This window comes from Heloderma suspectum, chromosome 3, assembly GCF_057233095.1.
Source record: "Heloderma suspectum isolate Gila_16-S chromosome 3, 16-S_ref, whole genome shotgun sequence".
NCBI classification, from domain to species: Eukaryota; Metazoa; Chordata; class Lepidosauria; order Squamata; family Helodermatidae; genus Heloderma; species Heloderma suspectum.
Genome location: NC_139460.1, coordinates 74725959 through 74794927, shown reverse-complemented (window position 1 = coordinate 74794927; position 68969 = coordinate 74725959). Strand labels below are relative to the sequence as shown.

General features: G+C 43.9%; 2 protein-coding genes across 6 annotated transcripts; one reads left to right on the top strand and one right to left on the bottom strand.

The window, feature by feature from the left end:
• Window positions 1-4051: 4051 nt before the first annotated feature.
• On the top strand, window positions 4052-17333 carry HSPA13 (heat shock protein family A (Hsp70) member 13). Of its 2 annotated transcripts, XR_014789090.1 has the most exons (6): window positions 4118-4359; window positions 5995-6335; window positions 12103-12316; window positions 12828-12995; window positions 13317-14723; window positions 14844-17333. XR_014789090.1 is itself a non-coding variant. In XM_084843519.1 (5 exons), exons 1-5 carry the CDS (start codon window positions 4335-4337, stop codon window positions 13994-13996), a joined length of 1428 nt encoding a protein of 475 aa, XP_084699645.1. In that variant the 5' UTR covers window positions 4052-4334; the 3' UTR covers window positions 13997-14861. The 2 variants fall into 2 exon arrangements, 1 of the variants encoding a protein (XP_084699645.1); XM_084843519.1 differs by having other exon boundaries at window positions 4052-4359; window positions 13317-14861.
• Window positions 17334-19720: 2387 nt separating this feature from the next.
• Window positions 19721-65566, bottom strand: LOC146349801 (multidrug resistance-associated protein 1-like). Of its 4 annotated transcripts, none has more exons than XR_014789088.1 (28): window positions 65421-65566; window positions 62423-62484; window positions 59122-59263; window positions 56568-56722; window positions 53714-53891; window positions 53372-53626; window positions 52545-52610; window positions 50581-50718; window positions 49100-49246; window positions 47201-47285; window positions 47031-47097; window positions 44522-44648; window positions 42857-43033; window positions 41899-42066; window positions 41275-41461; window positions 39809-39881; window positions 38625-38667; window positions 37690-37909; window positions 35817-35971; window positions 34927-35082; window positions 32941-33140; window positions 32106-32232; window positions 30872-30973; window positions 30343-30486; window positions 28919-29077; window positions 27814-28005; window positions 23173-23367; window positions 19721-22189 (listed from the first exon to the last, which is right to left on the bottom strand). XR_014789088.1 is itself a non-coding variant. In XM_084843515.1 (28 exons), the coding sequence occupies exons 1-28, from the start codon at window positions 65487-65489 to the stop codon at window positions 22066-22068; spliced, it is 3888 nt and encodes a 1295-aa protein (XP_084699641.1). In that variant the 5' UTR covers window positions 65490-65566; the 3' UTR covers window positions 19721-22065. The 4 variants fall into 4 exon arrangements, 2 of the variants coding, with proteins under 2 accessions (XP_084699641.1, XP_084699642.1); XM_084843515.1 differs by having other exon boundaries at window positions 27814-27980; XR_014789089.1 differs by lacking the exon at window positions 27814-28005.
• Window positions 65567-68969: the final 3403 nt, after the last annotated feature.

Genomic DNA, 68969 nt, shown 5'->3' with positions numbered 1-68969 from the left:
GTGAGTATTATCACATGAACCTGCCCAAATACCGTGTTCCTCATCAGAAGCTCACCTCTGGATCCACCCCCATCTAAAATTAGGTGGTTGATAACTGGAGAAAGAGCCTACTTGCTCATGGCACCAAAAAGGCTTTCCTAGCACAAATTGTGATGTCTTTCCACTGCCAGGCAGACATTTTATTTGCCAAGGCATTCTACCCACATTGTGAGAGTAGATTTTAATGCCACTTATTCACTCTGATGTAGTGTTATATAGAATTGTTATGCTGCTGCTTTTGTTGTGTTTTAAGTTGTGCTTTTATACTAATATTTTAAAAGTCTGTAGATCATCCTGGTAGTTTTGAAGGGTGGCCTAAAAATCTTTTAAATAAATAGCAGCTTCAGCAATGGGAGAAAGGGTTAACTCTTGTTTCTGGTGCCGAATAAAATCACCGCTTAATCACTGCTGCTATCAACATTTAAAACAACAGCACTGAGGAAGATTCCACTCATGGGTTACCCATGTCACATCTTTGTTGGATGTCAGAAATTTTAAAAAGAAGGACTATACTTCCTGTTGAGGTTCTTCACTTTATTTTTAAAAAATGCCACACATTAAAAATACTTTGGGTTTAAACAAGTAAATAAAATCAATAAAGTATGTAAACTTTATTTTCATAAGAATGCTGCAGCCTGCTTTCTGATGGGAGGTGGACTAGCTGGAGCACATACCCCAGTGCTCCAGTATTTGCGCTGGCTTCCTACTGCAGGGGTCCCCAACGTGGGGCCCATAGGGCCCTTCAATGGCACCCATAAAAGAGTTCCCAATGTGGTGCTCAGGGGCACCTGCAACTTTTTTATTTTAAAAATTCCCCGTTTTTTAAATATACGTACATGGATTTGTATATATCCATAGCAATGAATACATACGAAATGCCCATATATTAAAATATAACTTTCTCGCAATTATACATATCCTTGCTATATTTCTCCACCCGATCCCTTTGCTTGCTATTTCTCTCCCTTCCCTGACCCTAGCCGCCTTCTTTCTTTTTCTCTCTTCCTAGCCCCCAGCCTTGCTTTTTCTCTCCCACTCAACCCCTTATCGTGCTGTTTCTCTTGACTCCCAGCCTCTAGCCTCGCTATTTCTCTCTCCCACCTCTTTACCTCACTATTTATTGCCCCTCCTAGCTTCTAGCCTCTCTTTCTCATTCCTCTATCCTTTTGCCGTGCTATTTCCCCCCCCCCACAGCCTCTAGCCTTGCTATTTCTCTCCCCCCACCTCTTTTGACTACCCACATCCCCCATGGGAGCCTTTTGTAGTGGTGCCCACAGCAGTTTCTCAAATTCCCAAATGTGACCTCAGATTCAAAAAGGTTGGGGACCCCTGCCCTGCCTTCCAGTGCAGCTGATGAAAAGTCCTGAATGGCTGGAGTCCAACATAGCTAAGAGACTACTTTGACACTGAAATTCCTTCAGACCTTTTAAGATCAACCAGAATCTCTGGTTGGAGCTCTGTCCATACAAAAGTCAAGACCAGAGGAGCCCTGTTCCTTCCACGCATATACCAAACATGTTAACTTCTATTTTAATGTTGTATTTTACTTCTTGTTTTTTCAACAGCACTGAGATGGGCAGCCATATAAATCTGGTAGGGTAGGCAGATGTCCTCCTTTACCAAGGACAGTCCTCTGTTTGAAGGGCTGTCCAGTCCACATCCAGTTTAAAGACCCAGAGAAAGGGAGAACAGGGTCCTTGAAGTTGCCCATCAATGGATAGCACTTGGACAGCGGACTGAGCAGATTCACAGGTCGGTCACAGTCTTCAACATGATGGTGAGAAGTACTGTATTTCTACTTATGTACTGTATTTCTACTTAAATGAGTGATTGCATCCAACACAAGTCTAACTTAAGTTCCATTCATATCAGTGGGTCTATTCTAAGTACAACTAACATTGGATATCATAGAATCATAGAAAAGTAGGGTTGGAAGGGGCCTATAAGACCATTCCTATAATCCAGTGTTGATTTCTAAATGTGCATCTGTGACGTCACACATATGTAAATAGTGAACCTGTGGTTATAGTTATGTATTCCTGTTATATCTCTGTATTTTATGGTGGGTATCTCTAGAGTGTGAATGGGATGAGTGACAGGAGGCATGGTGGATTTGCATGTGCGTGATGACTGGATGAGTGAGTGAGTGTGGGGGTGAAGTGTGTTTGCTATATAAACATTGTGCTGTGTGAGTCAGACAGGGATAGAGATAGTGTTTGAATCAGAGGGAGGCTGGATGAGTTAGAGATATAGTGAAGGTTTGTGGTGATTGTGTAGTGATTGATTGAGAGTGTGATCTGGAGTACTGTGTTTGAGAGAACATAATGGTTCTATTAGTGTAAGAGTTACTTGTTTACTATTCAACAACTTATTGCTGTAATTAATAAAGTTTACACAAATCCTACGCCTTCTGCTCTTGGCTATGTAAAGGGAAGGTAATAAAGGAAACGATACAGGTGATAAACACGTGTGGCCTCACAGCTTGAGGACAGAGTAAAGGGTTAGACCTGAGCCTTAAACGTCCTGGTGGCAGCATGATTGTGTGTAGGGAAGGTGTTTCCTGCTTGGGTGAGAAGGCATTAGAGAAGGGGAATTCCCACTGGGAATAGGCAGGAACTCCTCAGCATCTATTTATTTATTTATTAAATGTATTAATCACCCATCTGGCTGGCCACCCAGCCACTCTGGGCGATGTACAAAGCATACAACAAAATAGTCTAAAACAATAAAATTCAACAATAAAAACATTTTCTAAAATACCCTAACCCACCCCAAATGCCTGCCTGTACAACCACGTTTTTAATGCACGGTGGAAGCTCATTAAAGAGGGGGCATGGCGGAGTTCCCTAGGGAGGGAGTTCCACAGAGTGGGGCCCACCACAGAAAAGGCCCTCTCCCTCGTCCCCACCAGTCTAGCTGTCCTGGCTGATGGGACAGAGAGAAGGCCATTCGAGGCTGATCTTGTTAAGCGGCCTGTGTGGTGTTGCTGGAGGCGCTCCTTAAGGCGCTCCTATACCTATAAATTAACATATGCAAATTTTATCCACACCTACACACTCATTTTTGGTGATGCCTGTCCTCTTGCTTTTTGTGATGATGCTCACATCACCCCAACCTCTGTGCATTCAGTGGAAGGTCTGAAAGCGGCTTCACCATGCATACAGCTATATGTAGGTAGGCTCTTCAACGAGACTGGGAACCCTGAGTGATCAGGGTTCCCAGTCCTATGGAAGAGCCTACCTAGTTACAGATACAAGGCACAAATAACACTGCTTTCAGGCACAGGCTGGAGATGGAGCATGCAGCCACAATCCCGGTCTCCCTTTCCACATGTTCACTCTGCACACAGCGGGGAAGTCTGAACAGGGGGCTCAAGGTGCACAGAAAGGCATCCCATGGAACTGTCCTTCACCTTTGGAATTCGCTTACCTCGGAGACTCGTCAAAGTCCAAGCCTGATTGTGTTCTGGAAGTGATGTGAGATGCTTTCATTTGAGCTGTCGTTTGGTGGAAGGGAGGGGGGTACATAGCATTATCAGCCCCAAGCCCTTAAAGTGTGGTAGGTTATGAATCCAAAGAAGCAAATAAGGGCGGGAGGAAGGCTCAGTGGTGCCATCAGGCCGGGTCTTTGGGGCAAAAGTCCAGGGCTTCGGTCAGTACAATGAGCTGGAGCTGGCTTAGCCAAAGGCAGCAGGGGCTGGCTCACCACATTCTGAAGTAAAGTGAAGGACACAACTGTCCAAAAAGGGGCCCTTGAGACCATTAAGTCCAGAGTCTAAAACTGCCTAGCTGCACCGCTGGAGAGGCTAGAATAACTTACCCGAAGCAACTGAGACTAGAAAGATGTGCAGCACTGACAACCAGGAAAATCGCTAGGCCGCTTAGCAACAAAAAACTATCGTTCCCGACAGGCAAAGCGCGGGAAATACGCCATAACGCCTTTTCCCGCCCCCTTCATGACAACGTCACTGGAGAGCGCCTCCCCGTCCCATCAGCCCCTTCGCACGGATCGGGGGACGTGTCTTAGGTCAACCTCACACGCAAGAACGCGCCTTGCTGCGCCGCCTTGGGTCATGGGTATTGCAGTGTATTTCCCCACCGGACTCTAATGGCGTCTATGTCAAGCGGGACTACATTTCCCAGCCTGCTGCGAGCTGCGCGAGGGTTTTCCAGTTTGCTCATGAGGAACGAAGGCACAGTCAGCAAACCGGTAAACGACCCAGGAAGCCGGCTAGCGCCGCACGGAGGAGCAGCCGGGGCTTCGTGGGACCGGGCCAGGACGACGCCTTGCCGGAGATGGCCGGGGAAATGACGGTGCTGGGTAAGTGTGTGACGGCGATCCGCTGAGAACCGGGTGGACGAGCCTTTGCCCGGCGCCTCGTTAAGCTCCTTAAGGGCTCAGCCACGGCACCGGCGTTGGAACCTGGCGTTCGGCATCGCAGTAGGGGAAGCAGAAATAAAAACACCCTAGTCGGGAATGGAGCTTCCAGCTTCAGTAGCAGTGTACCTTTTGAACGGCAGTTGTTCTGGGCAGCAGTGATGGCAAGGGGGAAGCAGGGTGCTGGGCTAGGTGGGCGTTTGGACTGATCCAGCCCCTGCTCTTATAGGAACATAAGATGACCCATGCTGGATCAGACCAAGGGTCCATTTAGTCCAGCGTTCTGGACTAAATTGGCTGCTGTGGGAATCAGCTGCCTGTGGGAAACCCACAGATAAGACAGCAACTGGTGTACATAGGCATATTGCCTCCGATAATGGAGGCAGCATATAGCCCTCAGGGCTAATCGCTATTGATAGTCTTCTCCATGTATTTGTCTAACCCCGTTTTAAAGCCATCCACATTGGTGGCCTTCGTCTTGTGGTGAATTCCATAGCTTCACTATGTGCTGTGTGAAGTTCAACACTAAGCACAAGCAGCCTTTGGGGCAGGGGGTGGGGTGTCTGATGTTGGAGCACATCCTTTGCAGACCTTGGCAAATGCATTTCTCTGGCTGGAACATAAGACGAGACATGTTGGATCAGACCAAGGATCCATCTAGTCCAGCATTCTGTTCACACCATAGCCAACCAGCTACCTATGGAAAATGCACAAGCAGGACTTCAGTGCAACAGCACCCTCCTGCCCGGGTTCCCCAGCCACTGGTGTACAGAGGCATACTGCCTCTGATACTGGAGGTAGCATATAGCCTTCAAGATTAGTAGCCATCGATAGCCTGTGAGCAGTGGTTTGCAAGGCCACAGGAAAAGGAGTGGTTAGCACATGAGGCAGCTTTGCTCAACCGGATACCCTCCAGATGTGTTGGACTACAACTCTCAACATCCCCAGCCAGCTGTAGTCCAAAACATCTGGAGAGTGCCAGGTTGGGCAAGGCTGAAATAAGGAAAAGAAGAAGAGGAGAAACGTTTTTTGGTTTTCTGTAGGAAGGTGGCTTTCTCTCTCACTTCCTGGTGTGGGGTGTGTTGCGCAGATCATGTGTTTCCAATATGCTAACACTGGGAAAGGCCTGATCCACCTGTTTCAGAGAACTGGCAGTGACAAAAGAGAAATACATCCTTGGTTTGTGTAGGCAGCTCGGCAAAAGCATCAACAGTGTGCAGCAGCTGTGAAAAAAACCAAATGCCATGCTAGGGATTGTTAGGAAAGGGATTGGAAATGAAACTGCCAGTATCAAAATGCTTTTATTCAGATCTGTGGTGCAGCCCTGTTGACAGTACGGTGCATAGTTCTGTGTACAGTTCAAAAATAGAGCTGGAACAGAGGCAAAATGACTAGGGAGTTGCAGAACCTTCCCTCCAAGAAGAAACTAAAGTAGGGCTGTTTAGTTTAGAAAAAGAACGGTGGTGATATGATAGGAGTTTATTAAATTATGTGTGGTGTGCAAGAAGTGTATCTACCTTTGGGATGAATTTGCTGGTCTTCTTAATCTCTCTCTCTCTCTCTCTCTCTCTTGTTTAGGTTCTGCTGTTTTGACACTCTTGTTAGCTGGATATCTGGCGCAACAGTATTTACCTATGCCCACACCAAAAGTAATAGGAGTTGACCTTGGCACCACGTACTGCTCAGTTGGCGTGTTCCTTCCTGGCACAGGGCAGGTGAAAGTGATACCTGATGAAAATGGGCACAACAGCATCCCAAGCATAGTGTCATTTACTGAGAGTGATGTATATGTGGGATACGATGGGCTAGAGCTGGCAGATGCCAATCCACAGAACACTGTGTATGATGCCAAGCGATTTATAGGGAAGATCTTCACGCGAGAAGAACTGATAAGTGAAAGCAGCAGATATCCATTTAAGGTGAGCTTAAAGCTTTGTTTACCAGGCTAGCTACCAAGGTATTTATTTACAGTATTTATATACCGCCCCACATCAAAGCTTTCAGAGTGGTGAACAGCAAGATAATAGAATAAAACCCCATAATTAAAACAGTTAAAACACTTTAAAAGAACAGATTCTGAACATAATAAACTGTGGCGGGTCATTCAAGGGAAGCCTCTCGAAATAACGTCTTCAGGAGGCGCCCAAAGCAACACAACATTGGCGCCTGCCTGACCTCCAAAGGCAGGGAATTCCACAGGAAGGGGGCCACTACACTGAAGGCTCTCTTCCTGGTGGACTTCAACCAGGCCATAGGTCCATGTGGAACCACCAGGAGCAAGCTTTCCGATGATCTCAGTGACTGGGCAGGTTGGTAAAGAAGAAGGCACTCTCTCAGGTATCCTGATCCCAAGTTGTTTAGGGCTTTGTACACTGGTACAAAGTGTACAAAGTCCTAAACAACTTTTTAGGTTGTTTAATTGCTGCAATGCTGCATTTAAACAATGCTTAAATGCAATGCTGCATTTAAGCTGGTGGTCTTTTCCACCAGCATTGCATCTTCTCAGTGTCGTCCAGCGGAGCTTTTCCGAGTGGTTCGCGGCCTGTTACATTCTGGGCCAGGGAGAGAGACGGTGGAACCCTCGGTAGCACGCTGTGACAAGTTTGCGCGGCACTTTGAGGATAAAGTCGCTCAGATTCGTCATGAATTGGACACCACCATTAATGCAGTTCCATTGGTAGAGGCGTTCAGAGCACCGTCTGGTCCAGTTTTATTGGATGAGTTTCAGTTACTGAGGCATGAGGATGCGGACAAGGTGCTTGGCCAAGTCCGATCGACCACTTGTGTGCTTGACCCTTGCCCTTCATGGCTTATTAAATCAAACAAGGAGGGGTTGTCCGGCTGGGTCCAGGAGGTTGTAAATTCCTCCTTGAGAGAGGGAGTGGTGCCTGCCGCTTTAAAAGAGGCAGTAATTAGACCACTCCTGAAAAAGCCTAACCTGGACCCAGAGGATGTTAACAATTATAGGCCAGTGGCCAACATCCCCTTCCTGGGCAAGGTGCTTGAGCGGGTGGTTGTAGGACAGCTCCAGGCACTGTTGAATGAAACGGATTATCTAGATCCATTTCAATCGGGCTTCAGGCCTGGTTTTGGAAAGGAAACTGCCTTGGTCGCCCTGTGGGATGACCTCTGCCAGGAGAGGGACAGGGGGAGTGCGACCCTGTTGATTCTCCTGGACCTCTCAGCGGCTTTCGATACCATCGACCATGGTATCCTTCTGGATAGGTTGTCTGGGTTGGGAGTTGGAGGCACTGCACTACAGTGGTTCCGCTCCTACTTGGATGGCCGATTCCAGAAGGTGGTGCTGGGGGATTATTGCTCTGTGCCATGGCAATTGTGCCATGGGGTTCCACAGGGCTCTATTTTATCCCCCATGCTGTTTAACATCTACATGAAACAGCTGGGGGAGGTTATCCGGAGGTGTGGGCTGAGGTGCCATCAATATGCAGATGACACCCAGCTCTCTCTTTCTCATCAAAACCAGGTGAGGCAGTGGCTGTTCTGAACCAGTGCCTGGGCATGGTAATGGACTGGATAAGGGTCAATAAACTGAAACTCAATCCAGACAAGACAGAGGTACTGTTAGTGGGTGGTTCGTCTGCCCGGCTAGGTGATATTCAACCTGTTCTGGAGGGGGTTGCATTCCCCCTAAAGGATCAGGTTCGTAGTTTGGGGGTGCTCTTGGATCCAGAACTGTCACTTGAGGCACAGGTGAACTCAGTGGCACGGAGCACTTTTTATCAGCTTAGGCTGGTATACCAACTACGCCCTTATCTGGACAGAGATAGCCTAGCTACAGTTATCCATGCTCTGATAACTTCTCCTCTGGATTACTGCAATGCGTTATACATGGGGCTGCCTTTGAAACCGGTCCAGAAACTTCAGGTGGTCCAAAATAGGGCAGCAAGATTGTTAACAGGGACTGGCCTGCGAGCTCATATTACGCCAGTACTTTTCCAGCTGCACTGGCTGCCAGTCCATTTCCGGGCCCGATTCAAAGTGCTGGTGTTAACATTCAAAGCCCTTAACGGCTTGGGGCCAGGTTACCTGAAGGATCGCCTCCTCCCATATGTGCCTGCCCGGACCTTAAGATCATCGTCAGCGGCCCTTCTCCGTGAGCCCCTGCCAAAGGAAGTGAGGCGGGTGGCTACTAGGAGGAGGGCTTTTTCTGTTGTGGCACCCCAGCTCTGGAATGAACTCCCTAGTGAGGTTTGCCTGGAGCCTACATTGTACTCCTTGCGGCACCAGGTGAAGACCTTTTTATTTTCCCAGGCATTTTAGCATTTTAGGTTTCTAAATTTTTATCTTTGCTGTTTTAAATCTGTATTTTAAACTCCTGTACTGCTGCTAGGTTTTATTGTGGTTGTATTGTTATATTGTGGTTTTAATGTTCTATATATTTTAAATTGTTTTATTGTGTGTTGTTTGGTTTTAATTTTTGTGAACCGCCCAGAGAGCTTCGGCTATTGGGCGGTATAGAAATAAATAAATAAAACCTGCCAGGTAGTGAATAGGCAGCCAGTGCAGTTCCCTCAGGAAAGGAGTTACATGCTAAAAAGGGGCAGCTCCCAACAACAGCTAGCATTCTGCACTAGCTCCAGCTTCTGGACCAGCCCCAAGGGTGGCCCCACATAGAGCACATTGCAGTAATCCAGTCTTAAGGTTACTAATGTCTGTACCACTGAGGCCAAACTATCCCTGTCCAGGTAGTAACTGGTGAACCAGCCGAAGCTGGTAAAAGGCACTCTGAGCCATCATGGCCACTTGGGCCTCAAGCGACAATGATGGATCTAGGCGTACCCCCAGACTATGAACCTGATCTTTCAGAGGGAGTGCAACCCCATCCAGAACAGGCAATGCACCTATCTCCCAGACTCAGGAACCACTCACCCACAGGGCTTCCATTTGCCAAGATTCAGCTTCAGTTTATTGGTCCTCATCCAGCCCATTACTGAGTTTAGACACTGATCCAGGACTTGCACAGCCTCTCCTGATTCACCTGTTACAGGGAGCTACAGCTGTGTGGCATCAGCATACTGATGGCATTTAGCATCAGATCCCCTAATGACCACTCCCAGTGGCTTCATATAGATGTAGATTCATATAGATTGGGGACAAGATGGTGCCCACCCCATAGCTCAATTACCAAGGGGCTGAAGAATAGTCTACTCTCTGAAATGCTGCTACTCTCTGAAATCAGCCCATAGGTAGGACCAGAACCACTGTAACACAGTGCCTCCCACGGAGTTGATCCAGGAGGATACCATGGTCGATGGTATCAAAAGCTGATGAGAGGTCAAGCAGAATTAATGGGGTTGCACTCCCTCTGACCCTCTCTCAATAAAGATCATCCTCAGGGCAACCAAGGCTGATCCGGTCCCATCACCATTTTGAAACCCAACCTGGAATGGGTTTAGATAATCAGTATCCTTCAAGAGTGCCTGCAGTTGTTCCACCACTACCCTCTTCAGAACCTTCCCTAAAAAGGTTGTTCCACCACTACCCCCGGACCTCCAACCTATGTTGGTGCTGCACCGAGTACTCAGGTGGGCAGAGCTGAGTCAGGTCAACCCCACCCAACTCACTCACCCAAGTCTCAGTAATACATGCTAGGTTGGCCTTCTCATCTGTGATTAAATTGTGAATGAGTGTGGCCTTATTGTGGACTGACCTGGCATTAAATAGCAGCACCGCAAGACAGGAGGGCTCAGTGGATGAGTTACCAGGCACATGAGAGCTAGAGGAAGAGGGTAGAAGGGGACCAATGCGTACACATCTGTGGCCCATTCTACTTTGATGTCCCAACACCCTTGTCCTGCCCCATCTGGAATAGTGGTACCCGCTCCTTGGGTCCCTGTATCAAAGTTTCCCAAGCACATCCTTACCATATCAGAACTACCCACACACTCTCAGCACCTACTCACCGTTCAAACCTACCCTCAACCATTCAAAACCTACATTTCACTCATCCAGCAGTCACTTCCAACCAAACAACACAATCACAGTTTGTAGCTTGTGGTTATAACCAGCCACTGGTCACATCTAAGACATCAGGCTTGCCACCCAATCAAGCAATATAAAGAATAAGAAGGTGCATGTTTCCTAGCCATTCAACTGACTTCCATTAGTTCATGCTCATTCTGTCTGTCACCTAGAGTGTGGCAAACAGTTCTCCCCCCCTGGGCTCTCACCCAGGGGAGGCCCTGCTTCTAACTACCACAGGCTCTCACCTGGGGCAGAAGAAGCAACTCTGGTACTTGAAAGCCCGATCTCCTGTCTCTCACCCAGGCTGGGCAAACAATGAGATATAAGTACAGCTGTTGTCAGGGGATCCCTGCTCTCACTCAGGGACACCCCACTCACACAAAACAGGTAGTCAGTGGACAAGCAGAGAGTAAAAAGAAAACTAAGGAAGGAGGAGAAAGTAAGAGGCGCCCTCGTGGCATCCCGAAGGGGCAAACCAAAGGGGTGCACCCCTTTTGGTGTTGCCCCCTTCAGGGATGCCCCTACCGGGGCGGCCCGCCACCTCATGGCAGGGCGGCTTAAATCTCTGTGATGCCAAAGGTTTCAAAAGGGCTAAGACACAGCGCTGTGTTCTGATTGGCTGGAGATCTTCAACAGGTGGCTTCTCTCCACAATCTGTGTCAGGCTGACGCAAGGCAAAGGGGGGGGGGGCGTTGTAAGTAATTACAAGGAGCTGGAGCAGGTGGAACAAATCTCTCCCCTCAGTTCTCTTCTCTCACCAGTCTCTTGCCAGTCCGAAGTGCAGGGTGCTTGGTCCTGTGTCTTTCTGATAACCACATGTTCCTGTGCTCTGGAACAAATTAGAAGTTGCCTTGAGTGCCGTTTTAGGTAGGTAGATGGGGTTCAAGTCAAATAAATAAAGACCTGAGTCGATGTTTGTTTGTTTCTAGGAATAGGTGAAGGTGAGGGGAGAAAAGTGCTCAGCTCCAGCAAAAAGCGTGTTTTCATGCTTCTGTTTTATTGAAAGATATTAGTGATTCTGGGACTGCCTAATTTTTACTACACTGTTTTTCAGTATAGGTGATATTTTATACCTCATGTTAATCATGTTAATTCCATGTTCGCGGATAATGGAAGACTAGTCCAAGGAAGGTAATTTTAATTCTCAAATAAAGCTTCCAGGAAAAATTCCTGCCCCTGTCGATTCCTTCCAGTCCCACTGATTCCCTTCCACAATTGGTGGATCCTACCGATTCCACTGCATGAGCAGGACCCACTGCTTATGCAAGGGGGATTCAGTGCTTTGTAGGAGAAGCCCTGAGATGAGTGGAAACGCTTGTTTCTGGAAGGAGGCAGGTTGGCAGAGCTCCCTTATGTGAATTCCACCAACCTGCCTCCTTCCAGAAACCAGCGTTTCCACTCATTTCGGGTTGCCATGGAAGCGGTAAATCGTTGCTGCATAAGCAGTGGGGGCCACTTGTGCAATGGAACTGCCGGGGCGTAAGCGAATCAGCGGGGGCATGATCGCCCTGTTGGATTCTGCCCATAGTTCCTACACACAAGGAATTTTGCTTATTAAGAACCCGATCCAATGTATGATTACTTGGAAGTAAATCTTGCTGTGTATAGTCAGGCTCACTCCCTGGTAAGTATGGGATCCCAGCCTATGAAATGTGTTGTGCTTCACACTTAAAGGTTCTGCTGTCTCTCCCTCCCCCCCAGATCCTTAACAACAAAGGAGCTGCTGAATTTTCTGTCACAACCAACGAGACGTATAATGTGACACCAGAATATATTGGTTCTCAGCTGCTTTTGAAATTGAAGAGGATGTCAGAGGACTATCTTGGAATGCCAGTTTCCAAAGCAGTTATTTCAGTGCCAGCCGAGTTTGATGAAAGACAACGAAACTACACAATTAAGGCAGCTAGCCTTGCAGGTGCGGCCCATTTTCCCTGCCATTACTAAATTCATAATGTGATATTTGGAGCGTGTATAAAGCGTCAACACTGGAGCAATAGCTTCTACTTGCCAAACATTAGAAACAATGAACAACAAATTTCCAGAGTGATGAAAAGGTTAAAATAAAGATGTAAAGGGGAAAATATTTATTTACGCATAACAAGACTATTCTCACTTTAAATAAAGTGCAACTTGTTGCCCAAGAAAGAGCTCCAAAGTAGATGTGTCTAAAACAACCTTCTCCAACCTGGCATCTTCCAGATGTTTTGGACTAAAACTCCCATCATCCTTGACCATTGGCCATGCTTGTTGGGGCTGATGGGAGTTATACTCCAAAACATTTGGAGGATACCAGATTAGGGAAGGCTGGTCCAAAAGCTTCAACCTTTGTATCTGAACTATTAATGGATTGTTTGAATATATCTTCTGTTGAATATACATCAGCAGGTAAAAAATGAAAATATTGACAATTTATTTTACCTTTGAAGGTCTGGAGATCTTGCGGGTAATTAATGAACCCACTGCTGCAGCAATGGCATATGGTCTCCACAAGGCTGATGTGTCTAATGTTCTGGTGGTAGATCTGGGTGGAGGAACATTGGATGTTTCTCTTCTGAACAAGCAAGGAGGAATGTTTCTGACACGAGCCATGGCAGGTAAAGAAAAGCCTTTATTCCTTAATGTGCCATACTAGTTTATAAAACACTGGAACGCACTTAAGATTGCAATTCTAATATGGTGAGCTGGCAGTTGATTCCTGTAGGACTTTCATATCACTTGATTGATCCATACTTGATTACTGTATCATCTGCTCAGGGTGGGCATAGTATATGTTGTGCAGACTTGTAGAGTATTCAGTACTTAAAATGTGTATTTTCCTGAGATCTCTTCCTGAGGGTTATGTGGTGTTCAGGCTATATATTCCATTGTCCTCCAGTGCTCTGAGTTGTCTGATGTATGTTGGCTTTGTGTTTTAGGTAACAATAAGCTTGGAGGACAGGACTTCAATCAGCGGTTGTTGCAATACCTGTATAATCAGATCTATCACATGTATGGCTCTCTGCCCTCCAGAAAGGAAGAAATACATAGACTCAGGCAGGCTGTAGAAGCCATCAAACTAAACTTGACGATTCACAGCTCTTCCACAATCAGAGTTTCTCTTACTGTGCCAGAGAAGAATGACCAAATTGAAGATATGGAGGAAGAGCACCAGGTGGAGAACAAACTTGAAAATGTACCTTCAGAAATAGAACCTGGGATGAAAGAAAACAGGAGGGACAGCTTTTCAGAAACACAGAGCAGTACTTGGAAAAAAGTTCTCTTTGAAATGGAAATTTCCCGGAAACAATTTGAGGCATTAAATGAGGACCTTTTTGAGAAGATCCTTGTGCCCATTGAGCAGGTATTGAAAGAAGGACATCTACACAAGACAGAAGTAGATGAGATTGTATTAGTTGGAGGCTCCACCCGAATTCCAAGAATACGTAAAGTTATTACAGAATTCTTTGGGAAGAAACCCAACACATCTGTTGATCCAGACCTTGCAGTTGTAATAGGGGTGGCTATCCAAGCAGGAATTGTTGGGGGATCTTGGCCTCTTCAAGTTAGTGCTGTAGAAATCCCAAACAGGCATTTACGAAAGACAAATTTCAACTGAGCTTCAGTGTTCGTATCCGATTCCATTACTTTTAGTTCCGTAACTAAGCAGAGTTCTATTTATCCTAACTTAATTCCATTTGCATGTTGCTGGACTGTTCAGTGTACATTAGTTCTTTCCTCCTTAAGGGATTGGAAATCCGAAATTGAGGAAATTATCTGTTTCTACTTGAGCTGCAGAAAAACATGAGCTCATCTGTGAAAGAATGCCAATGATCAGAAGCATTGCTTCTGAAGCATGATTTTATTTTTTTCCCTAATTTAATAATCAACAGAACCTCAAGACTTCATTACTTGAAATTTGAATGAAATAATTTTGGAGTAATGATGGATATAGTGTTGAGATTGTATCCTGGCATTTCCCAGGAGTTTGTATTGACTGGGCCTGGCCTGACATGTAGCAGTATTAATGCAGATAGCACAGCTGAACTTCATCTTAAATGGTGTTTAAGAGCACTTTTCTCAATGTTGTGTTCAAGCTTCAATATGCTTTAGATACTACTATCAAAATTTCCTGCCTGATATGTTCCTTAACAGCCGTAGCTGTGAGGAGTCATCACTACTGGACACTTCTTAATATTTCTCAGTTTGAGGTAGTAAGAGGCAATGGTTATGTTATGTATGGTGACTCCCCATGTAGAGGTGGATGCTAATAGCTGTATGCCAGTTATCGATTGGAAATTCAGAGATGGTGTGACCTAACCTCATTTGAATGTAATGCTAAACCAGCCTTCCTCAACCTGGTGCCCTCCAGATGTTTTGGACTTGAACTTCCATAAGCCCCAACCAGCAAGGCCAGTGATCAGGGATGATAGCAGTTGTATCCCAAAACATCTGGAGGGCACCAGGTTGGAGAAGGCTTGCTAAACTATTAATTATTGTAACGTGAATGAGCTTTGGGCTCATATACTCCCCTCTCTTCTTTGGGGAAGGCCATGAGGAGCAGATTCAAAGCTTTTGCTTCCATCTTCAATTAAGCACAGTTTACTGTAATGTCTGAGTCTTAAACTGTGGTTAATCTTAACAATGGTTTACTGAAACAAGCCAACTTCATAAACCATTGTTTGAAGTCAGCTTGTTTCAGTGAACTAGAATTTGTCCATGTTTGGCCATGCTAGAGGGGAAGGGAGTTTGTTCATGTAACACTAAGCCATACTTTAGTGTTATGTCCAAATGAAGCCAAGGTATGAACTTGGTGTAATGGATTACTTCCGATTTTGATGGATTTATACTACTAAAGTTTTTCCCATAACACAGGTAACTGTTTCCATGCTTTAGTTGTTACTGTTCATGCACCTCAGAGAGCATTCTTTTTAACCATTCCATTAAAACATATTTGAAATAGTAAGGTTAGTCAGTGTTTTAGTAGAAAGTACTGAAGATAAATATTCTAAGATTTTTTAAAAGAGAACACTCCATACTTGCTAATAACAATACTGGTATTTTCAAGCTGCTGATGTTAGTCAGCAGTATTGAAATAATCATCTCATTGTTTACTGTTCATTTTAAATTTGCTTCCAAGTTTGCAGTTAAAGACATAGGGATTAACCTGTAATCCTAACATGTCAAAAAGTTCACACAAAGTGTTGCACTGTAAATGCAAGCAATGCAGAGTGTTCCTGGGTATTCATCCATATGGACACCTGTGTGCACCAGGCAGTCTGAGATAGGACCATTAGCAATTTTCCTGATTGTGCTTGCTGGAAAATGTGCCTACATAATTGAGGGAGTACTTATAAGCATTATATCCATGACTGCCCAGTCCACACATGGTGTTTATCCACATGGGCACTTTGTTAAAAGACTGTCAGGACCACTTCTGTGTAGAGCAAAACTTATTGTATGGAAAGGGCCCATTGCTCAAACCTAGGTACCTCCTTTAACTATCAGTTCCAATTCTATAAGGCAAATTGCTTTTAAAACTGAGACTTTCTAAATCAGTTTGTGATATGTTGTGGGTATTCTGAATTCAAGGGTGTCAGCTATTTGATGAAAAAATACCAAAGATTCCACTGGCCCTTGTGCAAGCCTAGGTAGCTCAATAGATTTGGGCCCTTCCTGTCTTATTTAGGATCTAAAGAAGTAGCCAAGTCCTTAATTTTAAAGGGACCTGATTTTTTTTAAGTGCACAGCATCAAGAGGGGAGCTAAATAAAAGGAGAATGTAGATCACAGATTATTTAAAGGAACTGAAGAAAATACAGATTTTATTCAGGTTGAGAGGCTGTCCTTACAGTATGCGTGGATAGATAGAAACATAAATTGCATTTTTCTCATGATGAGAGGAACATGCATCTGCTGTCTCTACCCTTTAATAATCTTGCCAATGCAAGGCCAATTCCTGTTGCCTCTGAAACTGGTAGCAGTGCTTCCATATATTAATGGGGTCAGGATTACACTTTTTGCTCAATTTAGCAAGAAGAAAAAAAGCTTTGCCTCACAGATTATTGTAAATGCTGTTTATCAATCTATTTTTATTTTAAATTACATTAGACCCTTAAGTTGTCAAGTGAGGATTTTAAGTAGCAAGACAAGATACAGGCTAAACTGTACAGAATTGGATCACACATAGGTAAAAGACTAAGCATACTCAGATCTGTAGCCTTGGAATAAAAATTTGTCTCTCAAATTCACATTGATCAGGAACCAAAATAGCTTCTAGAAGTTTCTGAAGAGCAAGAATGAATCCATCTCTGGTGGACCTGATTCTAAAGGGCTGCTTTAACTGCTATGGTGCAAATAGCAGCTTCCACAGGTGTAAAGCAGACCTGTGCGTGGTAAGCAGAGCAGACTTGATAGTCTCCCTTCCTCATTATTGTTAGATGGGGCTGAAGAAGGCTTCCCAGCAGCCCTGAGCATCTGAGGTGCTGTACCTTGTAGAATTTGACAAGTTTTAAGAGGCTGAGAGTCACATGAAGGTTTAGAAAGAGTTGTTTTGCAAAGAAGAAAATATATTTTGGGCATTACTTAGGATAGCACTTTCTGAAACAAACAAGTGACCATATTTTTGATTTGCAAAAAAATAGTAAAATGTCTTTCTCACTAAAACCACTGGCTTTTAAAGAACAACACACGTATTCAAATTGTTCATATCGGTTTCTATAAAATTAATATATGAAAACAAGATTTCTACCTGCTTATATGCCTTTATTTGAATCCTCGCTTTCTCTTGCTGCTGCTACTACTACTGTTCCTTCTGGATTGTGGCACATAAAATGGTTTGCAGACTGATGTGAAACACTTTTCTGGATGATAATGATTTTCTTAGAGACGGCATTTACAAAATGGTCTTTTTGTATTATCAAAATAAAAGACTCTTTATAGTGTCTGTGGCACTTATTAAGAGACTGATTATTGACTATAAATGAGGGCAGGGCAATAGAAAGTGTTTCTAGGGTGACATTCTGTAGCATAAGGCTGACAAGTAATGTCTTACCATGAATTCACCTTGTACATTCATTAAATTATGCTATGTCCATTTCATTAGGTCTGTGGTTTAGTTTTCATGCTGTTATGTGAAAAGGAGAATTGGAGAAACACAAATCCAACTCCATATGTGCCCTACTCATATTATGTTACCAAATCCATTTGCAGAGATCCAAATATACTGAATTGGCTATAATATGCATCAACTTCAGAGTCTCAATTCCATGCAAGGAACGTATAATTTTGAAAAAATACAAATAGACTGGTGATATCTTTTATGAAATCCTAAAATCAGACTGATGGCTGACCCCAAAGAGCTAAATAACTGTTTGAGAAAAAAATACGTATGTTCTTTGTAAACTAAACTGAATTTGAATTATTATGCTTTTGGAACTCAAGACCAAAACTGTAGCCCTCTAACAGTTTACAGAGCAAGGTAAGTGGAGTATGTGGAAACAAGAAGAATCAGAAACTAGATGCCATTATAAAAGGCGGTCTAGTACTGGCAAATTTCCTAAATTTCAGAATTCAATATCAACTGTTGCTCAGTCAATAGCTATAGAAAAAAGAATTACTTCAGCTATTACCGGTTCCATTAAAAACACACATGCTAAGGGTGCAATCCTTTGAGTTGTGCCCTGGGGCATTGTGCCCCCCCACTTTGCTCGTCTATTGGAGGCCTAACCAGTGCTGAGTAGAGGGGAACTAGTACTTCCTGGGATTTGGAAACTATGCTTCTATTAATGCAGCCCAAAATAGCATTTGCCTTTTTTGCTGCCACATCACATTGTTGGCTTATATTCAGCTTATGATCTACAACAATTCCGAGATCCTTCTCGCTTGTAGTGTTGTTGAGGTGGACTTGTAACTGCATTTGGTTTCTTTTTCCTAGGTGCAGATCTTGGCATTTAACCCTATTGAATTTCATAGAATAGTAGGGTTGGAAGGGGCCTATAAGATCAATCGAGTCCAAATTTAATTCTGTTGTTTTCTGCCCAGCGCTGCAATCTATCAAGATCACTTTGAATTTTGTTTGTCTTCCAAGGTATTAGCTATCCTGCCCAATTTTGTGTCATCTGCAAATTTGACAGATTTCCTGAGTGCAGAGAGACAGCGGTGTGGTTCTCTCCGCACCAGCTACAAGTGGGAGGGTGCAGGAAGCGTGGTTTCCAGAGTTGGGAAACTGAGAAATCCTAGACGCTGTCTAGGGGACATAAGATTACATCCTCTAGTTCACTAAAACTGAAATACTAGAGTGAGACTGAAAATGGCCTCCTATAAGTTGACATGATCAGTACTGTACTACCCCCAACAGCTGTGGATACATAAACGATGAAACAATTCCTAAACAAATCTATCAATGCGGTTAAAGTAAAAAATCAGTTAGACATAAACATTAAATAGTGTCATTGAAATGGTCAAATATTAACATAAGCCAGCCAAAATATTACAGTATCAATAAAATACAATATGAAAACAAAATTAGCAGCTTTCACTCCTCTCCGCTTAAGTTGTGGTAAGAACAGCAAGAACCACTTTCCTGACACAGATTATACACCAGTCATCAGATACGTGCTGAGGTGAGAAAGATGTGAGAAACATCCTTCATATGACGCTCGTGCTCTTGAGCCAGCTGTCCCACTTAACATGTCCTCCCAACTGGCAAGTATGACTTTGAGGAATATGTCTTGATCCTTTGACCTACTAAGTCTCACAGAAAAGCCTCTAGGAAGTAAAAAATAACATAGTCCACCTTGTAGCATCTGACAGTTGGTCTGATGATCATGCTGTGCATTATGAGTACTCCTTTATAAGCCATTAGATCTTTCAAAACACTGTCTACAATTCAGCTGACCCCCTCTACCTTATGAAAGGTATTTTGAGGATATGGATGATCACAAGGTATCCTATCCTTTTTAAATAACTTGCTCTAAAGCACAGCAGGGCAACTTATGGCTGTCTGGATCTTTTGGCCTACAACTCCCATCAGCCCCAGCCAGCACAGCCAATGGTGAGGGATGATGGGAGTTGTAGCTCAATGTTTTGGCCTACAAGTTGACCACCCCTGGCTATAAAGGAACTCCTAATCTACTAAGATGGACTGAAAGATTTCATGTGTCAGCTTTCAAATTTCAAGGTGGGTTTGCTTTCCTCATGAGCAATGTAATTTCTAACCCTTCCAACAGTGCATATGTACACGGGAGTCAAGAAATACGAGTCTCGCTAAGCAACTTGTCATGATGCAGACTTCCATCAGTGATCCAGCCATGGACAAGGAAAATGAGGGGCCGGGGCACAGACAGATTCAGATTTCTTTATTGTACATAGTTGTCAGACCATCACAAAACAAATATTTATCAAAAGACACTAGATACCAATACAAGATAACATATTTACATAAAACTAACGAACTTAGATCATATAGAATAAACTTAACATTCTGAATCTCTAACTAAAATAAGTACAATTTACACTAACCTATATAAAATCACTCAAAAACTTAAAGTTCTGAATCTCCCTGACAAGGCACAGCATTTTCCTTTTAAGAATTTTCCCCTAACACCAATTACTGTACATAGAAAATGTGAGGGCCTTACAGCTAGATATCTATCTTGCCCACAAAGCAAGTAGATTACAATCTCATGGACAAATGTCCCCAAATATCTCTCTAAAATCCAGTGCAAATACTATTCCCTCAGTACATTATATAAAGGACAATAGATGTACAGATCTTCCACCTATTTTAAGCCACAAGGCAGGTGTGCTCAGAAAATGGCCTATTTCTGTATTATCGTTTTAACAGCTAAAGGCATGAGATTTAACGGAGCTTTAGTAAAGGCCATCCTGTACTTAAGTCTCTGCAAACCCTTTATATAACAAGGTAGAACAAAAGGAGCATAAGGGAAATTCTTATACAATGACGCCATTTTAGAAACTGATACTAGTTGCCCTGTCCATCTATAACAATACCTAAGTCAGTCTCTGTCTCAGAAAGTTTTTGGCAAGCTCCATCCCCAAATTCTTAACACGTACTTCAGAAAAACCTAATTTCAACACTAAGGACTAAACAAGAATGATTGTTCATTTCCTCAAAGGCTATCCTAAGAGGACACAAAGGCTCACGAAAGGTAAGTTGTACCCAATAATTTAACATCATTTCATTTGCAATGGTTTGTATTGTTAACTGTAGCCAGTTCAGCACTACATAAACCAGAAGTGACTGGAGGGGGGGGGGTAAACACTGGACCCAATCCCTGAGCCCAAACCTGTGGGCCACATGCAGTTCCCACCCTCTCTCACTGTGGCCCTGGGATTTCCCATCAGCATAAGGAGAAAAAAAAGACTGGCAGGGATGTGCATCTACAAACTTGCCCTTTGAAAGTGCTCCCTATGTCACACATGAGCTCAGAGGCTAAACAGTATGGTGGCTAAAGGCTCTACACTTACAAGTGGCCTAAAGCCCCCTTTAATAAATAAAGAAAATACATTGCCCTTAGAAATGATGCTCTAAGCAAAGGGTGGGCAACCTCAAGCCTGGGAGCCAAATCCAGCCCTTAAGGTTTCCCCAGGTGGTGCTACCCCCTTTCCCTCAACTGCCAACCATTTGGTGATTTCCCAGCTTTTGTGCAGTCTCTTCCCCATTCTGAAAGGTTGAAATGCCTCTCAGAAGGCTTAGTTAGTTATGCTTTTTCTTTCTTTTCTTGTGTCCCCCGCTCCGTTGACTCTGCCCCTGCCCACCACTGGAATGCAGCCCCAAGCACTTCTTTGAAATTGGATTCAGCCCTTGTGCTGTGGTTGTGGTTCCCCAACCCCTGGACTAAGTGCCGCATGCTGTGGTTAGGCCTCTGACCTTGTGCCAGACCCAGAAAGTGCTTTCAAAAGGCATCCCTGCCTGGGTGGGGAGTGAGCGACCTCCTTCCCACCCAAGCAGGAAGAGAGGGATTCTTTGAAAGTGCTGATCCCACCAGATCCATGCTTTCAAAGGGTGTCCCCAGGCAGACAGGGAGCAGCCCCTGTCCCACCCCAACAGGGAGAGAAGAGCCCTTTGAAAGTGCAGATTCTGTTGGAATCACACTTTCAAAGGATGCCCAAGGCATCATGTGCATATATGGATGCACTGGGGGGGGGGTGCTCTGCCCACTGCTTGCTATGCTCCTGCCCCCACACCCTCTGGCATATCTCACGCCCAGAGTGCAGCCCTGACAGATTTCTGCTGAGACAATGTGGCCTTAGGTGGTGAAAAGAATGTTCACACCTGGCCTAGACTCTAACAAAACTCTACTGATCCTTCTAGTACCTTTTCTGTACACTGCCATATAGGAGATCGATCATGCCTTCAAGTACTTAGTATATCTATACAACTGTTAAAATATAGCAGATGGTCCAGAACTCTTTCCCAAGTCATGTAAAGATATACCATGAATGTCCCAGTGCTATACATCCGGTACAATCATTCTAGCAAAAATAACTTGAATGATTTATACAGGCACATATACCTTGTATCAAAAGCATTTATTGCTGGCAGTTCAGTCAATTACTCTCCCCCCTTAAAATCATGAACTTCATTATAAAATGAAACAAATATTGACAGTATTGTCATAGCAGAATTCAGGGGGGAAAATATGTACACAGTGTTCATAATACGTTAGCTGTCCATCTCTTGCTGTATTCCAGCTTCTGATACCATTTCATAAAACATGCCTTTCTGTTGTAACAACTTGTCTGGAGTGTCGAATTCAGCAATCCTTCCAAGGTCAAGAACAAGCACCCTGCAAAATAAAATATATACTTTAATGGGAAACCCTGTTCATCTGTTTTGAGTTAAACAAGGAAGACTTGGAACTGATCAACTTGCAAATATAGATAGATATAGATACACACACACACACACACACACACACTTACATTTACAGAGTGCAGGTCATATGCTTATTAAGTTAAGATTTCCTGTGCACAGGCTGTAGTCCAGGCTATGAAGGCTAGCTGCAGCTTCAAGGGAAGGGGACAACAGCTCAGTGTCAGAGCACATGCTCTGCATACAGAAGGGCCCGGGTTCAATCCTGAGCAGCTCCATTTAAAAGACAGGTATGATCCAAAGTAGTTTCTAAACATGTTAGAATACACCCAATTTACCTTTTTTATCAAGCAAATATGCTACTATCTACGCTGTGGTTCCAAACACAACTGAGCAACAAGTTTCATTAGGGCCAGCCCGACCATTAGGCAGAGCAAGGCAGCCACCTCTGGTGGCAGATGCTGTGGGACGTGGGGCAGTGGCAAGGTGTCAGAGGACAGGTGTGTGTGTGCCAGGCAGTCTGTCCTGTACTTCCTAGGTTAGCCTGCTGCCTTAAGGTGTGGTAGAAGATGCTGTCCCATCTCCAGCATGGAAGTATAATTCAACGACCAATCTGGTTGGTTCCTGAACATGGAATGGAGGGAGGCGCCATCTTGTCTTTCACCTCAGGCAGCAAAATGTCTTGGGCCACCCCTGAGCTCCACACGTTAGAGTGGGCAAGCTCCACTGAATTCAGTGGCGCTACCTAGAATTCAGCAGACAGTAGACAGCAATGTCTGTTTGCCGAAAATAGCGTTTATAAAACATTTTGAGCTTGTGTTTGTGTATACTTGTTTGCACTACTGTACTCGTAAAAACCACTGTTTTTGATAATTTATTTTCAGTTGCTACATGGTTAAAAAACAGTATGTGTGTGGGCAGGGCTGGGGGGTACATAAATCAGTTATAACAATTTACCTATCAGAATCCATTATGGAATGCAGCCTGTGGGCAATGGTTAGCACCGTGCAGTTGTGAAATTCTTTCCGGATGGTGGATTGTACTAGACTATCTGTTTCAACGTCAACAGATGCTGTTGCTTCATCCAAGATTAAGACTTTTGTCTTCCGTAACAAAGCACGAGCAAGGCAAACAAGCTGTCGTTGTCCCACACTGTTGAAACAGAAGATGGTTTTAGTCTTGGTTTCTCAAAAAGCCATAGGGCTTGATTTGGCAATGGGCAGTTGCTGGCTGCTGCCCCTTCTTGGGACTGGGAACGCAAGAGAGGGTGTGAAAATGAAAACAATTACCTTCTCTAGAGGAGCCTGACTACATGAGACGTTATGGTCCTAACCTGGGGATCTGCATGCTTAGGAGAGTCCAAGGTGAATAAGCATCTGAGTATAGAATGGTACAGGTTGCCTCTTCCTTGGCCCTTTACTTTGTCCTGCTGTGTAACGCTCTCTGGGCATAATCCAAACATCTGGGCAATGGTGTGATGGTAAATTTGAAGTGCAGGGGCTCATCATGGCAGTCCCCATAGCCATACCCCCAAGGACAGTAAAAATGCAGCAGCTGTGTTGATCCATATCAACAAAACAGTTGTAGCAGTTTTCATCTCCACCAGGAACAGGGGCTTTGTGAAGCTGATGGGTTTTGTAAAGCTAACTGCCCGTTCAAGACCAAGCCACCCCCAAATACTTTGTAGTACAGCATGGACAGTTCACAACAATATAATGTTCCTAGAAAATCCATTTCTCCCCTGTGCGGCTAAACTCAGAGGAACAGGGAAGCCGAAGCAGTGGGAGATGATGTCCTTGTCCCTGCTAGTCAAAAATCCCGGCACTTTGACCCTGTGCACTCTGGTTCCACTGCTACACTACATCTGGGAAGTATAGGTGTGTGTAGGTGATATGTCCCCTTCATGGATCACTGCCTTGTTGTGGCGAAGGGGCTTGCGTAACTCAGTGAAGCCATAAGCTATGCCGTGCAGGGCCACCCAAGATGGACAGGTCACGGCAGAGAGTTCTGACAAAATGTGGTCCACTGGAGAAGGAAATGGCAACCCACTCCAGTATTCTTGCCAAGAAAACCCCATGGAACATATCACAAGGCTAAAAGAGATGATGCCGGAAGATGAGCCCCTCAGGTCGGAAGGTGTTCAATATACTACTGGGGAAGAGCAGAGGGTATTTCCAAGTAGCGCCAGAAAAAGTGAAGCGGCTGGGCCAAAGCCGAAAGGACAATCAGCTGTGGATGTGTCTGGTGGCGAAAAGAAAATCCGATGCTGTAAAGAACAATATTGTTTAGGAACCTGGAATGTCAGATCAATGAATCAAGGTAAGCTGGAGGTGGTCAAACATGAGATGGCAAGATTGAACATCGACATCTTGGGAATCAGCGAACTAAAATGGACAGGCATGGGCGAATTTAATTCAGGTGACCATCATATCTACTACTGTGGGCAAGAATCCCTTAGAAGAAATGGAGTAGCACTCATAGTCAACAAAAGGGTGGGAAAAGCAGTACTGGGGTACAATCTTAAAAACGATAGAATGATCTCAGTAGGAATCCAAGGCAAACCATTCAACATCACAGTAATTCAAGTCTATGCCCCAACCACTGAGGCCGAAGAAGCTGAGGTTGATCGGTTCTATGAAGACCTACAACACCTTCTAGAACTAACACCAAAAAACGATGTCCTCTTCATCATAGGGGATTGGAATGCTAAAGCAGGAAGTCAAGAAATCACTGGGATAACAGGCAGGCATGGCCTTGGTGCACAAAATGAAGCAGGACAAAAGCTAATAGAGTTTTGCCAGGAGAACACGCTGATCATAGCAAACACTCTTTTCCAACAGCACAAGAGACGACTCTACACATGGAGTTCACCAGATAGTCAATATCGAAATCAGATTGATTATGTCCTTTGAAGCCAAAGATGGAGAAGCTCTATACAGTTAGTCAAAACAAGACCTGGAGCTGACTGTGGCTCAGATCATGAGCTTCTTATTGCAAAATTTCGGCTTAAATTGAAGAACGTAGGGAAAACCACTAAACCATTCAGGTATGACCTCAATCATATCCCTGATGAATATACAGTGGAGGTGAGGAATAGATTTCAGGGATTAGCCCTGATAGACAGAGTGCCTGAGGAACTATGGACGGAGGTCCGTAACATTGTTCAGGAGGCAGCAACGAAATCCATCCCAAAGAAAAAGAAGTGCAAGAAAGCCAAGTGGCTGTCTGATGAGGCTTGACAAGTAGCTGAGGAAAGAATGGAAGTGAAAAGCAAGGGAGAAAGGGGAAGATATATCCAACTGAATGCAGAGTTCCAGAGAATAGCATGGAGAGACAAGAAGGCCTTCTTAAATGAACAATGCAAAGAAATCGAGGAAACAACATAATGGGAAAGACTAGAGATCTCTTCAAGAAAATTGGAGATCTCAAGGGAACGTTTTGTGCAAAGACGGGCATGATAAAGGACAAAGAAGGCAGGGAGCTAACAGAAGCAGATGAGATTAAGAAGAGGTGGAAAGAATACACAGAAGAACTATACAGGACAGATCTGAATGTCCCTGATAGCCATGAGAGTGCGGTCACTGAACTTGAGCCGGACATCCTAGAGAGTGAAGTCAAGTGGGCCTTAGGAAGCATTAGTAACAACAAAGCTAGCGGAGATGACAGTATTCCAGCTGAGCTATTTAAAATCCTAAAAGATGATGCTGTTAAAGTGCTGCACTCAATATGCCAACAAATTTGGCACACTCAACAATGGCCGCAAGACTGGAAAAGGTCAGTTTACATTCCAATTGCAAAGAAGGGCAACGCCAAAGAGTGTTCAAACTACTGCACAATTGTGCCCATTTCACATGCCAGCAAGGTGATGCTCAAAATCCTACAAGCTAGGCTTCAGCAGTATGCGAACCGAGAACTACCGGAAGTACATGCTGGGTTTTGAAGAGGCAGAGGAACTAGAGATCAAATCGCCAACATTCGCTGCATCATGGAGAAAGCAAGAGAATTCCAGAAAAACGTCTACTTCTGCTTCATTGACTACGCTAAAGCCTTTGATTGTGTGGATCACAACAAACTGTGGCAAATTCTTAAAGTGATGGGAATGCCAGACCACCTTACCTGTCTCCCGAGAAACCTGTACGAGGGTCAAGAAGCAACAGTAAGAACCAGACGTGGAACAACTGAGTGGTTCAAAATTGGGAAAGGAGTACGACAAGGCTGCATATTGCCACCCTGCTTATTTAACTTATATGCAGAGTACATCATGAGAAACGCCGGGTTGGATGAATCACAGGTCGGAATTAAGATTGCTGGGAGAATTATCAACAACCTCAGATATGCAGATGATACCACCCTAATGGCAGAAAGCAAAGAGAATCTAAAGAGCCTCTTGTTGAGGGTGAAAGAGGAGAGTGCAAAAGCTGGTTTGAAACTCAACATTAAAAAAACGAAGATCATGGCATCTGGCCCCATCACTTCCTGGCATATAGAAGGGGAAGAAATGGAAGCAGTGACAGATTTTACTTTCTTGGGCTCCAAGATCACCGCAGACGGTGACTGTAGCCATGAAATTAAAAGACGCTTGCTCCTTGGGAAGAAAGCTATGGCAAACCTAGACAGCATAGTAAGAAGCAGAGACATCACCTTGCCGACAAAGGTCCGTCTAATCAAAGCTATGATTATTCCCATTAGTAATGTATGGTTTTCCCAGTAGTAATGTATGGCTGTGAGAGCTGGACTATAAGGAAGGCTGAGCGCCGAAGAATTGATGCTTTCGAACTGTGGTACTGGAGAAGACTCTTATGAGTCCCCTGGACTGCAAGGAGGTCCAATCAGTCAATCCTAAAGGAAATTAACCCTGAGTGCTCATTGGAAGGACAGATACTGAAGCTGAAGCTCAAATATTTTGGCCACCTAATGCGAAGAGAAAACTCTCTGGAAAAGACCCTGATGCTGGGAAAGACTGAAGGCAAAAGGAGAAGGGGACGGCAGAGGATGAGATGGCTAGATAGTATCACCAATGCAATGAATATGAACTTGAGCACACTCCGGGAGACAGCGCAGGACAGGAAGGCCTGGCGTGCTATGGTCCATGGGGTCACGAAGTGTCGGACACGACTGAACGACTGAACAACAACAACAGGTGATATGTCAATGTCTTACATGTTGGAAGGGAAAAGCAATGACCCAGCTAGATTGGCATGCTCTAGCATCCCACATCTGACCACCTCAGGCCATGGGGGATGGAGTACGTTTCTCAGCCAGATACAGACATGGAGCACACTGCAGTATTGGCTCTGGGACCACACCCAGGAATGACCCACATCCCCTCACCTTCCCCATCCCTGGCATAAAGGCGTGCAATGCTGTGCTGTGCCCAGTCTGTGAACAACCTTCACATATGGATTGACCAGAGTTTGCAGGACTGGATGCCTGCCAGGGAGACATAAAATACATTCTGCCCCTGGTTTCTGACATGGGCAGACTCACCACAACAGCATCTGAGAAAGCTAGGACTACATGGACCAGCTAATGAGAAAGACGGGGTTAGTATTCTTCAGGTAACTTAGCCCACCCCTTAATACGGTTTAAGTCACACACCTCAGGTTTTCGCCACCCTCCGAGATTTCATGCAGAAGTTTCTTTGGGAGTGACTGTACAAAATTCTTCAGGTCACACAATTCCAGTGCATCCCACAGTTCAAGATCAGAATATTTTCCAAGTGGATCCAAGTTGGACTTCAGCGTCCCTGAGAATAAGACTGGGTCCTATGGAAGCACAGCTGGGCAATATCTCCATGTAAGCAAGACGGGTTTTTTTTTTTTCAAAATGAATTTACGGAAGAGTTTGGGTTTCATGTTGATATTGTAGAAAAAAAAATGTTTTATGGGGGAATAATAAATGTGCCCAATATTTTGGAGAAATATATATATATATATACATACATACACACACTCACACACACACACTCACACACACTCAGTGGATGTGTTTGTGGAATGAGCCAGGTGACCATGAAGGATAGACTTCTCCTGAGAGCTCTTGCAACAGATTTTGGAAGACGGCTAGTAGCGGCAGTGGGGAGAGCCAGGAACTCTTCTCTGGCTCAGATTTTAATCTAAGCCAGAAAATAACTTTGGGGAATGTAAAGCTAGCCTTTCTTTTGGACGCAGGCTTTTAGGAGCCCCGTCGCAAAGTTTGTTTCCACACCCAAGCTCAGAGAAATCTGGAAGCAACCCTAGATCTATCCAATGAAACTCTGTCCCTTCTGTGCTTCAAAATGCAGGCTAGGCATTATTCAAGAATTCCTGGTTACAAATGGCTGATACCTCTTCCAGATATTATTTCCTGCTTTTCCTACTCCTAAAATTGTGTAATTAAAGCAAGGATGGGCAACGTGTACCCTCCAATTGTTTAGGCCTACAACTCCCATGATCCTTCACCACTGGCTATGTTGGCTTGGGACTGATGGGAGCAGTAGGCCAAAAGATCTGGAGGGCCCCAAATCACCCAACCCTGATCTGATTTCATTCAAGTTCTACCACTTGTCCTTTAAAAGTGAAAGTGAAATCTACATGGCGGACCTAACAATTTACCTATTGCAGTAAAATAATGATGGCACTCGAAAGTATTTTCTGTTAGAAAATTCAACTGCTTATAATCTGCATAAATATGTTGTATCTATATGCATAAAAGATGCATATACCTGTGGTATAATGTTAAGGTTGCCACGTAGATCATGCAAACCAACTGTTGATATGTCAATCCCATCTATGATTATTTTGCCTCCGTCTCTTTCTAGTATTCTAAATAAACAGTTCGTTAGAGTTGATTTGCCAGCTCCTGTTCTTCCTATGATCCCGATCTGTAACAAGATTCTTTTTCAAAAGACATGCACATTCTTTTTCACTTATGCAGATATCAAAGCGGTGATACAATTTTCACCACATTATTTCAACACATGTAAAAGAAAATGATAGTTTCAAGATAAACAGGAAAACATTATTTAGAAGTAGAAGCCTTTAAACAAGAGAGCACTACTAGCACAGAAGGAAGTTAGTAATCAACAGCAGCAGATAACAACTATTACAGTATACCAACCTCACAACCCACCCGCAGTGCCTGTGCATGGAGGGAGAACCATAGGTCTCAACAGGGTGCACACACCCATGTGAATGTGAATTGTGCCCCGTGACCTTGACCAAGAACTGACTGGGTTTTCAACTGGTCAAGGCAGTGGTGTCATGGTCATTTCTGAAGTGCAAGTCCTCATCGTGACAGTCCCCATAGCCACGCCCCCAAAGTAAGCCCAAAATTGCAGGCTGCTCTGTTGATCAGTATCCACGAAGCAGTCCTAGGGGAGTCTTCACCTCCACCAGGAGCAGGCCTTTTGTAAAGTGCATGGGTCTTAATTGTTCATTCAAAACCCAGCCGCCCCAAAAGGCTTTGCATTATAACAAGAAAAAATATATTGCTGCTGCGAAAATTCATTTCCCCTGAGCTACCGTGACAACTGCAGTTAAGCTCAGTTTGCAGCTAAGCTCAACTGCCGTTTCCCCGAGTGAGCTACTATGATAACTGCAGTTAAGCCCAGAGGGAACAGGGAATTCTGAGGGGGGTGGCGCGTGACGTCAGCATCCCAGCTAATTAAAGAAGTGCTGGTGCTGCATGCCTCCAAGCCCTGGCTCCACCACACCACCTAGTGAAAGACACTGGGCTGCCAATCCTGTTGAGATGCACATTTGCCCCAAACCAAAGCCCTATAGATATCATGACGTGCACATGAGCTGCAATACATGCAAACGGCTCCATTATGTTCAACGGAGAAGGAGTGTGCAATTTCATACATACAGGTTACAGCCCTCCATTAAAGTCAATCGGCCAACCTTTTAAAGGCAGTGAAGCCCAGTGTGCCTATCCATTTGTTCACAGGAAATCACTTAAATCGGGGACATCAGTGGATGCTTCTGCAAGCATCGCTGACCTGCCCCATTCCAGAAACTACCATTTTCACCTGTTTCTGGGTTTATTTTTTAGAAGTGCCAAAGCCCCGTTGCATTAGCGGTGGGTCCTGTGTACACAAAGGAACTATAGGATACTACCTATTGTGTTTTATGCAGTGCACATTACCTTCTCTTCCCTGCAGCTTTGAAACGATACATCCTGTAGAGCTAAGCCCAGATCCGACCTGTACCGAACTTGGTAACTGACAAACTGTATTATTCCTTCACTGGGCCATCCCACAGGTGGCCGGCTGGATAGTACCCAGGGGGCCTGAAACAGACAAATGACAAAGCGTGCAGCTCAGCCAGGTTCAACTCTTACAAGACTTTTCTTCGTTTCTTCAGTCTGGCTTACATAGGAAAGGCTCAGCTTAAAGTTAACAGCAGAACAGACACAGACATTAAAATCCTCTCTACATGGTTACTAAGAAGTAAGCCTCATTAAGTTCACTCGGCCTTACAGGTAAATACAGGACTGCAGTGTGAACCTGTGAACAGTTTTGAACTTTACAGTTTCTGAACCAAACTGAAAAAAAGGAAAGAAAAAAGGGATCCAGATTGCTCATTAAACATTGAACAGTAAGTTTTTTCACTTTTAAAAAATGGATGTTTAAAATCAGTCCATGTGCTATTTTCATTCCTTTAAAAATGCTTACCTCTTTGTCTATTTTTGCATATTCACAAACCCTCTCAATAGAGATCCCATTGGTTTCAATTTCACAGGCTTTGCGGACCCAAAAATTCAAACTTTGGGTTATCTGAAATAAATGATTACTTGTTTAAACAACATGTTTAACATGTCCATTTAGGCTCTGTTAACATACGCGTCATTTCAGAAAGCCACTGTGTAAAGTGAAGATTCAGGACAAAGTGCTTTCTGTTTATCCAGAAATGCCATATCCACAAGCTATTAGAAAAATACCTAAAAAAATATTTTAATTTCCTAGATATAGACCTGGTTCACACTTAACAACAGCAGAGTAATGGGTTGTTGCCCTATCCAGAATTTACCTATGATTTGTCTGCCAGATGACTGCACAAAGCACAGGCTGTTTTTTCAATTTCTGGGTTCTCTGATTCCCTCCTCCTTCGGCCACACCCACCCTGCCTCCCAAATGCCTTTGTGGTGCTGTAGTACTGGCATGTAGAGCAGCTGGGTTTTTTTTTTAACCACTCTTGCCCACCACCTCTGTAGCCTAGCAAAACAACCCATGGTTATGGGTTCACACAAAATGACAACCCATAGACCTGGTAATTAACCCATGATTTGTCATGCACAAGCAGGAGTGAGCGAGCACCCTGCTTCCAATGTGCTCCTCACTTCCACTTTTAATAACAACCTAGAACTGGCCAGGTTATAGGTTCAAGAGTGTGACATCCAAACCCAGAGTGTTGGGTTATTTAGGGGCTAAACAACCCAGAGATTAACCCAACAGAAACCATGGGTTAACCACTGGGTTCCTTAGCCCCTAAACAACCCAGCACGCTGGGTTTGCATGTCACACTCAATACCCTATGACCGATTGTATGTTGTTGAGTAAAAGCGGAAGTGGCTGACATGCCCACTCAGCATGCCAGCTCTCTCCCACTCATGCGAACTAGGTCAATATGTGGGAAGCACTGTGACACTTTTTACATTTGTTGGATTCCTGTAGAGTTTGTCTGGCATAATATAACATCACAAATAGGATTCCCAACAGTTTTCCTGCCAGGACTTTTTTCCCCTTAACAGCTGCATGACAAGTAGATATTTTACAGGTGACACTCTGTAAGTGACAGGAAAAGCTTCAGTGGCTGGATTTTTGCTGGGCCTGCAGATCTGAATGATGTAGGAGCCCTGCAACCCTGCTCCCAAATGCTACATCGAAAAAGAGGAGAAAGATGACTTACATTTAATGCATAGGATATTGATAATCCCACTGTAGCAGAATCCACCTTGCTGCCAGCAAACACTGCAAGCAATGCAGCAAAGAAGACCATCAAGTTACCCAGAAATTCGAGTCTGACAGCCAGCCATCTGTCATAAACGGATGCAGAAAGACAGCATTCAAATAGATGCTTGACATGCATTGAATAAATATATTTCAAATATATTTGATCATCATGACATAGTTAAAGTCTCCTATATTAAAATCTATGTGGTTAATATCTTCCACTTCTAATCCCATAGTAAGCATTTAAATCTTAAGAGTTCTTAACGAATTTAGAAAAATCAAGCCCTTACTCATTTGAGCGCTGTAGCATCACTTTGGTAGGTGCAATTGATCAACTTGGGAGCGGGGAGAAGAGGCATAAAATTACAACATTGCTCATTTTGGGAATGATCTAGCCAAAGCAAAAGTCTTTTATGTTCTACTGTTTTCACTGGAAGAGAATTAAGAAGGTACTCAACTTTTCCCATTGAAACCAATGAAACTTAAATGTGCTTAACTCTGGTTAGTTCACCCCCATGCAGTGCAAGCCTATGGGTGTTTACTCAAAGGTCAGTCGCATCAAGTCCAAAGGCCACTACTCCCCAGTACAAGTGCAGTCCTAAAAATGTAGGCTGCAAATCTATGAACGTTTACTTTCTAGTCAGTCCCACTGAATTCAGTGGGACTTCTGTAAAAATAGTCATAGGGTTGCACTGAGAACAGATGCTCAGCTCCAGCATACGTTTGCCAGTCAGAACAAATTAAAGTACCACTGAGCAAGTACAAAATGTTGCAGAGTGTTAAGACAGTACCTGTTTGAGATCACATTGTTGTAGAAGCAAACCAGGTTCTCATTGATCACATCTTTGTTTTGCTTAATAAATCTCTCTTGATGTCCAAATGCTCTGACTGTAGAAACACCTAAAAGTGTTTCACTGAAGTGTGAAATTATAGGTGTGTGTGAAGCCCCAGCCAGCCGTCGGATTTGTCGGGAACTAGCAATATAGTATCGCTGATAAAACACAAAATAAAGAGCAGGTAAGAATTTGCCATGCAGATTTGGAAATTTCCACATTTTAGCATGAAGAGTGGGGTATTAGGACATACGGTATACATTTTACACAGGAATAAAACACCCTTTTTGACTACCCCCTTTGCTTTGGCTTTTTGGCATTCCTCATGCGGTTCCCTTTTTGTTGACTTTGGGTTTCATTCACACACAGTCATGAGGCCAACTGGCCCCATGGGAACATTAGGTCTTCTTGTTCAAGAGGTAAAGATGGTTTAGTTTGGTCCTTACCCCTTTTTAAGCGGAGTGATTGATTCATCTGTACTTACACACAACCTAATCTGTAACATAATCACTGCCCAAAATGGAAGAATATTTGCAGAAGAAATAGCACTGCCAAAACTATCAAAATTTGATAGGATTACACGGCTCCAATTCCTTAACAAAGGTTAATGGTAAGGGTTTCCAAAAATCCCTGCATTTGTGACATTAGAAAAACCAAACATCTCTGCTTGTGCAATCCAGCAGAGTTTGGGGAGTATCAGATGTGGAAACACTAGGCAGTATCCAATGCTGCCCATGTGCCAGCAAGACCCACCGCCAGTGCAATAGGAAGCCAGTGCTTCCTAGACCAACCAGAAACAAGACAAAACACTCGCTTCTGGAACTGAACAGGTCAGCAGTGCTCGTAGAAGGGAGCTCCACTGACTTCTCCTGTTCAGGAAACAAGCTTTTCGGCTAGTTTCCGGGGTTGCTCTAGGAAGCGCTGGTGCAGTGGTGGCAGGTCCCACTGGTGTACCACAAACAGCTGAGAGGCAGAGGCAGCATGGGATGTTGCCCTATGAAATTTATCAGAATAGGAGTGGATTTGTTATACAGGAGTTTATTTCAATCAAAATAATCTTTGAATATAATATCAGAAAGTAGATCATTGAATTTTTTGTAAGTAAATAATGATTATCAAAACTAGATGAAGAAACCCAAAGAACAAAGCAGAGAATAGTACAACAGTAATGGAAGATATTCAAGCAATTTTTAGGATCTTGCCATGTGGAGTAGTGTCCACATCATCGCACGATATAAACAGTGCTGTAGTGGAGCCAGGATTTGCAGGGATGCAGGCTGGCACTTTTTTATTAACAGGAACTATGGCATCATCTGCCACCTTCTGAGCTTAACTGCAATCCTCATAACAGCTGGGGCAGGAATGAATTTATAGTTCCCTGTTGTAATGGCAAGTATTTGGGGGTGACTGGGTCTTGAATGGGCAATTAAGATCCAATAGCTTTACAAAGGACCTGCTTCTAGTGGAGGTGAAAAATGCTAGAACTGGTTTGTGGATATGGATCAACACAGCTGCCTGAATTTTTGAATTCTCCCTGGAGGCATTGCTACAGGGAATGTCCTGATGAGCACCTGCTCTCCAAAATTTACCCCTTTGCCACTGGATCTCAGGGATCTAAGTGACAAAGCACACTATACATGTTACCTGCAATGTGGAGAAGTTGCTACGTGGAAGCTCTTTAGCCAGCATCCATTTGGCTGGTCTGAAGGAATTTTTTTCTGGGATCAGAAGACACTTCTCAGGCTCTTACAACTTTAGGATGAAAATGACCCGAGCAGACTGAATAGCCACTTTTTCTCTGCGTTATTAAATGTAAGTCAATTGCCCAAGAGAAACTCATTTCCCTTCCCTTTCTGTTGCATCCTATCCTTCATGAAAAGAAATGAAAGATAAGAAAAGCTAATATGTTTTACTTTCCCCCTCCACGAAGTTTAGTGAACTTACTTGAATAGTGAAATATAGGTATCCAAGTGGAGCCACCACCAATATGAACAGGGGGGATGCAAACACAATTACGAGGATCGTTCCAACAACATCCAGTGTACAGTTCAGCCAGGTCCGTAGGTAATAATGGAAACGTATGTCAACGATGAACATGTCCTAGGATATTGCGCAACACAAAGAAAATGCTCAATTCTCATTCCATCACCAGGCTTGTAGAGCTCCAGTCCTAAAAGTCAACTGTCAGAAACCTTTCCAGTACAGAGGCGGTAATAGAGTCTAGTCAGCATCCAAGCATGACATCTCAGGTAAATGCTATTAAATAGGGTGGTCTACACATGGCAGACTGTTTGGAGTAATGCAAACCATTGTAAGTGCACTCATCCCTCACTTGCCTTCCAGGAATAGATTTTAGACAGTCACTCAACCTAGAGCAGGGAATTTATATCAAACGCCTGGGCTGCTGCCTCCTCCTCCTCCTCCAGTTTGGTCCTGACACCTTGTATGCCAAAAACTTTCAGCCTCAGCCTAGTGACAGCCCAGGAGAGTATTTGGTAAAGGCGAGAGCTTCTTATAGGGACGACAAAATAACTCAAGTGTTTCTGTCCACAAGCATAGAAAGGCAAGTTTAAAACTTGCTAGAATGCTGTCTTTTATTGACATGTCTGGTTTGAAAGATGGAGGGGGACAGTCAGGTTGCACTGCCCTGCCTATGTATCCTTCCCTAGTGGAAGGGAAAATGGAACAGTGGCTTCTTGCAGTGATGAGGATGTGAAAGCCATTCACTCTGCAAAGGAAGGCAGTGAAGAGTGAGTCATTTTCCCAAGACCCAGCAGCTCCTAACCCACATCCCGAATTTGGCCCTAAAAATATGATTACTATTTGCTCTTTACCTTGGTGAATCTGTTGATGATTTGACCTACAGGATTAGTCTCAAAATACTGGAGTGGAAGGTGCAGCACACTGTCTAACATCTGATGATGCAATGCCCGAGAGGCACAGAGAGATCCTCTAGTAAGCACATATGCACCACAGCAAACCAGAAGACCTTGGAGGAATAATAAGAAAGGCAAAGTATGGGTTTTCAAAGGGTCCACAATAGCAGTCTCTCCATTAGTGCTGTTTATTTCATTAATTAAATTTATTAAAAACCTCATACAATAAATCTCTCTAGGCATTTTAAAATTTAAAGCACAATAATGATACAAATAAATAAAATCCCAATAAAAAGCAACCAACAATATAAAACTAATACATGTGCCAATACAGCATAAAAATACAACATAGTATCAAGCATAAGAGATAAAACTATGCAATAGGGACTGAAATTTTTTTTCAAAATACTAACATGCTTAAAAATACTTTAAAGGTGCAATCCTGTGCAAGTTTAGACAGGAAAAGTTCTACAATTACCAATATTTTCCGTGTTTTAGGATTGTGCTTTTTCAAATGAATGAAAAAGAATGTAAAAGCCTGGGAGAACAGGAAAGTTTTAGCTTAGTGCCGAAAAGACAGCAGTGTGATCAGCAGGTGGGCTTCCCTTGAGAGAGCATTCCAGAGGCCAACACCAAAAAAGCCCTTTCTCCATTCTCTGAACCTCAGAATCAGGGGACACTTGAAAAAGAGCTTCCGTGAATGTCCTTATAGCAAGGGCAAATACAAATGGGAGGAGGTGTTCCATCAGGTACCAAGGCCCAAAGTTATTTAAGAGCTTATCCACCATCCCCAAGTTACCAAGGTCTTAGTCAGGCCTGCATCTGGGGATTGTTACAATTCAGCTGTTCAACTTCCTATTGCTGAAGTGTGCTAAATAGACACATATATATAGTTCTAATTTATCCTCAGTGCATAGAACTATTTATGGAGAATGGAAACATTATACAAAGGCCTTTAAAAATAATTTTTAACTGCTGCTTGTTTTATTTTTAATTATATGTTTATTGCTGCATTTTAAAACAGTCATTCTCTGTGTTTTAGCTGCTTGGATATTTAATGCTTCTTTTTAAATTATTTAAAAATATTGCTGCTGCTTTTAAAACTTAAAAAAAATTAATGTGTTTTAGCCTTGGTTTTATCATATTTATTTTAATTTTATTCATTAAGACATTTATATCCCACTTTTTTTCCTCTTGCAAGGAACCCAAGGCAGTTCACATGATCCTCCTCCTCCTCTCCATTTTACCTCACAACAATCCTGTGAGGTATAGGTTAGGCTGAGAGTCCACGACTAGCCCAAAGTCACCCAGTGAGCTTCATAGCTGAGTGGGGATTACAACCCGGTTTTCCTGAGTCTCAGTCCAACAGTCTAACCACAGCACCACACTTTTATTATATATGTCACCCTGACAGCTTTGGCTATAGAGCGTATCATACACTGAATAAATAATAATAAAATAATAATATAATGTTCGGGCCAGCTGTAGATTTTATGTGGGAATGAGACCTGAAAAGGGTAAGACATCCAGTGAGGGTGCACTGTTGACTTGCTTCCACATTAGTACACCTGAACAGCAAGAGGGAGGATTAAAAGAGAATTGCTTCCACACAGCAATCTCATTCTTCTGCCGAGTATAGATTCATAGAAATCTTATGAAATTAAGATTCATCAATCTTAGCATTAATGCAATGCATTCTTTCCTCTTTCAAAACTGATCAATACATATTGTTTTATTAGACAACATAAGATTATTCAAGTTAAGGAATGCCAAGGAATTAAATTTTGGGAACCAAAGGAAGCAGTCCGATCAGTCATACACAGAGGCTTACCCTGCATGACACCCAAGAGGCCATAGATACCGAGCTTGTGGTTTTTTAAGTGCTTCCATTCTGTGAAGTCTTTCAGTTGCTTTGCTTCTGTTGTCCATGTGCTCAGCCACAGGTTTTGTCCTATGGCGATAGCATTTTGTCCCAGGTAAGCTGCTATAGTTAGCCACATCCATGACCAGCCAAAGGCTTGTAGGTATTTCAAAATAATTGACATTTTCATCTAAACATAAGGAGATACACACAAAAGATATATATATATATATATATATACACACACACACACACACACACACACACACACACATACACACACACACTCTTGGGAAGTTAATTAAACAAAACAACAGCACAATCCTGACCTGCAGATCTGCTGACTCAAGGGTGTTTGGATGGGGCGGAAGGACTCTGCTGGAGGACTCTGATACTCCTGCGGAAAGCTCCATGGACAGAGATCTGCCACTGGTAGTAGGTACCAAAACAGGCATTCCAGGGCTGTGGTGGATGCAGCCTTGGATCCAAAGCCTCTTTGTTCCTCCAGGAGTTCTCAGGATCTGGCCCACCAACTATGCCAACCTGGGGTTGGAGTTGTTCCACTGGGTCTGCTTTTAGGAAAACCTCCCCCCCCCCCCCCCCCGCACACAATTACCCTCTGCCTTGGCTGGCACGAGCCAGAAAGGCTTCAGAATAGCAAATCATCCACCACTTAACTCCTCCAACTCCACTGGGGATTGTTCTGTAAGTTATTTATACTTCTTCACAGGGATGGATAAAAACTGGTTCAGCATGTCAGGATGCGATTCTTAGTCCTCAAAAAGAAATTCTCCCTTTCCCTAAATTGCTGAGTTTACTATTGTAGCTTCATTCCACTTATTCAGTTATTTTAACTGCCCATGATATTCTAGACAGCTGTAAATAGCTATTCAAAAAATACTTACAGTGCCAGTAGCAACTTTTTCTTTCTTCATTGAGAACATACTCCTTTGATCAAAAGAAGAATTGCCCAAAATGTAATTTTACATTGAAATAAAGTAGGCATAGAAGTTAGAACTCATCTAAGTAATTGTGCATTTTAAAATCGTCAATGATTCCACGGAGTAGGCAGGGACCACTCCTGCTCTGAAGGATGCGAAGGCCAGGTGTGCGCCAGTCTGATGTTAGTTCCACGCAGAGAGGGTTGGAGAAGATAATCCATGCTGGTGTGTATAAGTGTAACAACTAATTTTATTTACTATCCACACCACAGTTTGGGTCATAAACAGAAGGCACTGCCCCTTGCACAAGGGGGACTAATTTTCACCAATTCTCCCTTCACCCTGGCACATCCCCTCCTGTTCTGGAGGGCAGGGGTTCTCCCGACCCTCAGAGTTGCCTTTCTGTGAGCACAAAGGGCTGCAGGGAGAAGAGGAGACAAAGCCCCATTCCACTCATGGAAGTGAAGATCCTGCCCTATGTTCATAAATCCACACTGAAGAGGGTTGTACCACAAATCCACATGCAAAGCAAATTATTCCAGTTGGTGAAAAAGCAGTGTTATTAAGCACAACAACAATCCCAACTCATTACGAGCGCTGCGCTGTTTGGGTGTCCCACTGCTGTGAGGAATTACGGCCATTAGAGAGTGATTTTCCTAGACTACCTGAGCCAAACATTCTATTTCAGAGCTGCCTCCCCGCCTGCAACATTGGGGGGGGGGGGTGAGGAAAAGGAGAAAAAAAATCTGGGCATGTCAGGGGTGGGTGGTTTGTTTCAGGTATGTTGTCCTGGTCTCTCTGCTTCAAAATTGTTCTGTCACTTTTTTTTAATCCAACTACCCACACCATTAAGAAACCTCATGTTTTTGCAACAAAGATTTTGAAATTCCATTTCCAATTTTCCTAACAACCAGAGACAAACTCTCCCAGCTTGGGTCAGGCTAGGGAGTTATTTTTGTGGACCTTCAGTTTTGGGGCACCAGCCACCACTGGATCCATGAGACCCAGTTGCAGCTCACATTTCTCTGTACAGGTGAGATCTGCTAGTCCCTCTATGAGTGTTGCACCAAAAGCATGATGCATTTGCCATTCCGCTTTTCCCTCCTTTTGTGTACCACATGAACTGGAAGTTATTTTTGAGTACTCACCTCTCTTTATGCTCCAGATGTTGTGTTTTCTTTGGTACAATGTGGTCTTTTATTTTAGTGTCACCTTTCAGTTCTACAAAGAAAAGTTTAAAAAAATAATTATGTTAATTACCCACTAAAAAGCCTACAATATATTGGGTTGGATCCAGAGATGCGCCAGCAATAAAAATTCCAGCAGTGGCACTTCTGTGCAAGACCTTACAGAAGAGATCGTGCATCGTTGTTCAAGAGACTGTGCAACTCCCTCATGCAAGTGAAAACTTATCTGGATTTCAGTTCTCTTTTCTTATGCAAGGATCTTGTGCTAAGTCAGAAAAACCTCTTCTTCACACAGAGGAGGCTTTTCACTTGCGGAAGGGAACCTCTGGATCCAACACACTGACCCGATTCGCATGGCACACCAATTCCTGGCATGTTCAACCCAGGAATTGGTGGGGCCATGCAACAGTCGCTGCTTCTGCTTTCAATCAGCTGTAATCAACAGCCCAGGAATAACCTGTTCCTAGGTTGTTATTGTGCCTTCTAATCTGTAAATCTGGGTTGTTTAGAGCGTTAAACAACCCAGAGTTAACCCAACAATTGTCCATGGTTTGTAGATTACAGCTGGCTGAAAGCAGAAGCAGCAAGGGTGCAGGAGCAGGCACACTCACTTCCACAACTAACCATGGGTTAAACAACCCGTATTTAGCCATTATGTGCAAACTGGGTCACTGAGTGTAGTCAAATTAAAATTCAGCAAAAGAGAAAAAGAGAATCAAACTGCTGATACTAAACACATTGGGATGATGTGAAGTTAGCTTTCTCTACTCATTCACTGGTCACTGATGTTGATGAACAGGTTGAGATGCCGCCACCGCTCCCACTCGTAAAATTATTATTGCAGTCATGCATTCTCTACTGGACACAAATTTCCTAAAATGCCTGATACAGAAGACTTGTTTATACAGTTGATTCTCAATTAACTGTGAATGACCCAGGCTAGCCGTAAAGATTGGAATAACAACCTCTGAAACTTAGTGGTGTAAAAGGCTCAAAGTAATGGTGCTCTTTAGTCCCAAAATGGAAAAGAAAATGGTATTAAGTAGTAAGACAAACAAGCAAACTGGCCATCCTCAATGCAGTCACTCTCTCTCCGCCTAACATACCTCACAGGGTTGGTTGCAAGGATAAAAGAGTGGGAGAGACAGTGTACATGATAAAACTATAATGGATTCCTACCTGCATAACACAAATAATATGTGAGCTTTCCTCCTAAATATCAGAGGTGTAGGGAGGGCCCTACAGGTGATATGGGAAATAAGTCAAATCAATGGAACCTAGGGTCATAGCAGCTGCGTCTGGGTGCACGTAGGCACAACCCTACCACCACACCTGGATTGGCTTTATCTAGTTTTGAGCACAGGGTTCAAGTCTCACGAAACAGAATCCTGCAAATTAGTATGTACAAATTGACTTTATTTACTCACTTGATATCGAGGGCGCCTCTTCATTATCCTTTCCTCTGCCAAAGGTTAGAACCAGCTCAGCAAAATTTGCTCTTTTAGAGAGTAGCTCTTTATAATTCCCCATTTCGATAATTCTACCACCTTCCATCACAACTATGATATCTGCCAGAGGTAGGAGCATCAGGTTGTGTGTCACTAAAATACGAGTCTTGGGAGAAAGGAAAACACCACCGTTTAGATTTTACACAAATTGAGGGCAGACTTCAGGCTTGCAGGATCTACTTTGCTTTTTTTTTTTTTTTTACTAGAGCCAGAGATCTACCAACTGGCGCCAGCTGCAAAAAACATCCACTTGCAATTAAAGAATTCTGAGCCCAGAAATTTGTTTTGAGCACCAAAACTGTATGCAACTCACAGTCCATCCACACATAAATCCACTCCTGGTTACTTCAAACTTTCTGCATTTCAGCAGCATAATTTAGGGAAGGGGGGTCATTTTGTTGCTGCTATTAGTAACTGACTAGGAGCCCAAAATCCTTGCTAATTTACTGCAAATCACCCAGAAAACTACCTTCTGCCCACCTCTGTTTTACACTATACATGCCAATTCCAAAGATTAAAAAAAGAAGAAGCCTTCTTGCCTACCTTGTTTTTCAACAAGCTTGAGGACCCGATCACCTTCTCAAAAAGATGTTTCCCCACATGGACATCTACAGCAGACAAGGGATCATCCAGCAAGTAGAGATCAGCATTGCTGTACACAGCTCTAGCAAGGCTTACTCTCTGCTTCTGGCCACCACTTATATTCACTCCCTAGGAAGAAAAAACAAAGGCCATGCTATTCAAAAGAACAACCTGTTCCTCTTAAATTGTTGCCTACTGTTTCTTCTTTCAAAATATTCTCAATGCAACTGCCAACACAGAACATATAAAACAGGACATACTCAATCTTGTACCTCTGTTGGGGTGTTTAATATTTACATTCCAGTCTAGAGATTCTCTGCAGACAGATAAATATATGGAACTCTTCAATGAGCCATTTTCCTACTGAGTTGAATGTGCCAGGGATTTGTTGCTTGGTTATGAACTCTGGGTTGTTTAAACCATGGGCTGTTGTTACATGTGGTCCCAAAACTATTGGTTGTTCATGGGTTGTTTTGTCAGGCTACAGAGGCGGTGGGCAAGAGTAGTAAAAAACCACTCTTCATGGCGGAACTACAGTGCCACAAAGCCATTTGGGAAACAGGAAGGAAGCGGGTGAAGGAGAGGGGAAGCAAACAACTGAGCAATTGAAAGAACAAACAGTAGTTTCTTCAGTTTCCTGCCAGACAAACCCTGAGAAGGGTTACAAACCATGGGTTAAATAAACCGTGTGTTACCATTATGTGCAGACCAGGTCACTGTGTTGCAAAGGCTACTAGTGTGTAGTTTCAGCTCAGCCGAGAACAAACAAACACCACCACATGGTTCTGAAGAACACTATTTGAAAACTACTTGGGATAGATCCCTAATACAACCCAATTGTCCTTCTGCTACTTTTAAAGCTGAATACCCAGAAGACATTTAAATGCCTTACTCTGCATACTTGGGAGTCTTCACTTACCCTTTCTCCAATTTCTGTTTGATCCCCAACTGGTAATTGCTCCAAGTCTGGCAACAAAGCACAGGCCTCCAAAACCCTTTCGTAATAGTGCTTGTTCAGTCTGGAGCCAAAGAGAATGTTTTCTTGCAAAGTGGAATTCTGTATCCAGGCTTGCTGGGACACATAAGCAACTGAACCCTGAAGGAAGGAAACACACACTGAAGTGTACAAACTTCTGAGCAGGATGAGATTGCAGGAGCAGAGTGTATTAATGTTAACTCTGAAATACATTTGGGACCCAATTCAGTCCTATCTTGGGCTTGGCGCTTGCACAAAGATGGCGTAACTGAACTCTCTTTTCCCCTTTGGGAGCACATACTTCGGTATCATACACATGCTGCAGGTGAGTGGAGACAGGAAAGCCGGGCACGTATATGAGAGGCATGAGCTATCATTTCATTCCCTGTAATGGTGTCAGGGCTGGGCTGTGGGCATCAGTCTGATGTAAGCCAGGAGCCTGGAATCAGAAGCTGTGGGAAAAGCTAGGAGGCAGGACAAAAGGACAAACCAGGAGGCAGGACCAGGAAATGGCCAAGGATACAGGAACATGTAAGTAGGGATGTACAGATCTTGTAAAGTTTGTTCTGTGTCCACTTCACAGATTGTCAAGTGCCTTTCGTTCCATCTGCTCATTGACAGAATTGGATTTTTTCCAGTTTCCCAAATTTGCGCTTGCACAAATCTCTCCAAAAATGTGCATGTTCACGTTTTGCCTATGGGGGAAATGTGCATTTTCATCTGGTGATTTTTTATTTTATGTATTTTTATTTTATTTTATGTATTTTTCTACGACTAAATGTGTGTTAAATTCCAGAAAGTAAAAAAAAAAAGGGTCCACAAGTCTGTGGAATCCGTGTGATCTGGGAAAACCCGGTCTGCTGTGGAATCTGTGGGCTGAAATCTAAACTCATTTGATTCTGTTGCAGATTTCTCCGACATCCCTACGTGTGAGTGCTCAAGAAGACTGAGCTGCTCAAGCAATGCTCAGATGGAACAGGAGCCCTTTATACTCTTCCCTTACCAGAAAGATCCAGTGGCCAGCATGAGTGGGTGGAATCAGTCCAGGGTTCGAAGGTACTTGGCTGAGACGGCTACCACCTGCACTTCAGTGGTTCACCACACAGGGGAGCTACACAGAAACCCAGGAGCTCCTGATAAATGGCCTGGGATGCTGCAGGCACTTAGGGGGGTGGTGGTGGTGGTGGTGGTGGTGGTGGTGAAGAGGGTTCCTTTCTGCCCAATGGGGATCTGTCTCTGCGCAGGTGCCATGTCCACAGTAGGACTGGCTCAAGCCCATATTAAATTAGAGCAGCCTTCCCCAGACAGGTGCCTGCCAGATGTGTTGGAATGCTACTGATGGAAGGTGCAGTCCAACACATCTGGAGGGGCCCCAGGTGGGGAAGGCTGCTTTAGAGAAACAATAAAGCTCTGAAGGATTGGGTATAATCCCTAGAAAGAAAATAACCCTGCAAAGGCCTTACTCTGCAAACTGCTAAAAAAAAAAAAAAGCAATATGAAAATGCAGTAGCTTTTCAAAGGCTCCACTAAGCAGAGAAATACACTTTCAACGTCAGGAAACATATCCGTAAATGAAAATAATTTGAAACCCAAGCAAATCCACTGTACTTTTCTCTGGGCAGTTCCTTCCATTTTTTCCATTTCTCCAAGAATGGCAGAAAGCAGAGAAGATTTTCCTGCTCCAACTTGGCCAACGACAGCAACCAAGCAACCTTCTGGAATCTCTAGGGTCAGTCTAGAAATATTTAAGGAAACAAACACCAAATGTATCTGCTACTCAAACACATACACAAAAATAGATCTCCTTAGTAGTTGTTCCAAAGAATAATGTTCCTTACTCAACAGTCACAGCCTTCCTGCTTGTACTTCCTGATCACCTGGGTTGCAAAAGGTGTCCCACCCACCATGGCAAACAGTTGCTTTCAGGGTTATCCCTCCCCAGGACATTCCCTCAGGCATTTTTCTATCATGGCTAGGAGCCACCTTCAATTCCTCCCAGATGACACTCCCAAGCAACCGCATTTTACCTGACATGCTCCCTTCCTCATCTTGTTGAAGTTTGCTTCACTCATATAAATCAAGTTGAGCAACGGCTACAGGTACTGGCTCTAGTATGAAATGTTGGGCAAAGGAGCTTTCATGGACTACCGGCCAAGTGTCTCCCACCTCCTGAAACACTTATCTTGGGCACATTTACTGGGTATAGGGAACTCTGCCATGCCCCCTCTTTAATGAGCTTCCACCACGCGTTAAAAATGTGGTTGTTCAGGCAGGCATTTGGGGTAGGTTAGGGTATTTTTAGAAATATGATGTTTTTATGGTAAATTTAAACATTTTGTTTTAAACTGTTTTATTATACAGTCTGTACGTCGCCCAGAGTGGCTGGGTGACCAGCCAGATGGGTGATTAATAAATTTAATAAATAAAAAATAGAGAGAGGGATATAAAATTATGCATGGTGTAGACAGCATGTGGATAGGGAGAACTTTTTCTCCCTCTCCCATAATACTAGAACCTGGGGTCATCCCATGAAGCTGACTGGTGGGAGATTCAGGATAGATAAAAGGAAGCACTCCTTTGCAGAGTACATAGTTAAACTATGGAATTCACTACCACGGGATGTACTAATGGCCACCCATTTGGATGGCTTTAAAAGGGGGTTGGACAAATTCCTGGAGGAAAAGGCTATCAATGGCTAGTAGTCCTGATGGCTATATATTACCTCCAATATCAGAGGCAGTATGCATATGTACACTAGTTGCTGGGGCACTTGGGCAGGAGGGTGCTGTTGCACTCATGTCCTACTTGTGGGTTTCCCAGAGGCAGCTGGTTGGCGCTGTGTGAACAGAATGCTGGACTAGATGTCTGATCCAGCATGGCTTATGTTCCTATATTTTTTAAGTGAAGTCCTGAGCCAAGCCTCTATTAAACCTTGGTCAATGTTTTCTGTTTTAACTCAAAGAAATGTTTTATCATAGCACTTACACAGAAACTGACAGTGCCATATGTGTAAGTGCATGTAGATACCTACAGAAAACTACTGTTAGGAGGCGGGGGGAAGCACAGCTCAGATCTTACTTGTCCTCAAGCAGGATGGAAGCTAAGCACCTGCTTTTCTCCTCCTGTGGGAGCTTAGCTTTCACACTGTTTGATAACCAGCAGATTCAGAGTGAAGACAATCTCTTGGCCAATGTCCCATTTCCACAATACATAATCATCTGTATTGGATGCCACAACCACCTTCACCGTTGCTTGCAGATCAGGGATGGGGAACATGTGGTCCTCCACATGTTCTTGGACTGCAGCTCCCATCACTTTTCATCACTGGCTATGCTGGCTAGGGCTGATGGGAGTTGCAGTCCAAAATCACCAGGAGGGTCACACGTTCCCCACCACTGGAGTAGAGCCTGAAAGATGCAGAGATCCCAGCAGTCATGTCACTTGGGGTTGTGTCTTTTTCTGATCTTCAAAAAAAATTGCCCTCTTAAAGGCTTCTTCCCTTCCCACCTCAGATTTTTCATCAGATGCATGGAAACCGGTTTTTCATTTGAGTGCTCAACCTGGCATCCAGGACATTGCCCTTAGTGCAACCTTCCCCAAAGTGGTGCCCTCCAGATGTTTTGGACCTGGCTTGAGCCCCAGCCAGGATGGCAAAAGCCAGTCCAAAACATCTGGAAGACACCATGCTGGGGAAGGCTGTCTTAGGACGCAATCCTATGGGGATAGTCAGCCTCCTCCAAACTCAAAGGCAGGCGGAGCAGGGAGGGGATCTTCTCCTCCGTGCTCTGGCCACCCTGCATTTGCGGCTAGACAGCTGATTTTGGCTGTCTAGCCCGGGCACGTCGGGGGGTGGGGAGGCTGCATGGTGCATCGGAAGTGTCGTAACAATGCCTCCGTGGTCTCCTCCCCTCCCCGCCTCTGGGAACGCTCCCTTTTCTCCCGCTCCGCACTTACAAACGCAGAGATGGGGACAAGCCATGCTGCCTGGAGCTTGGTTCCCAGAAACCGAAAAATCCTATGGCCTCCTAGATTCTGTCTAGAGGGCATAAGATTGCTCCCTTAGTGGATGAAAATGGCATTTGCACGCTAGATTGTAAATATAATTTGTGTTTCTTACTTATTTAAAGTCGGGGGTCCAATCTTCTCCCAGTGGAAAGAGGCATTAAGAAATCTAACTGCATGATCTTGAGGTCCAGAAACAAAACAAGTGCAGTTAACAGAAGCAGGCTCTCCAGCTCAAGTTCCCAATTGTTCTTCATAGAACTAAAAAGGTTTTGATAAGCTTACCTCCACTGTAGTCTGTGTTCATGTTTTGAGGGTCAAGGTCTTCAGAAGACAGAAAACCCACTAAACGACCCAAAGAAACTTTTGTCTGAAAAAAAAAATGGATACATACTTACCAATTTAGATTCTTAAAATGATTACAGGCAAGGGGAGCCCACTTCCTCCACACATTGTTTTCCATTCCCAAAACCAGTGAGACCTCTACTGGTTACGATTAGAAGAGTCTGAGGTTGAAAACACAGCTAAATGCTTCGGATTACAACTTCCAGGATTCCTGACCAGTGGCCACACTGGCTGGGAATTATGGGAGATCCAGTCCAAGACATGTGGAAGGCACCATATTGTGGAAGGCTGTATGACACTGTCACCGGTTAAAAATGTTCCCTACACTCTCCTTTAGCCACACAGGGAGCTAGTTTTCTGGAGAGCCCTACACCCTGCTTCTTTGCATTGAGTAGTCATCTGTTTTCACCATGAACCTGATTTAATAGTTCATTGCTGGTGGAACAGGCAGCCTGCACCATTGCTGGCTATGGAAGGTAAAGGCACCACGATTGCACAAGCCAGCTTTCCCCAACCTGGTGCCCTCCAGATGTTTTGGATTCCAATTCACATCAGCTCCAACCAGCATGGCCAATGGTCAGGAATGCTGGGAGTTGTAGCCTAAATCATCTGGAGGGTGCAAGGTTGGGGGAAGCTGGCATAAGCTATACCACGGCAACTGGAAAGCATAGTGGTTATTTGTTTGTTCATAATGTGGCCCTTGGACCCTCCAAAAGCCCCTCATGGCAGTTTACGACAGTATAAAAGCTGGAGGGCATTAAAACAAGACAATAAGACAAATCCACAGACAATTACCATAAGTCAAAAGGCTTCCAGAATCAGGAAGTCTTAACTGCCTACCTAAAAGTAGTTAACAGAGGGGCCAATTCAACCTCTCTTGGGATGGAATTCCAAAATCAGCGGTGACGCACTTGCTATTACTGGACTCTCATGCTGGAGCCCTTATCTTGAAGCAGGTCAATGATACCAGAATCCTAATGTATTACTTGTATGTGGTAATGGGGCGGTGGGTGGGAAGGGGTGACAATAAATTTTCAAGGGTTCATTCAACATGCTCACAAAATGGAGGTCTTAAGGCCAAGATAAACATGACAGTGGAAGACCTGTTTGTTTAAACTCAGGTCTGCTCCAATCACATATATAAAGTATGTGGTGTGTCGAAGTTCTAGAGCAAAAATGGCAATTGGTACTGATTTGCCTCCCTGCAGTCTGGTTTCCGCCCCACTGCCTGGCTGCTGTCCCCACCCTCAGCTCTGGTAGTGAAAGTGAGTTTCGATGGGGCAGAAACATTTGCACAGGGGGGATGGATGTGGGTGAGTGGCACGAGCTGCCCTCACCCACACACCCCTTTTGCTCTAAAAATTGGGGTCGTCCTAGTCCTGCTCTACATGCAACTGGGGCAGTCCTACGTAAAAACAAACAGTCCTTTTGCATCACATCTAGATGAACCTGGCTTTCAGGCGGGACTGTGAGGTTTATCTTACAAATAATTTTTGCTGCATAGGCTAGTCTTCCCCAACCTGATGCCCTCCAGATGTTTTGGACTTTGACTCTGATCAGCGCCAGCCAGCATAGCCAATGATCAGGAATGCTGGGAGCTGAAGTCCAAAACATCTGGAGGGCACCAGGTTGAGGGAAAGCTGGCAACGTTTTCATCAGCATATACTCTGAAAATCTTAAGCTACACAGAGATGGTTTTGAAAGAATAAACAGGCCCAAGCACTTTAGAAAAATCCCGTACAATATGAGCTGTGGTAAACATGGATAGATGTTAAACGTTAGCTAAAAGATGAAAACATGCACAAACTTAAAGATGAAGTGGCACAAACGTATGCTTACCTGAGCTACTGCAGAAATCACTGTGGGCAAATCGAACAAAGGCAGTCGTAAAATATTAAACAAAGAGATCGAAGTAAAAACTTTAGCTGCAGTTAAAACATTTTCTTCATCCAACAGAAAATAGACTCCAAATGTAGCCAGAGAGACCTTTAAGAGAAAGAAGTGATGATTTTCTTTCCCCATAGGTCAGAGCAGTTATTTCCAGTAGTACTGACTGAAAATCACTTCAGTTCAGCATTACTGACATTAAAAAGACACCAATTCAAAAGTTTTTCTTGGCAGAAAGTTCAGGGGGCGGGCGGCGGGGGGAAAAACAGACACACTCAATGACACAGATCTCCCAAGTGTCATTTTACTTAAATTTTGCTTACTTACAAGTGAAATTTTAAGATCTTGGCATTCAGACAGTTTATAAATAATGCCTGGTTCCGGACCATCCGCTATGCAAAGGATGTTGCTTCAGAGGCAGCCGAAGCCAAAATACGTGACCAGCGTGCAAGGCTGAAAGGAACTTGTGTGTTCAAAAGTAGCAATACCTTGGAACAGGGGTGGGCAACTTCATATGCTCCGGGGGAGTTCACAGGGCACCACCAAAAAAAGGAAAGAGCAAAAAAGATATTCCTGCATTGCCGCCAAAATTCAGTTGCAAACCACTCCGTAGCACTATACAGCACTACCAGGGTTACATTTGCTTGTTTCCAAGCTAAATTTAACCCTATTGATGTTCTGCAGCCACTAGGGACACCTTTATTTGTAAAACAAAAATAATCAGGTGGCAGAGGAGGGTGGTGGGGGCCACACAGGGGGAAGCAGGCAGTCCGTGGGCCACGTGCTGTCCAACCCTACCCTAGAATAATTACATTACAACTGGCATTACATTGCATGCATTATAATTAGGCATATAAAAGACACATCGGCTTGGATCCTAAGTTGCTCCTCCATTCATATAACAGGTGAGGGTGTCTGCCAACTTCCCCCTCCATCTTCAGTCCCTACCACCATATCTCACAGCATTCTCAAGGACAAGCAACCCCCAGGAGATTCTCAGGGGGATGCAGAGGAAAGGGGAGGCAGGAGAGCTCTCGACCATTAACATGAACTCTGTTCTACTCATGGAAGGAAAATAAGGATCCAAGCTATGGTCTCCCAAACTTCTCCTAAAACCTTAGCCAATCCTGTTCCATTTCCATATGTCTTCTTCAGCACTTCCCCACTCAAAACCTTTACTGCGTTATGGCATCAATTAAAAAAATTAGCATGAAAACAAAATCCCATGCTCAACGTAATCAGGAAATAAAGTTTAAACAAATTGGTCCAGATGTTATTCTTTCTTTCTACACTGATGGTTTGTGCACCGGCAGGTGCTAAAACTCTGGATGTGTACAGTCAGTTCCACATGGTGGCAAAGCAGTTCTTTATCAACTGTGTTTCCATATGCCTAACAGAATACAGATACCCAACAGTTTCACATTAAAACACACCAGGAAAGGGATACAAGTCAATGTCAGCATGGAGAATGTTGTCAGGTATCCAGAGGATTTCAAAACGTCTATTTCACGCTCCCGAATTTCCACAATCTTTTTCTGATACGAAGGCTCCCATGCATATAGCTTGAGAATCTAAATGGAAAGTGATGTTTTGATACACCAGTGGCAGTTAGCAATATTCTGAAATACAACTCATGTTCAAACGTTTTGTATAGACAGATGGATTTTAAAAATTTAGGCAGCTAATCTTCTCCCCCTGCATGCATGTGAAGAGCAGGTGGTGTAGCATCTCCTCATAGGAACAAATGAAAAGCTATGCTGGATCAGACCAAGGGTCCATCTCATCCAACATTCTGTTCACTCAGTAGTCAACCAGCTGCCCGTGGGAAACAAGTAGGACAGGAGTGGAATGGCACCCTCTTGCTCATGTTCCCTAGAAACTGGTGCACACAGCCATACCACCTCTGATACTGGAGGAAGTATATAGCCATCAGGACTAGTAGCCACTGATAGACAAATTCATGAATGATAAGGCTAATCCCCTTTTAAAGCCATCCAAATTGGTGGCCATCAATATGCCTTATGGTAGCAAATTCCATAGTTTAACTATGTGCTGTGTGAAGAAGGACTTCCTTTTATTCGTCCTGAGTCTCCCACCAATCAGCTTCACTGGATGATCCCACGTTCTAGTATTATAGGACAGGGAGAAAAATGTCTCCCTATCCATTTGTCATAAGACCAAAGAAGAACCTTATTTTTGTAATCTATTGCTGTCAGACAATTTACCTCAACCAGATACCCTTCCATAATAACACATAAAGTCCACTCCTCCCCAGGCTCCTACAGAAGTAGGAGTTGATTATTTATTGGAAGCTGGATCAATCTAATAATCTACTATCAAGTCAGCTACAGATTCCCAAATAATCTGAACCTGAGTAATGAAAATGTGTCAGAAGTATATGAACTACTTCAAGCATATTTTAAAGAGCCCAGACTAGGTTATATAAGTGCAGGTGATCTTTCAAATAATCTAGTCCCAAGCTTTTTAGGGATTTAAAGGTGAGCACCAGCAATTAAAATTGGGCTTGGAAACTCAGTGGCAACCAGTGCAACTGGCACAGAACTGATGTTACATACTCTGATCAGCAAGCAACTGGTCAGTTGCATTTTGTACTGATTTTGAGAAAGGACCTCTAGCAAAAGGCTGCAAACACATCCGTCTGCAAGAGGAAAGCTCACCAAAACTCTATGGATAGTAGCCAACGTGGGCCTTGCACGGACAACCCAGGATTGCACCCCTTCCAGAAATGAGCATTTCTGCTCATTTCAGTGCTTGCCCCCAGAAGCGCTACATCGTGGCTGCGCGCGGTAGGGGCTGCCCGCATATGCACTGCTGGTGGTGGTCCTGGGCCGCCCATACAAGGCCCACATCGCATACTACCCATTGCTTCCATGGACAATTTTCTCAAACATCACTTTGCTTCCTGTAATTCTCTTTTAAAAGAATACACTTACTTTGTACCAGCTTGAGGTGGGCCACTTTTCTTGCGGCGTACCTTTTCATCAAAATAGCTGCTGCAATGTATTCCTACTCATATCGCTTGGCAGCTGCTGCTACAATTTATCTTGGAAACTTGCCAGCATGTTTGCCAACATTTTAAAGTAGGATAAAACATTCCATTAAAAAAGGGTTAGTGCATACATTTTGTAATTAAAAAAATACTACCCATTTCTTTTTGAAGAAAGCAAAACCATAAGCAGAATTTAATGGCGCTCCTTACTTAAGAAATTTGTGGAGATTGTATCAGCCTTCACTTGAAGAGAAGTTACAGAACAGTTAAGGTGACAACTGGTCCTTAAATGAAAGTCTGGGCTATCAATAATCTCTGACTCATACACCTTGTGTCCTCAGACATCTGATTAAATAACTACACAGATTCATTATCTATTTGTCTTACCTTTATTCCATGCAAGATTTCATTTAGGAGTTTAACTTGTTGATCACTATTCTTCATTTGACATTTCTGAATAAAAGAGTAAAGGCTGCATTTTTAAGCTGCATAACCCAAATATGCTATATTACAACTGATAAAGCTAACACAGTCACTAATTAGTGATTGTGTTAGCTTTCTCAGTTTAATGTGTACCTACACTGGTAGATGAGTTAGAACTTTATTTTAAAAAATAATAATTCCATAGCCATTATAAAAACAGACGTTTCAGTAGATACCATTTAGCAATGTTCATTCATTATGTTTCTATACCAACCAATAACCAAATCTCTGTGGGTGGTTTGCAACATGGCAAAATATAATAAACCGTTAATAAATAAAACATTTAAAACAATTTGAAAAAGTTAAAAACAATTAACTACCAGGACCCAATCAAAAACCAACATTAAAAACCCCTGTCAAATGCCTGGGAGTAAAAGAGAGTCTTAACCTGGTGCTGAAAAGATGAAAATGCTGGCACCAGGTAGCCTTCACTGGGGAGAGCATTCCATAATCTGGGGGCCACCACCAAGAAGGCCTTCTCACTTTTTCTCTTAGGTCAATCCATAGAATGATGAGCCTATGCCTGGTGTTTGCCAATGCCCACCTTCGACTTGCAACTCCCCATGCCACATTCCAAGCCTTTCTTTTGAGTTTCCCAAACTTTACAAGGCTTTTCAGTGGGCACAGAGAGGCTACAGTGGGGAACAGGAGGTGTTGGGATACAACCCATTCAGATTCAAATTACTGCCTCCACAGCAATTTACTACAGTACTTCAGCTGAAATTCCTCACCTTGAGTTGCTTCATTTTGGCTGCAACAAAAGCATTAATAGGTAAAATCAAAAGTAGCACACCAACACCCGCTAACACCGAAGGGCCCAGTTCTTGCCATAGGAAGAAGATGGTTAGCAGGATCTGGAAAGGGGCTGACCACAAGAGATTGAGGTTGATGGTCAGTTCCATAAGTTGCTGGATATCTGCTGACATCAAGTTAACTATTTCACCAGTTGTATATTTTTGTCGTGAAGAGCTGGATAAATTTAAGGCCTGCACCCAAAGGGGAGATAAATACAATGAATAATTTTGAAACATATTTTACAGTAGTCCCGCAATTGTGACATACAGCCGTAATACCTTTTTGTATACAAGGCCAACAACTGCAGTCTTAATTTTGACAGCGGTAAGCATGTTAAGACGTTGGTAAACCTGATGGATAAGTGTCTGAAGAACAACCACAACAAGAAGGGCAACTGCATACCCATAACCATTCCAGTATGAACCAGAATGATGCTCAAACTGTAGAATCATTTTTCTGCGAAGAAAAAAAAAAATTATGCCCATATTACTTCTCATTTTTAGAACAGTCCAATAAATTTTCATTAGATCTACTTGATCAAACAACTACCAAGACTCATATTCACTCTGCTTACATCAGCTTTCCCCAACTTGGTGCTCTCCAGATGGTTTGGACTACAACTCCCACCAATCCTGACCATTGGCTAGGGCTGATGGGAACTGAAGTTCAAAACATCTGGAGGGCACCAGGTTGGGGAAGGTGGCTTACAAGCCTACAGAAAGCAGCTATGTTCCTTCTATTCATATTTCCATTCAGCAGTTAAACAACGTTTACATCATTTCTCATTTCCTGTTTAGAAAGTACCAGAAAATTGCAGCTCTGTTTATAACAGAAGATGGCATCTAGAGGATGAAGGGTGGTAAGCACAAGATGCAAAGCTTCATCCAGACCCTGACCATTGGATGCCATGCCTGCATGGGTTTTACTGCATGGTTTTACTGTCTCCTGTGACTTAAGAAGAGATGAAGGGCAAACAGGTTATAGTTTGTTCTCCTGGTTCCAGTCGCCATGTCCATGGGTATCTAACATCCTCTGAACTCCTGGGACATGGCCTGTGTGAACTGCAATATTCCAACTTGAACGTGGAGCCTCCCTCGGCTGCAGGCAATGCTAAGATGCAGCTGTGCTCTAAGAAAGCTTAGGGCACAATCCTATGGCCACTAGTCAGCAGCTATATGGCTATAGGACAGGTTAGTTCCCGGGAACCGACCTTGGAGCCTGCATTCCGAGGTCGGTTCTCTGAGAATGAACCTCCACCCCCTCCAACGCTGCCTCTTAGGCAGTGCAGATCGGCCCCGTGCCTTGCACTCGTGTGGAGCAGCGAAAACGGGGCATTTCTGGGGTAGGCACTTCAGGGCAGGCTGAAGTGCCATTCCAATGCTTCCTATGCGCCGTACGCCCCCCTGCTCCGACTATCTAGCTGTGAATGCAGGGTGGCTGAAGTGTGGAGGGGACGATCCCCGCTGTGCATCTCCTGCCCTGCACTGGATAGGCAGTCGCCTCCGAGTTCGGAGGCAGCTGCCTATCCTGATAGGATTGAGCCCTCTGTTTATGTACAGGGGATGAGCATGGGCTTAGCATACAGGGAGGCACAGGGTCCACTGCACAGAGATGTGCTTCAAACAGCAACATTGTAGCAGAAGAAAATCTGCATGTTGGATGCAGATTCCAGAATGCACTTGACCTCTGGTGCACTTGCACACACACAACCTCTAACCCATGCACTTCATGTGCCACTGGTAAGGGCAGAATCATGCCTAAATTTAATTGTGAAAATAGCAGCGGCTATAAGGGCTGCACTGTTTAATTGCTGAATCAATTACAAACTTTTAATCGGGAAAAAGGTGTCTGTAATTAATTGGGCAGCAGATTCTTTTTAATTATTATTAATACAAGTACAAAACTACAAATGACAGGTACAATCTTAAAACAGAATTCCCCTGGTGTAAAGCACTTCTGCTCATGCAAGGTAGGGCATCTGATTTTCACCCATTCCCCCTGCCCACTTCGGCTCACCCTCCACTCCTCCCTAAACCGCTCCCAAGGGCTGGTATATGATGCAACAGCTGCAGTAGGTGGGGGTGATGGGCCAAAGTTGGGTGTTCCACCTTGCACAAGCAGAAACTTTCTGCAAGCACAAAGCCACCATTGGCTACAGCGCATAATAGTCACTTAAAATTAATCTACAAACCACATCTTATAGACATAAGCATTTCGTGGCAGTGTCCAAGATGAGAAGTCCGGGTTAATCTGCTATGCCTCAAACACAATAACCATGTTTGGGCATCGCACTAAACCGTAGTTTAGCATGACAGTAAGAAGCTGCAGCAAGCCTTGGGCTTGAACACTCCTGTTACCCTCTCCTCCTCCAGCACTTTCACTTCTGATTAACCACAGTTAATGTTGTAGAGTGTAACCCTAAACTATAGTTAATGTTAACTATAGTTTGTTTAAACAAGCCAGCGTCATAACCCATGGCTTGTCAGTTTGGACAGCACAACAAATTACTGACCTAAAGCAGAAGTGAACAGTTCTGTAACTCCTGCTGGCAGCACCAGAGGAAAAGGGGGGGAATGCGTGAGCCCAAGGCTTGCTATGGCTTTTTCTTATCATGTTAAACAGTGGTTTAGGATGATGTCCAAACCGAGCCAGTACTTAAGCTACATACCTGTCCTCAACAGAAATCAACAAGGCAATATCGTAATAGTATGGTAATCAAATAGCCAGCAGAGGTCAGGCTCTGTAGCCAATGTACAATCACTTGAGATGCTAGCTCAGGCACTGTTGCTGTGCGCTATTGAGGACTCTTTGGAATAATTACATCTTCAGTTTTTCCAGGCCAATCACTAGGAAGCTTTAGAGTAGATTGTTTTTCTGCAAGCCATTAGCCAGATACAGGGTGATGAATAGTGCACTTCATTTTAATTACTTTTTCTCAGAGAACCGATACATCCTGCAACATACAGGTGTATTTGTGAAATTTTGCACTGAATGTCATCCATGCAAGATCTTCAGCAAGAACCCAAGGAATTGGGATCTGCCAGCCCAATATTATTTAAGATTTATATACCTTACAAGATACTTATATGTCTTACAAGGTATTGCATACATTAGGCAGATTTGTAAACTTACTTCATAATCTGTGGACTTGTAAAAGCTAACACATCAGCTGCAACTTTCAGAATAGTGACTTTGAGCAATAAAAATTTAAATGTTTGCCACAGTGGGGAAAGGAGTGATGGCTTTGGGGAAACTGGATTCTCTATTGCATCTTTATAAGCAGGAGCCTGTGGATTACATATAGGGAAGTCAGAAAAGACTGAAATAACGTTTGCCTATAACAAAAGAATATCAAACTAAAACAAAGAATGCCGAAAGATATTGTGACACGTTGTGCATTTATCACATCAGCATTTGTGTGCTTTTGTACCCATGCTAAGCACCAAGCTTCTAAAGGGACATCAAAGGATTCCTTCTTACCACCATGATGAAACACACCAAAGAAATACTCCTTTGTTGCAAAATCAGCAGAAGTACACACCCTATGTGCCTCTGTGTTATGCCAAATGTAACATACATTTTTTAAAAAAATCATGGTTCCAATGTGTGAAATACATCTGCCCCCCTTGAAGCCTGGTTTAATTGCAGTGATCAATTTATAATGTAGAATTTGTGTTCGTTTATCATTTTCCTACTCACGGACATAACAGTTTGGACTAATATGGTAGTGAGTGCCTTCCCAACCCACACACTAGGCTTGCCTGACTTATTTCTGGACTTGCTCAGTGTCCATACATGGACTTAACAGTTGCCTAGGGCTACCTTAAATACTATTACTGAACTCATTCTCTGCGTCTTGGTCCTTATCTAGCCAAAACAGCACCACCTACATACAAGAGAAAGATATCAGCAGATTTGTGGAACCCCAGGTTTTTCAGACGTACAAAAAAAATTAGGGAAAAAAACCTAAGGGAAGAACCACAAAACAGCCTAACAAAGACTAAGCATGCTCAGTAGCCAAAGAACACCACATGTCTGTTGGTGGTAAAAAGCCCAGAAAACTGGGAGCACTTGAATGGAATGGACTATCCTGGGAATGGGCATGGCACAACCATGTGCAGCCTCAAGGCAACACAACGTTTATCTGAACTGCCCCTCCCTCCCTATTTCAGTAGTGAAACATATTGAAGGTGGCTGGAAGATTATTATATGTTCTTAGCAGACATACAATTAATACACCCACACTTTATTTTCATAATTATAAAAAAAGTTCTGAACATTTTAAAAAGGCTTTTACAATATGGCTGATGTCAATAGATCTAGAAATATGTTATTACACTGTATTAGGAGTGGGAAACTTGTAGCCCTTCAGTTGCTTTGGCCTACAATTGCCATCAGCCCTAGGCAGCATACCCAATGGTGAGGGATCATTGGAGTTGTGGACCAAAACAAGTAGACAGCCAGAAGTTGCCTACTTCTGTACTATATGAAGGGACAGAGCTGTTACAGGGATCAGGTCTTTGATCAGTGCCCCTTCTGGGTGGTTTGCCACTGTTGTGGATTAGCTGCTTCTGTTACAAATCCGTCTTTAAGCTCTTCCTGTTGATATAAAGAAATAATTTTTAAGATGTCACTGCAAGTAACACAAGCTCCACTAGACAGTTTTAAGAGGGTATGGTGAGTACCTGCAAAAGGTGCTTGTGCCATCATTCCTTCACAGGTAAACCTGGGATTAAGACTCACTGAAATCAACGAGAATTGCATCTGTGTAACCATGTTTAGGGTTGTGTTGCCCAACGTTTACATTTTTACCTTTTCACTATATATACATCTTGATTTTTTTTTAAAAGCTAGTTAAGCAGGTTGATGTTTTTCAACACTGCAGAACGAATTGCAGCAGCAACTCCACATTTACATTCAATTCTCATTTCTGCCCCAATGCAAATACTCGTAAAGGAGCATTTGTGGAAGAATTTTGTACTACTCAAGTACATGTAGGAACCATCTTTCTCTGAGTGCATGCCATGTGACTGGGGCCACATATGAATGCTCAAGCAGGCAGGGTGGATTGTACAGACTTTCCCGACCCGATTTGATCTCATCCACCTAGTTGCATCATTCAGACCGAATCACATGGGATGCACGCACTACAGACTCCCAAGCAACTCTGCTAGGTTTAAAAGGACATCTGTGTTGTGTTTCATAGACTATGAGGCAATCGTGTGGATGGCCTGACCTACAGTCAGCTGACCTACTCCAGAAACATCATGTGGGTAGTCTTTGGGTAGTCATGTGGCAGGGCTGGAGAGGGGATATACAAACTGCTGTGAAAGCAGCCTTGGGCCAGGGAGGACTTCAGCGTTTAGTTAAAGGAAGAAGGAAATCCCAGGGAGGTAGCTAAACTCCAGAGGCCCTTGGCTGAACAGCTGCCTACTAAAGAAATTAGGCTTTTGGGCAGGGAAATCTTTGGGGCAAGCAACACAGAGACATTACAATCTAAAGAGACAGACTGGGAGGAGAAAAGAGAAGCACTGAGGTAAAAAGAAGAAGCGTATCCGTGGTCACACAGGAATTCTTAGGAGATAAAAAATGATTCTAGTTTTCTCAAGGCCCCGTTTATAAATCTAACCTCTGGAAACACATGCCTTCCTACATGGAGATTTGTATTTATTTTCATCAGAATTACCTGTATGTCCTTGGTTGACTTAAAAAATTCTTTTTTCCACTGCTTTTCAAAATCTGGACATACAACATAGGCTGAATCACTTTTGTTTAGCTCAAACAGGTCATCCCTTTCCAATGGTTTCTTATAGCCTGAAGTTATAACTCTGTAAAGGAAAAAAAAAAAAAAAGTTAATTACAGAACAATACAAAGGCAAAACAATAACACCACATATAGTAGAAAATCCAGATTTTTATTCCACAAAACTTCTCTTATGAATCTAACACTATGGGATCAGCAAAGTAAAGTGACTGTGGGGTGAAAAACCCAAGCTCATATTATACTTCCATAACCACCAAAGCAAACAGAGTTGTATACTTTACTCTCATTTGTTCTGTGAAAAGTTGTGTATGTTTAGACAGAAAAAAAGTCCTACAACTCCCCAAATTCCCCAGCCAGCCTAAGGGGGGGGGGGGCAAGATCCCAAGAATCATGAAGCTGTGAACAAAGGGGGGCTCTAAACCCGTTTTTCTCAAACCACAGTGCCCCATAACAGATGACAAAATGCTTTTGAAAATGAGAAGCATTTCAAAAATAGTCTATCATGGTGGTCAGTTAGTCAAAGAACAATGTGAATAATTTAAATTTCCCTGGGCTAAAGCACAAGATCCTGGTATATGCCCAAGCAGGTATCCTAGCCAAGGTGAGTCCTTGGATCCTAGCCAGGTTGAGAAAAAAAGTCCTACAACTCCCAGCATGCCCCAGCCAGAAAAAGTATTGTATGACTTTTTCTATCTAAACATGCATAGGATTGCACCCAAAATGGCTGTAGTGGGGGAGCCTTCTCTGCAAATGTAGGCTCCTCACATGATTTAGAACCTGCTACAGATGTCTGCCCTCCAACTTGTGGACAGTGACAGAGGGGGCTGGGGGGAGCTAGCACACTTGTCCTCGCTTTCCCTCATGCAGTTCTAGTCATGTGGAGGATTAGAACACCCCCAGAGGGCTTCTTTGTCTGTGGAATGTTAGAATGTACACTCGGTTGCATGGGCCTGGTCCATTGGCAGGACACAATACAACAGCATGCTTTGCAATTATGCAGGAAAATAAGAACTGGGACAAAACGTGCTCCAACAGCCCCCCCAGCCAGATGTTCTACACTATGAGTATTAACAGCTGGATCATTCATTTCAACTTATGAAAATGTGCATGTTGTATTCTTCCCACATGAAGCAGAACACGAGTGTTCCACTGCGAGGGAAGCACAAAACATAAGCCCAAATGACAACAGTTGGGAAGGAGGTGACAAGATGGCTCTCAGGCAGAAGAAAAGCCAGAGGGAAGTGCCTAAGACGTGGGTGGGGGGAATCCTAAAATAACCTATTCAGGGTGCAACAATCAAGATTACCATGTGACCAGTCTCACAACAGAGATATCTGCCAGGATCAGGAAGAAACTGGATGTTCTTCCCGTAAACCAGGGATCCAGAACGTCTTTCAACCCAAGGGCCACATTCCATTTCAGGGAAGCTCTCAGGGGCCGCATTCCAATGGTGGGGAGGGCCAAAGGCAAAAAGGGTGGAGCCAAAACTACCAGCATATTTTAGAGTTTAAGGGCATAATCCTACACTTGTTTAGACAGAAAAAAGCCCTACAACTCCCAGCATTCCCCAGCCAGCATGGGTGGCTGGGGATGCTGGGAACTGTAGGACTTTTTTCTGTCTAAAAGTGCATAGAATTGTGCCCTAAACCTCTTACTACCAGTAACTAACCCTTAGGAGAAGCATTTCAAACTTTCAAAATGCGGGAGAAAAACTGCACAAAAGCCGGAAAACCACCAAGCTATCAGTGGTTGGGGGAGAGGGGAGGGGCCAAGAGAAGGGGTGTGGCCATTTGGGGTTTGGCTCTTGGGCCTCAGGTTCTGCAGGCCTGCTGTAAACAACAGTTGGAAACAGTGGACAAAACAGGCAGAGCTGGAAATGAGAAACACTGAGGCCTGAAGAAAAGGAAGCCCCTTAAAAAGAAGTGACATGTTGATCAGCTGATCACAAAACCATTATTTGGTCAACCTACAGACCAGCATTATCTCTTTCAGACCTTATAAAATGGACTTCAGTCCTCACCCATATGTATACAGGTGCAAGCACCTTTGATTCCAGAGAGACACAAATACACACCATTACATGCAGGTTTGCAGCTGATATTAATATCACATTCTCTGCCACACATTTACAGGCATGATTGTTCTTTTTTATCTCATCAGTTCTAAAACAAGCCTGCGGCTCAAAACATACAAACAGTGAGTAATGCTCATGGGTATTTAACCTAAGTGACTCAGTGATGGCTGACTCATCAAACTAGATTTGACTTTTCAACTTCTATAAGAGGTTTTAACAATTTTAAAGACATTAATTGTAGAATGAGAAGACGTTCTGGGAGAGAAAGCAGACAAGTATGATTCACTTATTTAAATGCTGGTCACTTCACTATGCTAAATATTGACTCAATCTAATTTCAGATACTACACTGGGCATGTGCTATAAATATTGGAAGAACCATGAGAACACCAAACATCCAGAGGCTTGACAAAGGAACCTATGATTACGATAGCTATACTTCCTCCTACATCTAGGCCAGAGAGACAAAACATGGCCGATGTGGAGATGTATTTGCTGCCTCTTCAAGGACAGAGAACATTCCCAAATATGCTTTCCCAGGGCTCACTTCATGGAGAAGATGTTGCTTGGAGTGATGTTCTGGTGCACTGTCATATTTTCATCTCCACACTCCTATGAGCCCAGGACCAGCCCAAGACATTTCCCTGCCTGAGGCAGACAAGATGGCACCTCCCCACTTTCCATCTAGAAAAGCTGACCAGACTGGCAGTTGAATCTTACTTCAACACTTAAATCTTACTTCAATAGGACAGTGCCAAAGGGGTGCAAGACAGGCTGCGTGGCGCCCACAGCTCTGTTCTCACTGGGCCACTGTACCCTGTTTCTCAGTACCTACCGCTTTATGCAGCTGCCTCACTGTGCCTAATGGTAAAGCCAGCCCTGAGAATAAGCAGAAAAAGGAGCAAAATATCTATGTGGCTTGGGAAATCTGATTCTCCTGCTTGTTATTACCAAACCTCTAAACCTAGTACATCTGTGTGCTTATGTATATTCGTTTCAGAACATGTGTGATAAAAAAAATAACCTTTAATAAATTGAAGGCTTAAAAAAACGTTCCTATCTTCTCAGATTCTGGTTAAGCTTGATTTACCTAAAACTTTTCTATGGATTTTTTTTTTTTTTTTTACAGAACATGTATAGCTTTTATACCTGCTGAACCAGGAATATGTTATCTTGCTGAGAAAGGATGCACTTTCTTCAGGGCTGCATTTCTGTAGAAAAACAAACAAACAAACAAATCTAGACCAAAGATCTTTCTCAGTCATTAGCCTATATAAAAAATAAAAAATGTGAAATTTAGCACATCTAAATGTTTGCTATTGGATGCATGTCAAGTAAAATTTGCACACACTCTTCTAATTTGCATATTATTATTACTATTATTACACCATCAAACTGCATGGCACCTTTACCGAGTGCACCTGTCTAGATTCCCTGTTGTCTCATGTACATCTAAAAAGACATACATGAATATGTGTACAATAAGGACTTAAAGAACATTGCCACAACTGAGTTGAGTGGTTCCAACCAGGTTCAGCAATGATTTTGGTCAGGTTCTTGTCACAGGACAGACAGGCCTGCTAATTTTATAATGAATCCTAAAGATGATTAGGACAGGCAAAAGTAGAAATGACTTATGCAGAAAGCAAGGAGGCTAAAAGACACAGGAACATATTTCAAATTCTGTGACAAGAATGGCTTCCAAGGTCTTATTCACATGCTACAATGTTGATAATTATACCCTGAACAATCCCCATCCCCAGCTAAAATATGTCTTTAGACACAGACACACAGGCCACACAGATTTGGCTTGCTAGTTCAAATCAATATATAAAACCAGGGAAATCAAATACACTGCCAAAGCCACCGTGGCCATAGTCCATCCACTGACCCAAGTACTCTTTTACATTTATGGTATACATCTTTTTCCTAGAAATTTGGTGAGGTTTGCTCTTAATTCCCGATTTCTTCAACTTTCCAATTCTGTTCCTTGCTTGGCCATCTGTCTTCGGCAGGCATCCATCCCTTGGGTGTTTGCTTAAGAGCTCCACTACTTCAGAGGGGATCAGGGGGCATAGTTCAGTGGTAGAGTACATGGTTTGCATGGTTCAATCCCTACCATCGCCAGATAGATTTGGGAAAGATTCCTGTGTGAAACTCTGAGAGGTGCTGCCAGTCAGTGTAGACAATACTGAGCTGGACAGATTAATGTTTTGACTCAGTATAGGGCAGCTTCCTATGTTCCTGTTTGGGATGGTAAAACCAAAGAACTCAAGGAGGACCTTGCCAAACCGCATACATTGGCAAAAAAGGGCAAATAAGATTCAGTGTACACGATGCAATGTGATGCACATTGGGCTTAAAAAACCCTATTAACTTCACATATACTTTTATGGAACCTGAACAATTCTTAACTAAGGGTGCAATCCTATATTCCCTTCCCTGGGAAAACAGTGGGGCTTACGTCTGAGTAGACATACATAGGATGGCACTGTAAGTTATTTCTCAGGGCACGCTAAGTGATACTGTATTACATAGTTTTGGAATTAATGGTCTAGATTATACATTTTTAAAAAAGAATGAAGAGTCTTGTGGCATCTTAAAGACTAACACATTTATTCTGGCACAAGCTTTCATGGACACTGTCCACTTCATCAGATGCATAAAATGTTAACCTCACATTGGAAGGACATTCTGCATTCAACACACTTTGACAACACAGTTTACCTCTCCCCAGCATGTGTATATAAATCTGACAATTCAAGGTTAACACTTCAGATGTCTGATGAAGTGGACAGTATCCATGAAAGCTTATACCAAAATAAATTGATTTATATTTTAAAGTGCCACAAGCCTCTTTGTTTTTTCTGCAACAAACTAACATGGCTACCCGTCTGGAAATTGTTAGTTTATAAAAAATTACTCTCATTCGCTTTCTATCCTTCTTTAATCCTCAGGCCTGGGTACAAATTGCACAAGAAAGACTCAAAGGCATATGTCCGAGTCTTGTTTTTTGTTCTTTTAACTTAAAAGCAGCCTTGAGTGGAGCACAAATTGGCTCTGGGCAGCAGTGCCAGGAGGGGGCATTCCACCCTTTTGTCCTGTGCCATTTTCTCCAAGTGAAACCTTCTCCTCCCTGCACCCCTTAGTTGTCTCCCTCTCTGCGGGGAGGGAAAGGGAAACAGGGGCAATACAGGTACCTGTCTTTTTTAGTCAGCATGGCTGATAGCTTGGGATGCATGCGTGTACACAGTACATACACAGTTTTAATCAGGAAAAAGGTGTGAGGCAAAGGGACTAAACACGTCGGGGAGCACTGCTCCCGCAATCCAATTCCCCCCCCCCGCGCTGCTTTTAAGTGGGTGTGTTTAATGCAAATATGATCTCAGCTATCCCATACAACATCCGTTTTAGCCCTCTGTGTCAAATGGGCCAGTGACCAACAGCGCATTCAATGGCATGCAGAGTGCATCATCCACTCCACCACCGACTCTCATGGCCCAGATAGGGAGCATTATGGAAGAACGGCTCCCACATCTGGGGGTGCGCCATCCAGGCAGTCAGCAGAACTAACCCTACTTCTGCAATTGAAATTCACGCCATCTTCTGTACAACGCATCTTTGTATTTATGGTGAGCTTTCAATGGTAATACTAAGGGATAACTTTAGAAAGCGAAGCGCATGCACATAACCGAAGCAGAAAGCCGCTTGGGATCTTGGTTCCTGCGTGGCTACGCTTGTTTGGACTGGGGCCAGGCCAGCCAAGGGCTGAGAAGCTCTGCTCCTTTTCCTGTGCCACCTTTGACCTCCCATCCGCTTCACCAGGAGGCAGCCTGCAGAAACCCGCAGCTCCAGCGCGGAACGCGTCCTGCGATCTAACCAGCCCCCGTGAATCCCCCTTCTCTTGGCGTCAGGGGATGATCTGATCCCACGCTTCCTTCCTGGAACGTAACTCAAGGAGAGCGCACCTCTGAACATATGCAAAGGCTACCGAGTAAACACGATTATATCCCACCCATCTGGGGCTGCGGGCAGGATTCCCACATTAACTAAACCCTCCCTCCTCCCTAAATCTGGGAGAAGAGAGCCCCCCACCCCGCATTTCTCTCTTTTTAAAGACAAACATTACCGCACTAGCGGCAATTACCTTCCGGCTGAAGGGCCGCAGGCGTTCGTAGGCGCCTCCCTGGACGCCCCGCGCTTCTCCACCCACCATGTCCGCGGCGCTTCCCGAAGGCGCCGCAGCAATGACCGGCGGCGGCTCCCTCCCCTGTTTTCAGCAGCCGCTTCCCTGGAGGCGCAGCCGCGGCGAGGCGGCGCTCCTCCGCGCGAAAGCTGAAGTCAGCCAATCCGGCGAGAGTCGGCAAAGCAGGGCGAGGCTCTTCCAGCCCCTGATAGTACTGAACGGGGAAAGCAGACGCGCCCGGGCTCACCCGCTACCCAAACGAAGCCCGGCTCGCCTTCCTGCTGTCGCGCCCGATGCCCTAGGCTCGAAGCCCGGCCTTGCCGCCAAGGGGTTGCTAGGGGCACATTACGGTGACGAGGAAACAGCTTCCCGGCCCAACTCTCTCAGGGCGCAAGCAGGCATTATTTTAAATATGGGTCCAGCAGCTTTCGTTTTTACTCCAGAGTAGGTGCAGGACTCCCAATCCCTACCTTAAAAGCTCCCGACTTTGCCACACTAGGGCCCCAATCCGGATCAGGGTCCCTGCAACTATTCTGCAATAAAAAAAAAATGGAAAAAGGCATAGCTGCTAGACACATAATGAAACAAAACTTAAAACCTAAAAAAAAAAAAAAAGCGTAATGTAGTGTAATCAAACATGAAACCAAAGTAAAAGCCAGCAGCAAAGCAAGAATCTTAAAACACAACAGCACATTAAAAAAAACTACAGAAAAGACTAAAAAGCCGGGCGGGGGGCAGTCTTCACTAGTTGCTGAAAAGGGCATAACTTAGGCACCAGGCGAGGCTCTCTCAGAAGTTCATTCCACAACTGGGGTGCCTTCACCGAAAAGGCCCTGTCCTTAGTAGCCACCCACTTCACCTCATTTGGTAGGGGCAAAGGGGATCCTCTGAGGATGACCGTAAGCTCCGGGCAGGAGACAATCCTTCTGGTAACCTGGTCCCAAGTCATTTAAAAGTTAATACCAGCACTTTGATTTAGGCCCATAAAGAGACTGGAAGTCAATACAGATCACAGAGCACTGGTGTAGCATGCTCATATCATCCACTCCTCATTGACAATCTCACTGTCCTATTGTAAACAAGCTGAAGATTCCGGACCATTTTCAAAGGCAGCCCCATGTATAACACATGCCAGACAAGAGGTTGTCAGGGCATGGATGACTCTAGCTAGATGATCTTTGTCCAGATAGGGCCATAGTTGATACATCAGCCTAAGCTGATAAAACGTGTTCTGTGCCACCCAGGCCACCTGTGCCTCTAGTGACAATGCTGGATCCAAGAGCACCCCCGACTATGAACCTGAGCCTTTAGGGAAGGGATCTCCAATCTTTTTGGTCCTGTGTGTGTGCTACTCACTCTGGCTTCTCTCTCGCGCTCCTCTCTTTCTCTCTCTCTGGGTCCTCTTTCCTTCCTTCCTTCCTTCCTTCCATCCATCCCCTCTCAATGACCAGGTTTGCATGATCACAGCGAGGGTGGCTGGCTGGGGTGGTTTACAAACCACCCAGCAGCCCCTAGAACAAGCCATGGCTTTCAGGGTGGTTTGTAAACCACCCCAGCCAGCCACTCTCACCAGATTCAGACATCAGGACAACCCATGCCCAGTGAGGCTAATTATGCTAATTGGGTGGCTCTCATCTGGCACACACAGGGAGGGAAAATAAGCAACTGCGGGTTATTTTCACCCTGTGATTGTGCAAACCTGCCCTCTGTCCCCTCCCTGGCTCCTTTCTCTATCTTGGGGGTCTGTCTGTCTCCCCCCCCCCCCACGGCTTGGTCTCTCTCTCTCTCTCTCTCTCTCCTGCCTTCCTTCGTTTCTCAGTCCCTCTGGCTCCTGTTTCTTTCTTTTCCGCCCCCGTCCCCCCTCCCCTCTCCTCCCCTCCCCTCCCCGGCTCCTCTTTCCCTCTTTCTTTCTCTCCCCCCATCTACATGCAAGCGAATGGAAGAATTTCTCCATCCATTTGCATGGGGTGAGAAAAAACCCCCTTGCTAAAAATCGGCTGTGGGGGGGAGCAGGCAAAGGTCACACTACACCAAAGATCCTGTTGTCCCAAGGGTCCTTGGTGGTGGGTGGACTTCACCCTCTACTCCAGCTGCTTTTTGGCAGGGGGGCTTTTTCCATTCCTATGGAATGGACTAATAATTCCATTGGCTTTAATAGGGATGGGGAAAGTATCCCCACCCCACCCCTGGCCAAAAATCAGCTGGGGTGTGTGTGTGTGTGTGTGTGTGTGTGTAGAAAGAGAGAGAGAGAGAGAGAAGGGTACCCCCCTGCTAAGGACCCTGTTTCCCCAGGAGACTTCGGTGTGTGTGTGTGTGTGGGGGTTGACCTTCACCCCTCCTTCAGCCATTTTTGGCAAGGAGGACTCCCCCCTCCCCTCTGCAAGTGTGTTTCCCCCCGGAAACCAAAGGTTTTCAACAGTTTTAATAAACACTTTTGATGTAGCCAGGATTCAGAAGGTATAATGCCTTGCTTCTTCCTGGGCTGATTTTCCTACAGAATAAGTGGGTTTTAAAAATGGCGCTTGGGAGCATATCCACCCTCCCATCCCAGCATTGTATGCTCTTTTCCAATACATTAGCACAATCTGGATGTGTTGGAATCTAGGCTATCATGAATGATATTGTAGGCTTCTGAATCTATCCCTGCAGGTTGACTGCCTCACACTTGCTGATCTTGCCGTTTTCCCTAGTTCCGTTTACAGATCACCAAGGTATCAGTGCAACCAATTCTAGGATATTGTGAATCAGATGGACTGATATCAGAAGACAACTACCAATGGGAGCTTTCCTTTCACTGCAAATAGCAGTGTGAGAGAATGGTGTCATCAGGATTGTGGGCGGTTAATTCCCTCCCCACCCCCAATGGTGGGTATTTTGATTAGCCATCAAAAACTGGGACCCCCCCGCACTATGTATGTGAAATACAATCATATATTTATTATCACATCTAGTTTAGCCTTAACCATTTTGTTGTGCACCAGCAAAGTTCTTCCTTCTAAGAGAATGTCATCAGTGACAGGGAGCCTGTTCAGATGTCATGCTAAGCCATGATGGTAAGGAGTTTTGAGTTAATCATGGTGGTTTAGCGTGTCGTCTGAATGGGAGTCAGACCCAACCTGGTGGTTTATTAAGCACGCACAAACTATGCTCATTAAGCACCTGCTGCTAGATGGTTAGTGGTGTTAACTGTGGCTTAGCATGATGTCTGAACAGGCCCTGTGGTCTGAACAGGCCCCATAAAAATGGAGCAGGTGGTTAGCAAGGATCTTGGCACACAGCAGAGAGGTCTTGTAGGCCAGTTTTACAAGGCAAGATAGCAAAAGCAAGTAAGCCATTGCCACAAACAAATGAGCCAAGATATGGCACCATAGGTTAGAAGTACTGTAATATCTTATTACTTGGATCCGCAAATGGGGATAATACACAGTGGCCCTGTTCAGACTCACAATGGGGAAAGGTGGTTATGCTAACCATGCTGCATGATGGTTACTGCTAACCACTGCTAGTGCT

Coding starts and splice junctions, on each gene's coding strand:
- HSPA13 (XM_084843519.1), top strand. CDS start 4,335: ATGGCCGGGGAAATGACGGTGCTGG. Junction 6,336..12,102: donor GCAGCAGATATCCATTTAAG/GTGAGCTTAAAG, acceptor CCTCCCCCCCAG/ATCCTTAACAACAAAGGAGC. Junction 12,996..13,316: donor TCTGACACGAGCCATGGCAG/GTAAAGAAAAGC, acceptor TTTGTGTTTTAG/GTAACAATAAGCTTGGAGGA.
- LOC146349801 (XM_084843515.1), bottom strand. CDS start 65,489: ATGGTGGGTGGAGAAGCGCGGGGCGTCCAGGGAGGCGCCTACGAACGC. Junction 50,719..52,544: donor AAATCTTGCATGGAATAAAG/GTAAGACAAATA, acceptor CTTTCCATTTAG/ATTCTCAAGCTATATGCATG. Junction 47,286..49,099: donor TGATTTCTGCAGTAGCTCAG/GTAAGCATACGT, acceptor TTTTTTTTTCAG/ACAAAAGTTTCTTTGGGTCG.